Source organism: Schistocerca serialis, chromosome 8 (genome assembly GCF_023864345.2).
Source record: "Schistocerca serialis cubense isolate TAMUIC-IGC-003099 chromosome 8, iqSchSeri2.2, whole genome shotgun sequence".
Lineage (NCBI taxonomy): Eukaryota > Metazoa > Arthropoda > Insecta > Orthoptera > Acrididae > Schistocerca > Schistocerca serialis.
In genome coordinates, this window is record NC_064645.1 from 276,695,169 (window position 1) to 276,767,257 (window position 72,089).

Sequence of the window (72,089 nt, forward strand, 5' to 3'; positions counted from 1 at the left end):
CTCCGCCGAAAAGTTTTTGCGCTTTGGGACGCTGAATGGCGCGATCGGATTGTTGTTGCTGTTGTTGTGGTCTTCAGTCCTGAGACTGGTTTGATGCAGCTCTCCATGCTACTCTATCCTGTGCAAGCTTCTTCATCTCCCAGTACCTACTGCAACCTACATCCTTCTGAATCTGCTTAGTGTATTCATCTCTTGGTCTCCCTCTACGATTTTTACCCTCCACGCTGCCCTCCAATACTAAATTGGTGATCCCTTGATGCCTCAGAACATGTCCTACCAACCGATCCCTTCTTCTGGTCAAGTTGTGCCACAAAACTTCTCTTCTCCCCAATCCTATTCAATACTTCCTCATTAGTTATGTGATCTACCCATCTAATCTTCAGCATTCTTCTGTAGCACCACATTTCGAAAGCTTCTATTCTCTTCTTGTCCAAACTATTTATCGTCCATGTTTCACTTCCATACATGGCTACACTCCATACGAATACTTTCAGAAATGACTTCCTGACACTTAAATCTATACTCGATGTTAACAAATTTCTCTTCTTCAGAAACGCTTTCCTTGCCATTGCCAGCCTACATTTTATATCCTCTCTACTTCGACCATCATCAGTTATTTTGCTCCCCAAATAGCAAAACTCCTTTACTACTTTAAGTGCCTCATTTCCTAATCTAATTCCCTCAGCATCACCCGACTTAATTAGACTACATTCCATTATCCTTGTTTTGCTTTTGTTGATGTTCATCTTATATCCTCCTTTCAAGACACTGTCCATTCCATTCAACTGCTCTTCCAAGTCCTTTGCTGTCTCTGACAGAATTACAATGTCATCGGCGAACCTCAAAGTTTTTATTTCTTCTCCATGAATTTTAATACCTACTCCGAATTTTTGTTTTGTTTCCTTTACTGCTTGCTCAATATACAGATTGAACAACATCGGGGAGAGGCTACAACCCTGTCTTACTCCCTTCCCAACCACTGCTTCCCTTTCATGTCCCTCGACTCTTATAACTGCCATCTGGTTTCTGTACAAATTGTAAATAGCCTTTCGCTCCCTGTATTTTACCCCTGCCACCTTTAGAATTTTAAAGAGAGTATTCCAGTCAACATTGTCAAAAGCTTTCTCTAAGTCTACAAATGCTAGAAACGTAGGTTTGCCTTTCCTTAATCTTTCTTCTAAGATAAGTCGTAAGGTCAGTATTGCCTCACGTGTTCCAGTGTTTCTACGGAATCCAAACTGATCTTCCCCGAGGTTGGCTTCTACTAGTTTTTCCATTCGTCTGTAAAGAATTCGTGTTAGTATTTTGCAGCTGTGACTTATTAAGCTGATAGTTCGGTAATTTTCACATCTGTCAACACCTGCTTTCTTTGGGATTGGAATTATTATATTCTTCTTGAAGTCTGAGGGTATTTCGCCTGTTTCATACATCTTGCTCACCAGATGGTAGAGTTTTGTCAGGACTGGCTCTCCCACGGCCGTCAGTAGTTCCAATGGAATATTGTCTACTCCAGGGGCCTTGTTTCGACTCAGGTCTTTCAGTGCTTTGTCAAACTCTTCACGCAGTATCATATCTCCCATTTCATCTTCATCTACATCCTCTTCCATTTCCATAATATTGTCCTCAAGTACATCGCCCTTGTATAGACCCTCTATATACTCCTTCCACCTTTCTGCTTTCCCTTCTTTGCTTAGAACTGGGTTTCCATCTGAGCTCTTGATATTCATACAAGTCGTTCTCTTATCTCCAAAGGTCTCTTTAATTTTCCTGTAGGCGGTATCTATCTTACCCCTAGTGAGATAGGCCTCTACATCCTTACATTTGTCCTCTAGCCATCCCTGCTTAGCCATTTTGCACTTCCTGTCGATCTCATTTTTGAGACATTTGTATTCCTTTTTGCCTGTTTCACTTACTGCATTTTTATATTTTCTCCTTTCATCAATTAAATTCAATATTTCTTCTGTTACCCAAGGATTTCTACTAGCTCTCGTCTTTTTACCTACTTGATCCTCTGCTGCCTTCACTACTTCATCCCTCAAAGCTACCCATTCTTCTTCTTCTGTATTTATTTCCCCCATTCCTGTCAATTGCTCCCTTATGCTTTCCCTGAATCTCTGTACAACCTCTGGTTCTTTTAGTTTATCCAGGTCCCATCTCCTTAAATTCCCACCTTTTTGCAGTTTCTTCAGTTTTAATCTACAGGTCATAACCAATAGATTGTGGTCAGAGTCCACATCTGCCCCTGGAAATGTCTTACAATTTAAAACCTGGTTCCTAAATCTCTGTCTTACCATTATATAATCTATCTGATACCTGTTAGTATCTCCAGGGTTCTTCCATGTATACAACCTTCTTTCATGATTCTTAAACCAAGTGCTAGTTATGATTATGTTGTGCTCTGTGCAAAATTCGACCAGGCGGCTTCCTCTTTCATTTCTGTCCCCCAATCCATATTCACCTACTATGTTTCCTTCTCTCCCTTTTCCTACACTCGAATTCCAGTCACCCATGACTATTAAATTTTCGTCTCCCTTCACAATCTGAATAATTTCTTTTATTTCATCATACATTTCTTCAATTTCTTCGTCATCTGCAGAGCTAGTTGGCATATAAACTTGTACTACTGTAGTAGGCGTGGGCTTCGTATCTATCTTGGCCACAATAATGCGTTCACTATGCTGTTTGTAGTAGCTTACCCGCATTCCTATTTTCCTATTCATTATTAAACCTACTCCTGCATTACCCCTATTTGATTTTGTGTTTATAACCCTGTATTCACCTGACTAGAAGTCTTGTTCCTCCTGCCACCGAACTTCACTAATTCCCACTATATCTAACTTCAACCTATCCATTTCCCTTTTTAAATTTTCTAACCTACCTGCCCGATTAAGGGATCTGACATTCCACGCTCCGATCCGTAGAACGCCAGTTTTCTTTCTCCTGATAACGACATCCTCTTGAGTAGTCCCCGCCCAGAGATCCGAATGGGGGACTATTTTACCTCCGGAATATTTTACCCAAGAGGACGCCATCATCATGTAATCATACAGTAAAGCTGCATGCCCTCGGGAAAAATTACGGCTGTAGTTTCCCCTTGCTTTCAGCCGTTCGCAGTACCAGCACAGCAAGGCCGTTTTGGTTATTGTTACAAGGCCAGATCAGTCAATCATCCAGACTGTTGCCCTTGCAACTACTGAAAAGGCTGCTGCCCCTCTTCAGGAACCACACGTTTGTCTGGCCTCTCAACAGATACCCCTCCGTTGTGGTTGCACCTACGGTACGGCTATCTGTATCGCTGAGGCACGCAAGCCTCCCCACCAACGGCAAGGCCCATGGTTCATGGGCGATCGGATTACACCCAATAAACTCCGTGCCATTAAGGAGACGACGACTGTGTGGCGGTCATCCCTGCGAGCCAACCGCAGGGACTCCGTCGTCCTTTGTCGGCTCCGCATTGGCCACTCCCGGCTAACACACAGTTATTTACTGCGCCGGGAGGACCCTCCTCTGTGTCGCTGTGGGGCAGCTTTGACAGTGGCCCACATTCTGTTGGCCTGCCCCCTTTTAGCTGTGGTCAGGCAGACATTTGCGCTGCCTGATACGCTCCCTGCCCTTTTAACAGACGACTCCACTATGGCTGACTTAGTTTTACGTTTTATTCGGGCAGGGGGATTTTATCATTTAATCTGAGTGTTTCTGTTTTATTTTATTGTTTTGTGTTGATTCTGGCCTTTGGCCTATGATTTTCAACTGATTTTTTTTAATGTGCTTCAAAGTGGTTGGCTTTTCCTTTTTTATTTCTGTGGTCGGCCACCCACCGTCACACTCTGTGTGGTTTTAGTTCGTTTTGTCTTGTCCTTGTCTCAGTTTCTCTTGTTCTATATCGTCTGTGATCTTTTCTGTTCCTCGTTTTTATTCTCTGTGGGTGTTCTTTGTCTTTGGAAAAAGGGACCGATGACCATAGCAGTCTGGTCCCTTTAATCCCCCAAACCAACCAACCAACCAACCTTGATGTAACTCCACGGAAAGAAGTCTAATGGTGTGACATCGGGAGAGTGCAGGGTCATGCTATGGGACAACGACCCATTCACTTACCAGATGACACATCCTGATCTGTTGCTATTTTTATGCATTCCAACTCAAATCTGAAACATAGAACAAAGGAAAAGCTTCGAGAGCTGCTAATCGTTGTACAACAAACTACGATTCTCTGCCTCTAATAATTTCCAGGGTACGATTTTTTGAAAGATAGCGGGATTTTATGCACACCCTGCACTTCAGGGAAAACCACCCCCCCGCAAATTCCGTGGGCAATAACGTGTTGATGCACAGTCTCCTATCGTGGATTATAATAGTGGTTCGAGGACCGCAGTACAACATATCACTCGGTAATTGTGTTCCAAGCACATTACCTTGAACCACTTCCTAAATATAGTGTACAGAAATCACCGCCCTGCACCCTCGCTCACCATAGATCACGTGGCACGTAGATTAACATGTGAGCAGAAATATCGCTCTAAGGTTGCACTAACCAGTCACGGAACACCTTAGGATACTTTGATGGTAGGCGAACGAGAACGTAGGAAACGGTATCGTTATCTCTCACTGGCTAACGATACAGAAAGCAGCTTTGCTAGTAATTTCCCTGCAATATATTTTTTTCCAGGACTGGTAGTCCTTCAAGGTAAGCAGCAAAACTTCTGTGAGGTTTGTAAGATAGGAAATAAGATACTAGCGGAAACAGAGCTGGGAGGACAGATTGTGAGTCGTTCCTTGGTAGCTTAGTCGGTAAGAGCATTGCCTACGAAAGGCGAAGTACAACGTTTGAATCCCGGTCCGTCACTCAGCTTTTATCGGTCATGAAGTTCCATCTAAGCTACTGTATAGACATATGCATATGTTCTCCTACAGTCTACTTTAGCTGGCCTGTTGTTACAGTGGTGCAAAATATGCGTGCCCAGTCTGGTACAAACCTGCCCACGCAAACATAGTTGACAAGGCGCTAAATGAAACGTCGAAGCTTATTACAGGTTGTTAGAAACTTACGCCAACCATAAAACTCTTACCAGCTCACAGGCGTAACACCGCCAGACATTCATCGTTCAACAGCCGCCAACGCGGAGATAACAAATCAGGCTTCTCAGGAAACCCATCCGTTGTATGGGCACGTTCCAGCAGAATCAAGGTTGAGTCACAGAGGAAGTTTCCTCAGTAATACTTCAGTATTGTAAACAATGGCAGCTACAGGAAGGAAACAGTTGTGGTTTTCTAGATTTGAGAATAACTCCACATGGCTTCTCCATTTGGGTACCCTCCCTCCTGACCATCAACAGACATTGATTATGTGCAAGAGCCAGGGCCGGCCGGAGTGGTCAAGCGGTTCTAGGCGCTACAGTCTGGAACCGCGCGACCGCTACGGTCGCAGGTTCGAATCCTGCCTCGGGCATGGGTGTGTGTGATGGCCTTAGGTTAGTTAGGCTTAAGTAGTTCTAAGTTCTAGGGGACTGATGACCTCAGAAGTTAAGTCCCGTGGTGCTCAGCGCCATTTGCAAGAGCCAGGAGTAACCTCCAGACATGGCATTTCTCTAAGGATACAACGAACTGTAACTTCGGAGAACCACAGACCATGGAGTACCGACTGGACTGTCAACTGTGCTTTGCATCTTGCACAGATCTTCTGTTTGCGACTCTGAGCACAAGTGGAGTTGCAAGATTTTACACAACAGTAGTGTAACTTGATTATTGTTTCTGTCATTTGCTTTTAATGGTAATAACGTGTATTGCATTTGTTTCTGACTCTAACAGCCGGCTGGAGTGGCCGTGCGGTTCTAGGCGCTACAGTCTGGAACCGCGCGACCGCTACGGTCGCAGGTTCGAATCCTGCCTCGGGCAAGGATGTGTGTGATGTTCTTAGGTTAGTTAGGTTCAATTAGTTCTGAGTTCTAGGCGACTGATGACCTCAGAAGTTAAGTCGCATAGTGCTCAGAGCCATTTTTTGACTCTAATAAGTAAATAAGATGAGTGCACATTTGGTCAGACAATGCACTAGACAGTCGCTGCGCTCATGTCACAGTGGTTTCAGGAACTCATCACAGACATGATAGTGGTTGTTTGCTTTTTTTTTTAAGAGGTGGAGCCCCTCCACGCCCACACCGGCATGATGGCCAACACAAAAGGTCTACTGCCATCTCTGCATAAGGGTTAGTATTCACTTAAGTGAGGTGTCGCAGGATGTGGGTACTGCTATGTTTGCGTACGTCTGGTTAGGATTAACCATTAATACGCGCTCATCTGGAGATAGATTGGTCGAAATCTGACGAAGGGTAGTGGTTTGAAGGGCAGAGGGAAAAAAGTGCCAAGGCAAGGGCCAAGGGAAAAAAACCTCTGCGAAAGTTAGGTCGGGCGGCAAGAGCAGTAGCGGTTGTCTTGCTGCCTGCGATAGGTTGTGTAAGGATAGGCTTTGTTAGTAGTGGGTATCATGCATGTCGATACCTTGACGTTGTGCGTTTGTGCTGCTCGGCGGCTGGCGCTGGGTGCTGGTACAGAGTCCTCGTTCAGCGTCAGCACCTGCAACAGTTAGGTTTGTTATCGATCTTGTGTCCGATAGGTCATATAACGGAGGCACAGTGTGAGGGAATGTTGGCAGATTGTTTGTGCGTCTGTGGGCGAGCTCGTCGATGTCCCTGCTGTGGCCTGTTGGTCGGCACTAATAGCAGCTGGTAGTTGCCAGTCAGTGTTGCTGATATGCAGGGGCTTGCCGACGTTTGTCGCTGTTTGCGTATGTTAGTTAACCATAGGTGGCTATGCCCTAGCTAGCAGTGTCTTTGGCCGCTTGTGTTTCCACCTGTGGTTGTGATCGTAGTTTGCCAGAGTGAGGATGAAAGGATTGTTCGAGTGTCTCGAGTTCCTGTATAGTCGTGTGGCGTGTTTTTTGAATACTTCCTTGAGGGTATCAAGGCGGTATTCATGGTGAAGATCCACGGTGCGTGTGTAGTGTGGAGCATTGCTAATGATTCGTAGCACCTTGTTCTGTATGATCTGCAGGCGGCGCAGTCGTGTGGGAGCTGCATATCCCCAGACGGGAGCTGCGTACGTCATCAGAGGTCTAATCAGTGTCATGTATAAGGACCTCGACACCCTCCTATTCAGTGTGCTTTCCCTGTTGAGCATTGGGTAGAGCTATTTGAGCCTCGCGTGTGCTCGGTTGGCAACGTATTCGATGTGATCCCCCCATGTAAGTTTCCGGTCCAGCCAGACACCAAGGTACCTGACTTTCTCTCGGAAACGTATTGGGCGTGTATGTAATGTTGTTGGTCTACAGTGTTGGTGTTTGCGCAGTAGTTTCGGTCTGCGTGTGAACAGAACTGCTTCGCACTTGTCGACGTTTACTTTAATACGCCATCGCTCCAACCAAGGCTCAGCTGTTCTGAATGCTGTCTGTATTCCTGAATTGATGTTCGACGGTTTCCAGTCTTGCGCGAGGATGGCTGTGTCATCCGCGTAGACGGCTAACGTCGTGTTTTGAGTCGCTGGGAAGTCATTAATGTACAGGTTAAACAAGATGGACCCTAGGATGCTCCCTTGGGGTATTCCAGCTTGGATACCGTGTTGTGTTGATTGTTTATCCTGCACGTTAGTGTTGAAACATCTGTTCGTGAGATATGAGTGTATGAGACGTACGAGTCCGTCTGGGAAACCAGCTTCGCTTAGTTTGCGCATGAGTCCGTTGTGCCAGAGACGATCGAAAGCCTTTTCGATGTCTAGGAACACGGCCCCTGTGGCTTTGTTCATGTTGTAGCCGTGTGTTATATGTTCGACTACGCGGAGGAGTTGTTGTGTTGTCGAGTGGTGATTCCTAAAGCCGAATTGCTCCGGTCTTAGGGTGTCGCTGGCGATGCAATGCCTAGTGATACGTTTCAGTATTACCTTCTCAACAATCTTGCTGAGCGAACACAGCAGACTGATGGGTCGGTAATTTTGTGGGAGGGAGTGGTCTTTCCCTGGCTTCCTGGACATCAGGACCTTGGCCGCCTTCCAAAAGTCAGGGAAGTGTTGGTGTGTCAGGATGGCATTCGTTACGTGTGTGAGGTATTCTACGGCTTTATCCGTGAACTCCTGAAGGACACGGTTTTGAATGCCATCAGGCGCAGGGGCTTTTTTAGCGTTGGTGTGCTTGATAGCCCATGTGATTTCATTTGTGCTAGTACGTCTTATTTCGTTGCGCGAGGGCTGGGCTACAAGTCGTGTAACCTCCTGGTCCGTTTCAAGTGTGAATGCTGGGTATGAAGGAACCAGATTCGGCATGAAGGACGCTGAAAGTGTTGTGGCCATAAGCTCTGCCTTTTCCGTCGCGGAGTAGGCCGGGCCGTCTGGTCCTTGTAACGTGGGAATGTAATGTTTCTCCCTGGTGAAGTGTCTGGCCAGCTGCCACACGCCAGGACGTGTGATATCCAGCCCAGCGAGTTTCTGTCCCCATTGCTCGTTTCTGAATGTTTGTATTTTATTCCGTATTATGCCCTGGAGTCTGTTGACGTGCAGTTTATAGAACGGGCGCCTGGTACGCAGCCAGTATCTCGTAAGGCGGTTCCTCATTGAGATAAGGCCCAGGATTTCCTGGGGCAGGCCCGTCGAGTGTTGTCTTGGAGTTGTAAATGGAATGGCGTCAGTCATTGCGTCTTGGACGGCAGTTGTGAGAGCCTCCACAGCCTCATCGATTTGCTGTGTGTTGTTAATTTCGTGAGTGTCAGGAATGCGACTATCAAGCGTTTCCTTGAACAGTGTCCAATTCGCACGCTTGTAGTTAAGCATCCTGCGTGGTTCGATGTCCTGCAGTGTCTCTTCCATGTGCAGTATTACAGGCATGTGGTCCGAGTCCAGATCGTTTTCAACCGTTAGGTTGAGTGTGCATGTGATGCCCTTATGAGGGTTATGTCTAACACGTCTGGCCTATGTCGAGCCTGTGTAGGCACGAACGTGGGAACGTCCGGCCCAAGTATAATGTAGTTTCGGCCTAGTGCGTGTTCGTACAGTTTCTTGCCGTTGGAGGTTCGTATTCGTGAGTTCCAATCAGGGTGTTTTGCGTTGAGGTCTCCAGCGGCTATTACCCGCGGTGCTATGTTGAGTACTGTGCTGATATCACGTGTTACTATGTTTTTAGGAGGGTTGTATAGTGATACCAGTGTGGTGTTGGCCCCGTTGAACTTGACCCTGACGGCCGTAGCCTCTAGTCTTTCAAGTGCTAGGAGCTCGATGTTCGCGTGTTCTATGTCTCTGTGTATGATGATTGCCGTGCCGCCCCCCCCCCCCCCCCCCTCCTGCCATCCGCTCGGTCGGTACGATAGACGCAATGCCCTGGGAAGTTTAGTTGTTTGCGAGGCGTAAGCAGTGTTTCGTTCACAAGAGCGATTCGGATACCCTTTCGCTCCATGAACGCGGCCATCTCGGCTTTTTTGCTTGCGATCCCGTTGGCAATTCAAAACAGGATCTGTGAGATTGTGTTTAAGTCTGCGTTTCGGGGCTGGTGTGGTGTATTATCCATGTAGTAGTGTAAAAAGCGGTGTGATAGTGACTTGGAAGCTAGTCCAGTTGAGCGTACGCGACATGAACTGCATGAAGAGTTGTGAGACACACCCCATAATCTTCGTGACTATTTCGGTGGTCGTGCGTCCGGGGAATAATGTTTCCATTATTCTCTGGAATGTTGTCGTAATGTTGGTCATGTCGGCCTGCGAGTTATTGGTCGTGTTAGCGGCCGCTTGTTCCAGTGTTGGCGTTTGGTGAGGGCTGGCCTGAGAGTCGGCTGTTCGTGTGGCAGTTGTTGGCGCCTGTGTATTCTCTGTGGTGAGTGGGTGTGTTATGTGGGTTGTTGAGTTGGTGTCCGGGTTGTATTCGTGAGTGTTGGTGTCCTGTTGTCTGTGTATTTGTTGTGGTGAGGTTGTGTTTCTCGTGCTGCGGCTGTTTCTCCTTCTCCTCCTCCTCTGGCACTGTGGTTGTCCCTGTGTAGGTGCGTTTTCTGTAGCCTGTGGTGGGCTGCAGTTCGCGATCTCAGGGGGTAGGGTGGTGTTGTTGCTGGTTTCGTGTTGTGTGACCGGTGCGGGTTTGGTGTCAGGTGTTGTGTTTGTCTGTTGTGTGTCTGTTGCTGGTGGTGTTTGCCGAGCGTGTTCTGAGCTCTGGGGCTCCTCTGACCGTCCCGCGCTGCTGGGGCTGCCAGCGACCACTCCAGCGAAGGATATTCCAGTTCTTACTGGGCGTGGGGGCGGTTTTGGAACTGTGATGGCGGTAGGTTTCGCATGTTTCGCGATTTTGCGCCTCAGAGCTGCTTTGTAAGCAATGCAGCCTGTGTAGTTTGCCGGATGGGCAGCACCACAGTTGGCGCACTTGCGAGGTGCTGTGTGGGGGAGTTTGCAGCGTTGGGTTGTGTGACCGCCAGCGCAGATGCGGCAGCGGGGTGCGAGACCGCATCTGATACCCGCGTGTGCATAGCGCTGGCAGTTGTGGCATTGTTGGGGGGTGCGCGGCATGTTGTAAACCTCTACATTGACGACCATGTGAAGAAATAGCTTTAACTTCAGCAGGTCGCGGGACTTGGCCGTGTCGGCCAATTCCGCCATGTAGTTATGAGACGGTCTTGCTGTGCCGAACTCTGACATTCGGTTTACCCGAATGCACTCCCATCCGACGGCAGAGAGTTCATTGTGTACTGTGTCGGTCGGGGTTCGTGAGTCTATCCCCTTTATCACGTACTGCTGTGTTTTTTCCAGGACTGTCCTGTACGTGAAGTGTTCTACCTTCCTTTCTTTGAGAAAGTCCAGTAGATTTGTGTAGTCTGCCTTGTTCGCCACGTACAGTGCGGCGTGTTCCCCGGTGAGCTTAGAGTAGTATGTTGTGGGGGTGTGCTGATTGTTAAATTCCTTGTTTAGGAGACTTAGGTCTCCGTAGTTGTGAATGATGACCGGTGGGAAGCCAGTCGCGGTGTTGTTTGTGTTCTGCGTAGCTGCTTGTATATTTGTGGTTGCTGCAGTCGCAGGGTTGTTTGTGTTGTTTGTGTTGTTTTTGTTGTTTGTTCGCGATGTAGATGGTGTTGGCAGCAGCGCTCGACCGTTGCCTCGTGAGTTTGTGGGCTCACTTGTTTGCGTATTTGGCTGCTGTTTGCGCCTTGGGCCGACCTGCTGCCACGGCCCGTCTTCATCTGTGTTTGTTGTGTCCTCTGTCGGCTCTGGATCCGGTTCTGTCGGTGCCTGGGCCGCCAGAGGTGAAATAGGGGGCATGTCCTTCTGTTGTTCAGCAGGTGCCTGTGTGTGTGGTGTGGGTGTTTCTGTCTGTGTGTTTTCACTGCCCATCAGCTCTGCGATCAGCTCCAGCTATTTCGCGATCTGTTTGTCCTTCAAGGCAACCTGCTCTTGGAAGGTGGACAGTGGGACGGAAATGATGGCGGGAGTAGCCGGCATTACCGCCTCTTGTGCTGCAGCTTTGCTGCGGGTGAGTGGTGGGGAAGCACAGGAAAGATCGGACATCTTTGCTGTTTCGGGAGTATTTATTTAGATAGGGAAGGATGGATGCACGACAATTTTGCTCTTTTCACGAAGCGACAATATTTGCTTTTTAGCGAAAGCGCTGTGTATCGTGTTCCTACAGAAGAGGGGTGTCCTTACGACCTATCTGCGCGGAGTGCAATGCGCGGCGCAAGAGAGCGCGGGTTGAAGAGAGCGGCCTACAGTGCGCGGGGTTATCCGACGTGAACGGGCCCCTGACACTGAGATTACCCTACCAAAGAACGGGAGAGTCCCGCTGGGGAGATTTGCAACCGAAGTTGCAGGAAGTTGAGCCGAAGCTCTTGCCACTTAGCGCCCGAAAGCGTTAAGCGGCTTGCGCGGGTTCGTGCCGCTCAGTAGAGCGTCACTGGCAGCTACGCCAGTTGCAGCTTGTTAGAGACCACTCCGAGGAGCTATCAGCGGGCAGCTACGCCAGGTGCAGAGAGCAGCGTTCCGCTCGGGTCGGCTGCTCGACTGCGCGCCTGCTCTTCGTTCTCTTTTTTTATAGTCACCTGATGGATCCTACTCAGACAAACCCTCACCATCTCTCTGCGCAGTTCAGCGGTCATGAATCAGGATGTTTCCCCATCGCTTTCTGTGTCCCGCGGAATCCGTTGTCGCCATCATATTGAAAGGGCTGCTATAGGGTAGTTACCTTATGTAGCTGTGAAGGATGCCTGCGAGGGATGAGGATGGGAGAGGGCATATGGTCATTTCTCTTGTTCCTTACGCCCAGCAGTTGAATCTTGTCTGTGCTCTTCACCATCCGAAAAATGTTGCCTCTCCAGTAGACTTCATTGTCAGCCTTGTTGTATTTCATTATTTGTCATTTATTGTCTCCTAGCGTCTGTTATTACTTTATGCACATCACCAGCTAAAAATCGAAAAACTCTATTGAAACGTGTAAGCGCCGCAAGCAAGAAATGGACGAGAAAACTCTTAGCACTGGCTATATTTTAACTGAATAAAACGAAACGTGTTTCGTGTTGAAAAACACACTCAAGTAGTTGCATACACAGTATTAACACAGTCTACCAGCCGGCCGCTGTGGCCGAGCGGTTCTAGGCGCTTCAGTCCGGAACCGCGTTGCTGCTACGGTCGCAGGTTCAAATCCTGCCTTGGGCATGGATGTGTGTGATGTCCTTAGGATAGTTAGGTTTAAGTAGTTCTAAGTCTAGAGGACTGATAACCTCAGATGTTAAGTCCCATAGTGCTTAGAGCTATTTGAACCATTTGAACAGTCTAACACAACAGTCGCGACATTCCGTCTCATTTCTGTTACTCCAGCGACAGCAACGCCCCAAGCGGCCAGCAAGCGACACTTCTGAATACGATAACAGATGAATGCGAATACTAACTTTTGATTTGTAACATAGTTTTTACAGTAGCGAGTGTATGGAGTGCCATAAAAATCGGCAGTAACATCAGCGTTACACCACATTTGCGATTATCTATAGTCCGATCCATGAACGATGGCGGTTCGCGCAGCTCGAGACACCGACGGGGCTTGCATTGTTGCCTGTTCCAAGCGACGGTTGCGGTAACCGCATACACGTGCTCAGCCCTTGAAGAAAGCGTGTATACTGCAAATTATGTCTCTCGCTTGTATGTGCAGAATTTGTCTCTTATCGCCACCATCAGGAGTGACAACTCACAACAAATGGAATAAAAATTCACTAAAGAACTTGCTACGATCACCGTTAATGTTCTAATTGGCTAAGACATTCATAGCAGAGAGCTGAGAACATTAATGAACGGAGAATGCGTGACGTAGGTACGCACAACAAGCTTAAACTCAACCACCATCGTGACTCCATCTATAGTTTCCTAAGGAACCTGGGAGACACGAAACAGTGCCTTATGGGACAGTTTATTTGCGATTCTATTGTAGCATAGAGACATTTACTGAAAAACGTTGTTTTCCTTTAATAACAAAGAACTGTTAGCAAACATCAGAAGAACTGTTCTTTTGAAGAACGAGGTCGTATATCTATCCAACAAAGCAGAGTTTTGTTCGCTACACTTCCAGCGAAATCACTGAATGTTGAACTCAGGAAACCTACTTGGAATGCAGTACGTACCTTATTTAACATATCAAATAAGCCAGCACAACTGTACCTTAAGGGAAAGCCACACAGACGTGATAATAAATCGTCAAAAGCAGTAAAAATGAAACAAATTCAAGAATTGTTGCTAAATCCGAGCTACAAACGGCAACAACCTTCAACATATTCGCTTCTGAAGCAAAAGTAATTACATTTACAAAAATATTCGTGTATCAGAAAGTCGATTGAAGTGTGAGAAAGAGCGAATCAGAATTTTTAAGTGTCAAGGGAAATGCCTATGACAATAAAAACAGATAACAAGACAAATACATGCTTCTCATGCGTGAAATTTGTTTATATTCTCTTACTTTCAATGGAATTAGCTACTGATAGCGACATATTCGAAAGTATTTATTGCCTCTTGAGTTGCAGCTTACGTCATTCGACTTCTTTTTTACATGTATTTCACGATAATTCATGTCTCTCGGCATGGAACGCAGAACTATAATAACTATTCCGTTAATTAAGTAGAAAAGCATTATCCTTACGATGCACATGACTGTCTGCTTTCTCACCGCTTGGAACGCTAGTGTCGCTCCAGCTGTCAAACGGTAACAACTTTCGCGTCAGTGTGTGTCGTGACTGTATTTATTAGACTGTGGGTATAAGTGTTGATAAATTATTGATGAAGTAGCTACTGATACCGACTACAAACAAATGGGGAATTATACCGATGTTATTTCGGAAGTATCAGCAGACCAGCGAGGTAAGGCGATCTGAAATGATTGCATTCTGTAAAATGTTTTTAGAATGGTGCGAACAATTCTGCAGAGCAAGTCACAATGCACCACAGCTGCATTCCTGTGGGACAAATTTTTCTCAGATGCGGGCTAGTACACTATCTAATCAAATTTATCTGGGCACTCCTACGTAATGCGGAATTGGTTACAACCTGTAACGAGACGTGGACCCGCCAGTGTAAAAGGAGGCGGGTAGTATTGTGTTGTCAATAGAGAAGCAGTAACAGAACATTGGATCGGTCAGGAGGAGAGCTCAGTGACCTCGAACGTGGACCAGTTATTAGATATCACTTGAGTAACACACGTCAGGAACATTTCAACACTTTTAAAGCTTCCTAAACAGAAACGTGAACGTACCACCACAGCTCCACCAAGACCAGGCAACCTCACATATGAAGGACAGGGACCATCGAGCATTTCGGAAGGTGGCGGAAAAATTAGTAGGGAGTTAAAAAGAATGGGGTACAATGACTGAGCAGCTCCTCATAAGCCACATATTTCTGTAGTCAGTGCTAAGCGACGCTTGAGGTGATGTAAAGAGCGATACCAATGAACAGTGGATGACAACAGAAGAGTAATTTGGAGTGACAGTCCGGTGGAAGGATTTGGGTTTGGCAAATGCTTGGAGAATGCTACCTGCCATGACGTGTGGTGCCAGCACTGAAGGGTGGAGATGATGGTATTATGGTATACGGTGTTTTCCGTGGTTAGGGTGTGGTACCCTTGTTGTGTTGAGAAAACACTAAATGCTGAAGGATACGAACACATTTGACAGCATTTTGTAGAACGTACTGTAGAGTAACAGTCCAGAGTCGACGATCGTCTATACTAGCAAGCAGCACCTGTGAGGCAATGGTTTGTGAACAATAACATTGCTAAAATGAACTGGCTTGCCCAGAGTCCCGGTCTGAAACCAATGGGACATCTTTGGGATGAGTAAGGACGTCGACTTCGCTCAAAACCACAGCATCCAACATCAATACCTCCTCTGGTTTTGGTTCTTGAGGAAGAATAGGCTGCCATTCCTTCACAGTCATTCAAACACCTCACTGAAGTTAAATCCACCTTAAAGTCGAAAGGTGGACAAATCCCATATAAAGATCCACTTATAGGTCTCCGGATACTTTTGATCAGGTAGTACACTTTTTGTTTCCGACGTGCTTAACGAGGGCTCCCAATCTACAGTGCACTTGTTGAGCAAGCCGCAGACTTTATTGCTTATATAGATAAAAATTATACAAAGCTTCCCTATTTTTTTTTTGCTTGGAACAGATTTTGTTTTGGTTACGAAGTACCTGATTCTGTAACGGAGCCATTATTCGAAGAGCTCGCTCTGCCTTTGGGGATAAGGAATGAAAATCATTTCCAAAATAAAAAGTATTCGTTACGAAGTGATTGTCGAACCCTGCGGTGTTAGATAAGCCAGTGTGAAGCTAATGTGTATCCTGCGTGCAATCCGCCCCATGGGTCGGTGTGTCTATTGTCCTCTTAACATTTCACACCATTTTTGCGAGATATACTGAAGCCGCAATATTCAGCTTTGGCATGCTTCTGCAAACGAAAAATCGAAATCAGCTGTCACAAAATCCTTGCAATTCGTACGTCTATTTACATATTCTTTCCTTCGTGATCGAGTAAAATCGCATGTGTCACATAAATTCATTCCGAAAACTTACGTGCAAAACTTAAGATAAAATTTAAACGTGTTTCGTAAAATTTAAACGTGCCTTTCATACTTGTTTGAACGAAACTTGTTTTGGTGCCGCGATATACTGTATTTTATTAAATCGTCAATTGTAAACATAACCTACACTTTTCAGGAACGTGATATATTGAGTACATTCGTTACGCCTCAGAACAGTATTCACGGCGAACACTAAAAATTCGTCTAGTTTTATCTTTGCAGCTCCCGAAAGCTGATCAGCCGGTGTCCATGACCTGTAGACTGTCAGCTAGGGGGAAATGCTGAGTGAGTTGCGGCAAACATGGAAGCTACCGCAGCAGGAGAGACGACCGAGCGCCCAAGTCTGGAAGCGAAGGGTAATGACTTGGTTCAAATGGCTCTGAGCACTATGGGACTTAACTGCTGAGGTCATCAGTCGCCTAGAACTTAGAACTACTTAAACCTAACTAACCTAAGGACATCACACACGTCCATGCCCGAGGCAGGATTCGAACCTGCGACCGTAGCGGTTGCGCGGTTCCAGACTGTAGCGCCTAGAACCGCTCCGCCACTCCGACCGGCGGTAATGACATTATGAAAGCCGATAGATACCGGCGTACTAGTGACAAATGAAAATGTTGTAAAGAAGGCTACGTACAACGCAAGAATAATGTGCCGAAACAGTACTAAAGAGCCTGTACAAGGTGAAGGTGCGAAAGTCTGAGCTCACTAGAAGAACTGACAGTGAGGGAAAACCAGGACTCATGAAGTCATAGCCATCCCCACCGCCGCAGATTGCTGGGCAAGTACCAACATTCACCTCTTGCTGACACGAGATGCAGGGTTCTGGTCCTACATTCGTCAGGAGAAAGCTGAGTAAGATGCAGTGGTGAAGACCTAGTTAGCATCGCAAGTGTCAAAGAAACAGTACTGATAGCAACACATTTGTTAGGCAGTATCCCATCCTTCTTAACAAATGCCTCACTGGTGAGTGCTGATTGCCGACTGCCCAGTGCGTAGCCTCAGACCCTGTGTCAGCTGCAGCTATCCAGTGAAAGGAGAGGTTATGGAGGTCAACTCTTGACACTCCTAGCTACCTTCAATCGTCTGTGGAATCACGAGTCCATCTGGAAGGCCGCTGCTGCTGCCAGCTGTACTCCCAGTTTCTGGGGCAACACTGTTGGGCTGCAGTGGCCGCCATCAGCCTACAGGTCTACTGGAGGCTTGACTTATGTGACCCAGACACTGTCTGTCATTCACCTTCGAGAAGGAGGGGGGCGGGTCACTGCAGCTGTCCACCCATTCCTATTGGAGCCCTCAATGCTGCCAGCTCCTGTCTCTGAATGGCGCCGAGAGCCGACCCCTGCGTACCAGTCAGTACTTCAGGTGGACCTGACTTCTGAGTGCTAATCTTCGACGTAAATGAGTGCGTATTGGAGATCGTACTTGGAGCTGGAGGCTGCTAGATTTCATGTGTCGACAGCCACCCCATAATGTAACAGCCACCACCTGACACTTCTCTGTGCTGGTGGTACTACAAGTTAAGCGCATACCGGCTTTCTGCTGCCGACGAGGTGCTTTTCTGCGAGCCCAGCTGAGGTTCATTGCTTTGGAAGACAATCCTATAATACTGCCTGATAAATATGTTACTGTTAGTAAATGTTTCCTTAACACTTTCAAGTGTAACTAAGTCCTCACCACCGCATCCCGTCCAGCTCTGTCCTGACGAATGTAGGAGTGTGGGACCAGACTCCTATATCTGGTGTCAGCAAGTGGTTTTCAGTGGTAGAGATGTCTACACCTGGTGCCACATCAACACATCCAGCACAACACGAGCCGACCGTCTACGCAGTTCCAACGTGAGGCCCATAGCTATGAGTTGAAATTCATAGCAATGTGGTGTGATGAGTGGCTGATATTTGTTTACTTTCTTGTTCTACATTTTCTTATGAACGAATTGAGCAATAGGGACCTTCACAGTATGTTAAAAGTGTCGTTTGTTAGAGAAGTTTACTTGCAGCAAGTGAGGTGTCCAGTAATTTATCTGGGTGTGACTTGCCATGTGTTCAGTCTGTGCGCTACTTGCATTGCGTGTAGAAGGATTGCTCATGAAGCGCACCATTACACACAATTTCGTTGGGCTACGATACAGCATGAAGATTAAGTGTAGTTTAATTCCCTTTTCTTCCTTATAGTGTAGGCAGTTTCCTTTTTTCTGATATAAAGGCCGATGGAACTTACATAGATGTCGTCAGCTGTAAACTTAACTGGCTTTCAGGAACTTTGGCCACTGTATCTCCGTCCACAACTAACAGGTCCAAAGTTTCATTATACAGCGTGAAGATAAAATATAGCACTCAGTGATCGGAATGCGATTCCTCATCCCAGTTCAACACAAAAGTGTATCTAGCAAACCTAGTCCCGCCAATGGGTTTAACAGAAATGCGATTTAAAAAACTAGATTCTAGCAACGGTGTAACTGTGTGCAGCATGGACTACAACACTGTGCCGCAACTATTCCATTAGCTCTGTGAGATGAGGTCATGCTACGGTGAACGGATATGGAAATTCGCTTATGTTCGCTATTAGCTCAGTGAGACGAGGTAATGCCGTGATGTGGAACGGATATGCAAATTCTCTGATGTTAGAGTCGCGTTTGCGCCAAACTTGTTTTTTCAGTTAAAGCATCAAACTGTATCCACTTTGCGCCTCCACAATGCCGTATCGTGTGTATTTTTTCTGTTACTGTTACCTTTATTTAAACACTGAGATATAAAATCGAACTTCTTACAGACGTAAACGACCACTTTGTTTCGTCCATGACACAAATAAAACTAACAGAAAATAAGAGTGAAGAAAGTAATGTCGTCTGTATCCAGCGAGGTGCAAGAAACACAATCGGTAGGCTACACTAGATTGCACATTATGCTACGTATAATACTGCCATCGTATATGTTTGGCGTCACAGAGCTGGTACATACATCTTCGAGAAACATTCGCTTTATAGAAAATGTTCAAAGCGACCTCTTTGCACCAGCAAACACTTCGCCACTCGCTGGATCATACTTTGCTTCATCCATCACCGCCGAAGTGGCATGCATGCGAACTATTGTGTCATGTATATCCCTGGGTGGAATACTACAAACTTTTAAGTGACCCCACAATAAAAATTTAGTGGATTAAGGTCCGGGGAACGTGGAGGCCAGAACATTGGAACTACATCACCTGGAAACGCTTCATTTAATTACACACATTCATTGTCAAGTGTGCTAATGCACCATCATTCTGAACACCAAGTGGAACGTTTTTCAATGCGTCAGGCAAAGTATTACAAAGAAACTTGCAGGCGTCCATTCAGCTTGTCGAGCAATAGATACGGGCCCAAAAGAACTCCTCCCACGATTCCAGCCCACAGGTTTATGCCAAAGCGTGTCTGAAAGTCACGTTTACGGGTGACATGTGGGTTGTGTTCCGACAAATAATTGCTGATGTGTAGGCTGAAAATACCTTCACGAGTGAAGCTAGGTCGGTGAGTCCATATCATGTTATTTATAAAATGTTCGTTATCTTCTACTTGGCCCAAAAAATGTTTACAAAACTTTACTCGTTGAATACTGTCTTCTGGCCACTGGTGATGAGTTAACATGAATGATATGGATTCAGTTCTTCGTCATGCAACACTTCAGTATACAGTCTTTGAGATTTCTGGAACTGCCTTGAAGTATCACGGGTACTTCGCCGAATGGTTCGTGAATGGTTTCGAGAATCGTGTCCTCTGTTTGTGGAGTATGTCTAGTCCTCGGACGATCTCTGTCCATCACTTGTGGACGAAAACCAACAGTTTCTCGAAGCGTTGCCCCAGACGACGAAAAACGTTCTTATCGGGATTACGCCTTTGAGACTGCCGTCTACCACAAGCACGAGCAGCAGCAGCAGCTTGGGTATCGGATACACCCAGCACCAAGACCATGTCGACGTATTCATTGTGTGCTCCATCGGGAAGCCACCCTACATGAACTCGACAGCAGCAGTTACGGTTGTGCACTGCGCGGTTGTAAACACATGCATGGAGTTAAATGAATCTACTGTCATACGATGACTATTCTCTTGTGACGAAATGATGTCCTGCTTATAAACGACGAGAACTGTGGAACTGGTGTCGAAAAAATAAAACGGTTACCTGACGAGGTATCGAACAGTAGCTCCATGTTGGGTGTAGATTTGATGTCACAGCAGTCTACTAACAAGGAAAACTTCCAACTGCACCCCCCTCAGAATTGTTGGTGAGATGGCACAGTGAATAGCTGTCAAAAACTGAACACAGATCAAGCCTGAAAATAGGAAGAAGGTGTTCTAAGCTGAAACAAAGCAAAATAGAAACAGTGAACGGTCCAACCTTAACAAATGGAACATGGAGCCAGATAAGATAACAACGACGTCGCGGTAAAGTAGTCACAGTGTTGGACTCCAAAACGGACGATCCGTGTGCAAAACCCTCTCGTGCTTTTTTTTTCCACCGTATTATGAACTGTCCGTCCGGTCATTGAAGTGTTTGTTCTCTTTCGGTAGTCTTGGCAGTTGTCATACTATACTTTGGTTGTAGAATATGAGTCATGTGGTAAGAGTACATTACTGTATCAAGTAAATGTGATCAATAGTGAGAGCAGCCGAGATACCACATGGACGCCCCACAGCAATGAAAACAAGCAAACGTGTGTGATTTATGTTACAACAAAGGAATTCCAAACTCAAAACTTCCAAAACGGAACGCAACTTCAAAAACCTTAAAACTGTAGGCCTGTGTTTTGACAAGTCACAAAGAAACTGTGTGACTGTGAAACTGTTGCGTTCATTTGTTGCAGTTTATGTGACAAACTATTATTTCCTTGGGAGTGGTCACATTTACATTCATACGAAAATCTGAATCGAGCAAGGAAGCATATCTCACTCACTCACCAGCCGTACAAATCAGGTGCCTCGATAAGAGATTCCTATGATATGACACATATACTGTCAGTGATGTTGTGTATGACACACCAGTCGTGTTTTCCTCTGGAGGATTTGGCTGGCTTGTCTCCTTGTCATCAAATGTTTGCTTTCCCATTCGAAAGCCACTTCCTTTCGATTGGAAATAGAATAGTTATGCAGAATCAACCTTCATTATAGGTACCCTCCTTAGACCTCGCTGGTGGAAACAGACGTTACAGCACGTCACAGACACAAATCCGAATACAGCGGATAGCGGAGAAAAAAAAAGACATGAACGAGGGAGCTTTCATCACGGCTAGCCGTATATTTGGTCTAACACCACGACGCCTTGGGTGTTGGAGACTGCTCTATGTTGCACTTCTTGTGCTAGGACCGTTCACTGTTTCTTCAGTTCAGTTTTCACCGGGCTGTCCACTGGACCCGCTTACCACTGAATATGAGGGGATGGGATGGGGGTTTCCCTTGTTAGTACGATAGCTGATACAGTAGTGCAGGGTGATATACATTCTGCTTTACATTCTGATGAGCTGCACGATGTGACGGTGTTGATGTCTCCTCGTTTTCGTTACATGCGTTTTCAAAATGCAACCTGTCTGGATCCACATCGAAAATGGTGTCAGTGACCATGAAGTAGTTATAGCAACAACGAAAAAGAAACAGAGATTGCTACATAGCAGGTATGAAACAAAGCAGAGGACTGTAGACAGAGAGACGTTTAATGAACGGCTGTCATGAGAGTAATGTGTGAAGCCTTCAGTGACTGCTGTAGCAGAATATTGTCGAAAGATCTGTCACAAAGCCCAAAGGCTGTTAGTGGCACCAAGGTAAGCGTTCACTCACTCATGGACAAGGAAGGAACTGAAATTTAGAATTGCAAAGCAAACGCAGAAATGCTTAAATCTCTTTCCGAATGTTTCTTTATAGAGGAAAAGCCAGGATATTTGCCACAATTTAATCCTCACACCACTAGAAAGATTAGTGAAATAGATTTTAATGTCGGTGGCGTTGAAAAACAGCTGAAGCCGTTAAAACTGAAAAAAGCTCCAGGACACGATGGAATCCCTATCCGATTTTACACCAAATTTGCGGCTGAGTTAGCCCCTCTGTTAACTTCAAACTGTTGTAGAGCCCTCAAACAAAAACCCGCTCCCAGTATCTGAAATAAAGCACAGGTCACGCCGCCTACAAGAAGGGTAACAGAAGTGATCTACAGAACTACCGTCCAATATCTTTGCCATCCGTTTGTTGTAGAATCTTAGAACCTACTCTGAGCTCAAACTTTCTTCTTTCTTTTGCGTGTGCTTTGTCCTGTGGTTTCGCAGGGTCAGCATGGTTAGGAATTGATGTGGCAAGGTTAATTTAAGGGGTGGCATGCCCTTCCTGTCGTCACCCACCCGCCTCCCCTCCCGAGATGGAATTAGTGCACCCCAACTGTCTGTGTCTAGTGTAATCCATGGAATAGTGCGAACGTGTGCAGATGTTTGCGAGTCATGTAACTGAGGCGGGACATGGGGACCAGCCCGGTATTCACCTAGTGGGATGGGTAAAACCGCCTAAAAATCACATCCAGGCTTGCTGGTACACGGGCCTTCGTCGGTAATCCGCCGGGCGGATTCGATCCGAGGCTGGCGCACCTATCCGAGTCCAGGTTCAAAATGGTTCAAATGGCTCTGAGCACTATGGGACTCAACATCTGTGGTCATCAGTCCCCTAGAACTTAGAACTACTTAAACCTAACTAACCTAAGGACATCACACACATCCATGCCCGAGGCAGGATTCGAACCTGCGACCGTAGCAGTCGCGCGGTTCCGGACTGCGCGCCTAGAACCGCTAGACCACCGCGGCCGGCCCGAGTCCAGGAAGCAGTGCAATAGCACTCTCGGCTAACCTGGCGGGTCTACTCTGAACTCAAACATAATTAAGTATTTCTAACAGAAGGACCTCTTCCATGTCCACTAGCATGGATTTAGGAAACATAAATCATGTGAAACCGAACTTGTACTTTCCTCAGGTGACGTCCTGAAAGTCATGCAGCATGGCAGTCCAGTAGAAATCATTTGACTCAGTACCACACCTACGCCTATTATCAAAAGTACGGTCATGTGAGGTGTCGGAAGAAATTTGTGAATGGACTGAGGATTCTTGGTACAGAAGATGCAACATGTTATCTTGGATGGAGAGTCATCGATAGATGTAGAAGTAACATCTGGTGTGACCCAGGGGAATGTGATGGGTGCCTTGCAGTGCATGTTGTGCATTAGTGATCTTGCAGACAATATGAATAGTAACCTCAGACTTTTGGTAGATGATGCAGTTACTACAATGAAATACAGTCTGTACAAAGTTGTACAAATGTTCAGTCAGACCTTGATAATGTTTCAATGTGATGCACAAAGTGGCAACTTGCTTTAAATGTTCAGATATGTAAAATTGTGCACTTCACAAAACGAGAAAACATAGTATCCTATGACCATAATATAAATGAGTCACAGATGGAATTTGTAAACTCATAAATACCTTGGTGTAACACTTAGTAGAGACATCAAATGGAACAACCACATGGGCTCAGTCATATGTAAAGGAGGCAGCACACTTCGGTTCATTGCTAGAATCCTAGAGAAATGTAATCAGTCTACAAACAGATTGCTTACAAATCACACGTGTGACCCATCCTAGATTATTTCTCAAGTTTGGGAGACTTGTACCAAACATGACTAGCAGGGGATATTGAACGTATACAGAGAAGAGCAGCACGAATGGTCACAGGTTTGTTTCACCCATGGGAAAGTATCACAGAGATGATGAAAGAATTGAACTGGTATGCTCTTGAAAACAGACGGAAACTATCCTTAGTAGGTCAGCTAACAAAGTTTCAAGCAGCTGCTTTAAATGATGACTCTAGGAATACACTACAACCCCACATATCGTTCACATAGAGCTCGTGAGGATAAGACTAGATCAATTACAGCACACCCAGAGGCATTTAAACAACGATTCTTCCCGCACTCCATACGTGAACGGAATAGGAAAAATTCCTAATAACTGGTACATTGGGACGTACCCTCTGCTTTGCATTTCACAGTGGTTCGCAGAGTGTAGATGTAGATGTCGATGTAGTTCCTGCACTGTGTGATAAAAGCCCAGGTTTTTCTCCCATACCCACTCTTCCTGGACTTTTGCCGGCGACGCTTGCTTCCTCCGTTCCCCGCCAGTGGCTGACAAATAATGCTGCCAAACGTATTTCAGTCATTCAGTGCTTCAATGCCTGCCATCTGATGCAAAGGCCTGGGGCCCTATCACTAACCCGATCTAGTATTTTTGTTTGACACACCTCACACCTTTCACATGTGGCGGTGTTAATTAGTATGAAAAATGTTGAGTTTCGCCTTAATTTTGAGTCCCTGTTACATCATTAGGCCCATTATAACTGAGTGAGTAAGTCAGTTAAAAGGTCGCAGCAAGGTAAGGGTATATCACTTCCAATAACACCAGTGTGGCGTCCAAATCAACCTTCACATTGATAGCAGCTTTACATTATTCAGTTTCTCGTCATTGTGGACGTCCTTGCTCAACTGAAGTAGGCAAATAACATTTGGTTTCCACGAGTAAAGAATTTGTTAATTACGATGTCCTTTTCATTGTGGATATTTCGAAAACTGTGTAGTATTTGCCATTTTTTCTTTCAGAGTGTCAGATCGCAGTTTTCTTAAACTTGTGTACAAAGAAAATGAGACGATGATATGGCACTTTAGCTGGGACAGCCCATCTGGGGTTGCTGGGCTGCCTGGGACAAGTGGACGCCACGTCGGTGATTTGTGCGACGGTAATGGTGATATGATGATGAGGCCAACACAACACACAGCCCCTGCTGAAATAAAATGTCTGACCCAGCCACCAATCGAACCTGGTTCCTTCGCATGATATTCTTATTTATATAAAAGGGTAGCACAGTTCCGTGTCCCCACAACGCATTATTGTTGCTGATACATGCTTGGTAGATCTGTCTACTTTATTGCTATCTACTGGGAACTAATGTTGCCAAATTGCACGTCTCCACAGTCGACTTAGAGCGTTTTGGCACTTTTACTCTATCTGGTATTAGCTGGTTCGAATCCTCATTTTGGAAAACTTTCACTATTCGTGTGGAAGCAGAGCTGCTGCTTAAATTCCTGTTCCCAGGCTGTTTTTCTGTACGGTCGGTGAAATGCTAGCATGAAACTTCCGAGGGACATCAGCTCATTTCACCATTTCCGAAGGCACTACTAATTTTTTGTTGGCGGAATAGGCTCACATAGTTTTATACCATATAGACCTAAGATTTGGGAAACCCCCGATCATGTAATACTAAATTCTTACCAATAAGTTTTATATTTTTTAAAATTTCACATTTCACTTATAGTTACGTACATATCATAAACCAAGTTTTCTATTTACACATCAAAATCTTTAACTGAATTAATGTGCTTTTTCTTTATTCTGGATTGTTCTGTAACATAATTTTAAAATTGTCTTCAACTTTTGTCTGTGTTTTCTCCCAATTCTATTATTACTTTGGCATTTTCCCCCTTGTTAATACTTTTCATTCTGATCAAAGCGTGGGTCCTTACAGGACACATTACAGCATAGTCCTCTATTCCTGGGTGTTACACATTTGAAATATCCTTTAATCTTACACAAACTTTTGGTTTACCGTTAATAAAATTACCGTGGAATTGTTGAAATTCTCTATCATTTTCAAAACTAATTCCATAAAGTGTTCAGTTGGCCTTATTAACAATTCTACGGAAACCGCTTGAACCCAGTTCTTTCACGAAAAATTTTAGTGTTCAGTTACATTAACACACATATACGACAAATACTAGGTGTTTACGTGGAATTGTTTAAGCAACGAACCTGCAACCATCTTTAACAACTCAACGTTTTCCTCCAAATTTGCAACGTTTTCTTGTGCATGTTCGATGCAATACTTAGTAATCTTCTACTACTGAAATGATGCTTTCGTTATCTTCTGTAACGTGAAGCCGGCCGCTGTGACCGAGTGGTTCTAGGCGCCTCAGTCCGCAGGTTCGAAACCTGCCTCTTGCATGGATGTGAGTGATGTTCTTAGGTTACTTAGGTTTAAGTAGTTCTAAGTCCTAGGGGATTGATGACCTCAGATGTTAAGTCCCATAGTGCTCAGAGCCATTTGAACCATTTCTAACGTGAATGGTAGGGATAAAAAGAGAGTACATTGTGCAAACGTCCAAGGTAACTCACTATAATTTGTCTAAAAAACACAAATTACATTATCCGCTCTTTAATGCCTAAAGCGTGCCTAGAACAAGAACAAAGGACTCCATACATAAAGATAGTAAACGGTGAAATGGGTCACTGCAGTCTTCGTCGCTTCGATCGATATCACTTGTTGCTACACTAGCACCCCTTTTTGTACTCCTGTGCCTTGGGGATACGTATAATTACTAACACTTCTTCCGACCCTGGTGATCACCAGCATGAATGCGGGAGTGCTGTGAGGTACAATTGTGAGATCCACAGCACAAGGTGTAGGTGCAAATGATGTTTCATTATTTGTAGCTGCCGAACTCGAAGGTATGACGTCACTTGTGTCGATGTGTGCAGGTCAGCTGCTCTGTGGAGACTGTCTCCTATTTTCCATTCTAGTCTATCGTGAAGTCATCGGATAAACTTCATAGTACTTGAACAGACCCCGTACATAGTTGAAGAAGAGGAGGACGGACAGTATCATCCTATAGCCATATGTGTGTCAGTGTCGCCAGAACCCTGTGTGCCAATACTGTTTTGATGTCATAATTTGTGGGAGGTCTATATTGATCAGCGACATTTTGTCTTGGAAATGCCGACAGAAATCTGACGCATACTCTTCGCGTGGAACGACTGCCGGTTTGTCAGTAAGCAGATCTGCAGGAAGGCATGCTTGTTCGCCAAAAACCAACTTCGACAGCAAAGAACCTAGATCCTCTGTCATAGCTGAGCAAGGCCTAATAACATAAAACCTCGGTCCATTTCGAACTGTGCGCCATTAATGCTGCCTTGAGAATCCGATGAAGTCTTTCAACTAACCCATTGCTTGCTGATTGGTAACTAGTTGTCCGAATGTGTCGACATCTACACGTCCGAAGAAGCTCTTAAAATAAAAAGTCTCAGACCGTCGGACGTGATGTCTTGATGACTTGAGGAACCCTGTAGGGAGCAAATCAGCCAGAGAGTAGCGTCATAGGTACCGTTTCAGTCGAAATGTTTGGAATGGGAAATACCTATGGCCATTGTTCAAACCGATCCGCGACTGCCACCACATAGCTGTAAATCTCAAACGGTTTAGCAGAAACTATTTGGTAAGAAAATTCATTTTTACGTTACGTATAGCTTTATATGTCAGCTTCATGACGATGTGTCCATCATTTCGTTAATGTGTCGTAGTTTAAGACACTACACGAAATTCGAAAAAGTTTGCCCTGAAAAATTGGGGTCGCTATGATGTTGCGTTTAGTGCAAATTGCATAATATGTTGCTGTGTATAAAATGTAGCTACAATATTGAATTTTTCTTTAGACTTGCCTGAGGTCTCTATCTAGCACCAATCCCGAGAAAATTGATCTGATGTAGCACACTAATTTGCGATCACGCGTGCCTGCGATAAAGCCAGAATGAAATAGCCACAACATTCCGTAGATTTCATAAACTATTTGAGATATCTACACGAGAGGCGGGAATTTAAGGAGATGGGACCTGGATAAACTGAAAGAACCAGAGGTTGTACAGAGTTTCAGGGAGAGCATAAAGGAACAATTCACAGGAATGGGGGAAAGAAATACAGTAGAAGAAGAATGGGTAGCTCTGAGGGATGAAGTAGTGAAGGCAGCAGAGGATCAAGTAGGTAAAAAGACGAGGGCTAATAGAAATCCTTGGGTAACAGAAGAAATATTGAATTTAATTGATGAAAGGAGAAAATATAAAAATGCAGTAAATGAAGCAGGCAAAAAGGAATACAAACGTCTCAAAAATGAGATCGACAGGAAGTGCAAAATGGCTAAGCAGGGATGGCTAGAGGACAAATGTAAGGATGTAGAGGCTTGTCTCACTAGGGGTAAGATAGATACTGCCTACAGGAAAATTAAAGAGACCTTTGGAGAGAAGAGAACCACTTGTATGAGTATCAAGAGCTCAGATGGCAACCCAGGTCTAAGCAAAGAAGGGAAGGCAGAAAGGTGGAAGGAGTATATAGAGGGTTTATACAAGGGCGATGTACTTGAGGACAATATTATGGAAATGGAAGAGGATGTAGATGAAGATGGAATGGGAGATAAGATACTGCGTGAAGAGTTTGACAGACCACTGAAAGACCTGAGTCGAAACAAGGCCCCGGGAGTAGACAACATTCCATTAGAACTACTGATGGCCTTGGGAGAGCCAGTCATGACAAAACTCTACCATCTGGTGAGCAAGATGTATGAGACAGGCGAAATACCCATAGACTTCAAGAAGAATATAATAATTCCAATCCCAAAGAAAGCAGGTGTTGACAGATGTGAAAATTACCGAACTATCAGTTTAATAAGTCACAGCTGCAAAATACTAACGCAAATTCTTTACAGACGAATGGAAGAACTGGTAGAAGCGGACCTCGGGGAAGATCAGTTTGGATTCCGTAGAAATGTTGGAACACGTGAGGCAATACTAACCTTACGACTTATCTTAGAAGAAAGATTAAGAAAAGGCAAACCTACGTTTCTAGCATTTGTAGACTTAGAGAAAGCTTTTGACAACGTTAACTGGAATACTCTCTTTCAAATTCTGAAGGTGGCATGGGTAAAATACAGGGAGCGAAAGGCTATTTACAATTTGTACAGAAACCAGATGGCAGTTATAAGAGTCGAGGGGCATGAAAGGGAAGCAGTGGTTCGGAAAGGAGTGAGACACGGTTGTAGCCTCTCCCCGATGTTATTCAATCTGTATATTGAGCAAGCAGTAAAGGAAACAAAAGAAAAATTCGGAGTAGGTATTAAAATCCATGGAGAAGAAATAAAAACTTTGAGGTTCGCCGATGACATTGTAATTCTGTCAGAGACAGCAAAGGACTTGGAAGAGCAGTTGAACGGAATGGACAGTGTCTTGAAAGGAGGATATAAGATTAACATCAACAAAAGCAAAACGAGGATAATGGAATGTAGTCAAATTAAATCGGGTGATGCTGAGGGGATTAGATTAGGAAATGAGACACTTAAAGTAGTAAAGGAGTTTTGCTATTTAGGGAGTAAACTAACTGATGATGGTCGAAGTAGAGAGGATATAAAAGGTAGACTGGCAATGGCAAGGAAATCGTTTCTGAAGAAGAGAAATTTGTTAACATCGAGTATAGATTTAAGTGTCAGGAAGTCGTTTCTGAAGGTATTTGTATGGAGTGTAGCCATGTATGGAAGTGAAACATGGACGATAACCAGTTTGGACAAGAAGAGAATAGAAGCTTTCGAAATGTGGTGCTACAGAAGAATGCTGAAGATAAGGTGGGTAGATCACATAACTAATGAGGAGGTATTGAATAGGATTGGGGAGAAGAGAAGTTTGTGGCACAACTTGACCAGAAGAAGGGATCGGTTGGTAGGACATGTTTTGAGGCATCAAGGGATCACAAATTTAGCATTGGAGGGCAGCGTGGAGGGTAAAAATCGTAGAGAGAGACCAAGAGATCAATACACTAAGCAGATTCAGAAGGATGTAGGTTGCAGTAGGTACTGGGAGATGAAGACGCTTGCACAGGATAGAGTAGCATGGAGAGCTGCATCAAACCAGTCTCAGGACTGAAGACCACAACAACAACAACACGAGATTTTGGAAAATGACAGCACACGTAGAGGAGAGTATTCTGCCAAGTGGTTATTATGCAAAACTTAGTTATCCACCGTGTTATTCCACTAACTACAGACTTTTTTGATTGAACAATGTAATTTTTAAGGGCCATCGATAGCTGGTGAAACGATAAATGCTACAGGTTTTGGAACAACGTAAGTGAAGACATTACACGTTTATTTTTACAACGAGGATGTGCTTCCTCATAAGCTATCGACCTCACTTTTCCTCGCTTCCTCACTTAATAAATCACTCAATTTTCGCAAAAGAAGTAAACTTTAACATAGCAGCAACAGAAACGTAAGTTTTACTCAAAATTCGCCAATCATGATGCTTCTCTGAAAGTTACAAATGATTAACAAGCCAGGCGAAAATAAATCACTGCTTTTGTTGCATTTTCAGTGGAATTCTTTATAGATGCTAACCAAAGCAGAGTGAATAGTAGATCTGTTTGAATGGTCGTCATGCAAATATAGGTGTAGAGTGGCTCCACTTAATATTTACAGAAAATGTGAGCGTAGGATGGCATTTTCCCTACAGCGGCTGCCCACATCCCCCATCACTCCCGTTCTCCCCATGCATGCTCTGCCAACTGCGCACCGACTGGTCACGTTATTTTGAACATATATTACTATGTCGTATAACAAGCATGGAAAGTGCGGGAAATGCCTTCGCTGGCAGCTATTACTGCTTGCAGTTAACGTAACTGATTTATTGACTACGAGAAGGAGGAAGGATGCGCAATGTTGGTGGCAAAGGTGACAGAATATTATGGCAGCATAATGATTGTGTTGAATAAGTTATGGTGTGTAAATTATGGTATGATAGATACCATGCTGAGCACAGTGGAATTCAAGTATCTGCCACAAAGAAGAAGAAAAAGAAGCAAAGTGCACAAAATAAATATCCCAGTGACAATGCAGTTAAATGTATTATTAGGCATCAATTTCTGTGATACTATGATTTGCACTAGGAAATACCATCGTTACAACAGCTTGCCTAATGTGAAGGCTAGTAATAATATTCTGGAAAAATTGCTCCGTCTTTGCGATTTGGTTTTAAAAGGTTCTAGAATAATGTGCGAACTGTATGTTTATTTAGACACAATACATAGTGAGTAAGTGTTGTCGTAGCCACAGTGTGTGAGAGGTGTTGTCAAACAACAGCTTCAGTCAGCGTTTAATTGCTGTGCTATGCAGAGAATTAGTGCGTTGATAACTGTGTAGCGTGTCGTCACCACACTTCTACCTATACCAGGGTGTACACCGTTGGTATTTCCCCTCCCTGTTTCTCTGGTGTAACTGCGTTGATGTTCCCACCCTGACAAGAACTTGTTCGTTTTGCTGTGAAATACACACACACACACATCGCAGTCACTTATGGGTAGGACAAACAAAGCACCCGAATGACGTCAACTGGAAGGTTTTGCCTATATCCATAAGACACACAAAAAATACTCAGCTAGGAAAGAAAAATGCAACACCATAATAAGGCCGTTTTACTGATACTGACAAGTAAGGTGATACGTAGTTCATCATTGTAGCAGAATATGATAAGAAATTCAGTACAAATGAAACATATATCACACAAGGGCACCCAAACAGTCGCATCAGTACTCCGTGCACTCTGCTCTGACAACAACGCGGACGTGTATTCTCGCATGCAAACGCTCATGGATATGCCGAGAGGCACCCTGTGATGAATTCTCCAAAGCATTTTGCGACTTCTGTTCCAATTCGGCAATGGTTCTTGCAGGCTCTGGAAAATAAGTAGGTTCCCATTTAATTATGCCGCATACGTTTCCAGTTGGCAAGAGATCTGGTGATCTCGATGGTAAGGGTAGTTGTTGTACACTTTGAAGAGTGTCGCAGGAGCTTGGACCTGTGTGTGCGGACGTGTATTGTCCTGCTGAAAAAGCAACCACCTTCCTGTCGAACAAATGACAGTAGTACGAGGATAACAGACTGTGCAATGTAGCAGGCCCTGGTTGCTTTATCCCTCATGAACACCAAATGCGACCTCGAGTTGTAACTGACACTATGAAGTCTTCAATGGGTCCTGTGTGTCATGGGCGAATGCGTTCTGGAATAGGCAGTTCACCAGATCTACACCATACACCTATATGACCACCACTTGCATACAAGCAGTAGACAAAACTTCTCAACACTCATCATAAGAGGGGGGAGGGGGGGGGGTGGTGCATACCACTCGCCACTCAAATATTTCATGACACCAGCGTAGCCATACTTAGTGACGTTGTAGTGTCAGTGTTAGCCTAACCATAGGCACATGTGATCTTAATGCTGCTACAAACAGATGGTCTCCAGTAGTCTCTGATGATGTAGCAGGTGCAACATGTGCCCAGTATTCGCCACTGGATGAATTTTTGTTGGCCACTGTTGCTCATACAGTGTGTCGATCTGGACGTGCATCTGCATTATACGGACAGAAGGTGCTCACACAGACTCCCTGAGCGCCAAATGATCGCCAATGATCGCGACATCACTAAAATTGTAACACTTCAGTATGCAGTGCCATATGGATGTTGCGTATCTTCCTGGTAGTGTATAAATAACATTCCTCAAAACTGAATGTTTTGTAAACATTATTTTCTTTACTTGTTGCAGGTCGCTGTTATCGGGCTGTTCTTGTGGTATCGGTACATGTGAGTAGCTTTCTTTTTATATTTACGATAAATGATGTGTGAAATTGCCTGGCAGATTAAAGATGTGTGATGAAACTGGTACCCCCTTTTGTGGGCAATACTCTTAATGAGTGAGCCATCCAGGCTCAACTCACGACTGCCACACCACACCCTCCCGCCACCCTTGTCTCCATCCCACACTGCCACTTCTCCCAGTGCCAATGTCCTATATTCCAAACTTCTCAGAAGTTCTCCTTTCTAGATTAGCACTCTTGGAAGAAAGGAGAAGGGCTTGACAATAGCCTCGGGGATTATTTCCAAAATGACTCTTTCACTGAGCACCGTAGTGTATTCTGTTTTGAAACTTTGTGGTAGACAAAATTATCTGCAAGTGCTGAGTCGTTGCTGAACAGCTTATTCGGTAAGAGAATTACTCACAGAAGACGAGGTTATTGGTTAAAGCATACAGTTTTAATCTGTCAGGAAGTTGCAAAACAGCACACCCTCCATTTCAGAGTGAAAGATCGTTCAGGATACACGATTTCAACAAAAGGTTTATAACAGTGGTACTAGCAACTCATAATTTAAAGATATAGACAGGAAGATGTCAGTAAGTATAAATTACACAACCTCAGTTGAAATCTATGACAGAGCAATATCCTAATCTGTCTCCAACTGGTTACACTTTCTTCCAGCTGTTTCACTCTGAATTCTTTAATAACACACTGTACTGCCATATTACACTTTTTCCATTTGTTCAAAACTGTTAAGTAGAATTTCTGTAGGATTTCTTTTCTTGTCTCAACTTGTTGAATCAAGCTGAATGAATGTTTGCATCATAGCTCAATCTGAAAACATTTGTTTGATACTCTTCAGATGTATAATTTAATGTTTTTCACTGTTTCAGATCGACTAGAATAAGTTTGAGACATCTGAAGGAATGCCTGTTCAGGTTAGTCAAGAGTTGAGACTATACCTATAGTAATACAGTTTGAGTTTGTTAGTGACAGAAATTTCTTTCATTAAAAGGAAAAGGATAAACACATTTACGGAACTGTTAGTAAATTGATACTATTTTTGTTCATTTTATGCCGTGTGGTTGTTTGTTTAGTAAATTTATACTTTGGTGCTAAAATCAGTGCTTTAAAGTTATCAGACCACAGCACAGCAACATGACTCTTAAAAGTAAAAGTTTACATGGAATGGATAACATTTCCAATAAGACACAATGAAGTCGTGGTCCTATAATATGTAACGTACTTAGTCACTTGGAAAATGCATCTCTAACTCAGGATATTTTCCTAGAAAGGCTGAAATATGCCATTGTTAGGGCTCTCTATAAAAATGATGACTCCAAATATTTCAGTAACTACAACAAAGTGTCTCCCATTCAATCGTATTCTAAAATTTGTGAGGAAGTAATGTATCCCAGGCTTGTTACCCATTATGCAGTAATGAGATACTTAGCCACTCACAGTGCGGATTTCAAAATGGCAATTCTAGTGAATTAATTACTTATATATTTGCTGAGCACAAAACGATAACTTATCACCAATTGGGAACTTCTGTACTTATCAAAGACATTTAATTGTGTCGGTCATAATATTCGATTAGAGAAGTTAAGTTTTTATAGAATACATAGTTCAGCAAACACCTGGTTCAGTTTCTGTTTAACAGAGTGCAGAAAGTCACAGTAGGCTGTTCGAGTAAGTACAAAGAGGGACCCTGCATCATCTGCAGTGGAAGAAATTACAATGGAAGTTCCACAGTGTTCAGTCATTGGCCCGCTAATGTTCTTTGCTTTATGTTAATATCCGGGATTTTACTTGACTCAGGAGGCAAAATTAGTCCTGTTTGCAAATGATACAAGCATTATTGTGAAACTGGGCACAGAAGCATCATAGTGAAAATATAATGAAGTTCCTATGAAAGTTGCTTAATGCTTTTGCACAAATGGGTTAGATTTAAACTCTGAAAAAGACGTAAATCTATACTGTTGAAACTATGTCACCTGCTATTAAACTAGTATACCGACAAAATGATATACAGGGTAGAAAATTGTAAGTTTTTAGTTGTATGTGTTCATGAAAAGTTAAACTGGAGGAACCATACCGTAGGTCTCCTAAAATATTTAGGTTCGACTACTTTTGCTATAAGGATAATTACCAACTTTGGAGGTATAGAGTTCAATAAGGTAACATTTTTGCATATTTTCATTCACAGATGTCTTGTGGAAAAATATTCTGGGGTAACTATTCGCTTTGGCAAAAAATATTCGTTGCACAAAAGAAGAGAGTTAGATTATGTGTCGAGTTCATGCACATTAAAAGCTACCTGTATAGTTGAGAGTTGGATGCTGAAACTGTGTGTAACTCAAACTGGAAACTGCTTGACTTCTAAAATTCCGATTGCAGATTCAGACCTAGAATTGACGTAGTTACGCTACATATTAAAATGAACTTACTATTGTAAATTACTTTTTAGAAATGTGATTTTCATTTGTCTGAAATGCATCTGACTTCCTGTAACTTAGCTCTCAGAATAGAATAGTTCACAAGAATACTCAGATTGACTAACTGTTACTTAATTTAAATGTGCCGTATTACAAAAACGCAGTTGTGTTGAATTAACATGAAATTTTACTAACTGACAACTTCCTAATATTCTGTCAAAATGTTCATTTAGGCCCTAACAACAAATTCTTACCTTGCAACGGATAACTTGACTCTGCTCCGGCTGGCTGCACTATAAATAATGATCTAAAATAAATCACTACATGGCAGTTTGCCTTATTGTTGTTATTTAAGTTGATGTTCTAGCGTTTTAGTTTTGGATTCTGTTTCCCAAATCACTGATTATTGTGCACGCAAGAGTGCAAGGCGCGAAAACGCAAATTTTATCGGACATATTGCTTTGAACTGTGCGGATAAGCTTTGTGAAATATTTATAAATGACAAAAGGATGGCTTTGAAATTCAGCTCTTTTAATTACACAACACTGAACTTAAAATAGTATGGAAAAAAACATTATGAGTGACGAGATTTGATGTTATCAATACGAACAGTACGAGAAAAACGACGAAAGTGCTGAGACTTACATGAATGGTCAACGCTTTGGCGACGTAACTAACATTCAAGACAATATCACTCGCGATTTGAACAACATACTAAAAAAATGACATTTCTGACCTTTTCACATGGTAGTAAGAACGTTCTGGGCGTTGCCTTCAAATGGGAAGAGACTATGTAGAACACCTATAGCGTTAAAATGGCCATATTAATTTTTCTGTTTTTTTATTGATCAATTCTCGAAACTTTTTGGACTTACTACAGTAATGCTTCACCATCGTTCCAGTTAGCAAAGTTTACTACTGAAGTACATCTGCAATGGATCGAAATCACTAATTCTCAGATTTCTTGGAGTCACTAGCATCCGACCCTGGTATGGATAAACAAATTCTCCTTACTACCTACTGTACTATCCATCTCACCTGGTCGCATCGAAACGGGTGTCATGATCTTGGTCCTCATTTTTCTCGAAAAATCGAGTTATTTGCCAGTGCCCCAAGCTTGTCCGGTGACGCCTGTCAAAATTGGTGAGACACGGTGTCTGACCTCTTTGTAACAATTTTGGTTTTTCTAGACCCTTTACAGCTCCATGGTAGTTATTCCTTGATGTCTTAACACATGTCCTATCTTCCTGTCCCTTCTGGTCAGCGATTTACATCCGTTCCTTTCTTTGTCGGTTTTCACAAGAACTTCCTCATTCTTGTTTTATCAGTCCACCTAATATTCAACATCTAGTCTAGTGAAATGGTTGTTTGAAGTGGAGAGTTCTGGCGTAATTGTTTTCAGTGGTTTATTCTTTGTTTTATGACGTGCCGAACACGAATCTGGAGTTGACAAACAAAAATATTCCTCGAAAATATGAGAAATCATCAAAAAACCTCTAAAAATAACGATTTTTAGTGGTTTTCAGCTCATAACTTGCAGTGAAATCTATTTACTCAAAAAGTGATCCAGTAATAAAATAAAGAGGAGGAAATACCCTGTAATTCAGATCTTTAGCATATTTTTGTAAGCTGTATGATTTCCACACTAAACAGAGCTGAAATATGGTGAAAACCAGTGTATTTTGGAAAGCAGAAAAAATGCCATTAAAACATATGTTTTATTTAATTTAGGTGAACGTTATTCTAAGTCACAATAAAAGTGGACAATTTACGTACAAATCGTATGTATTTAAGTATTAATATGACCTCCCTTCAACATGGTTTCCATAATTCCTTCATGGCAGCCCTCCAGTACTTCTACATCTAAAACAAATAACCTATGACGTAATTCCAAATACTTGACGATTTACTGAATAGACATGAAAGCAGTGCCTATTAAGAAACATATATTGTACACAAATAAATAGTGAGTGAAGAAATAAATGTGAAATTTGACTATTTATGCATAATTACCTTCTTCAATTTCTGCAGCGGGCATGTTATTGGAGCCGTTCTCGCAGTTCATGCACATATTGGAACAGCTGAGGCCTGCTTTCTGGCATCCACAGTTTGTCTGACGGTTCTTAAAGCATTTGCAAGAAATAAATTTTGAATCAGCTTCTGGTGCTGGTGGCTGTAGAGCTGGTACTTACTGCAGACCACCCTTGGTTTTCTTCCATCCCCACAGGGCAAGATCTTTTTCATTACCAAACCATTATTGTACTTGAAAGTATACTCTCAACGAATGTTGCTGCGCTGCAGCCTCGGTAGGAGATATGGACTCGAAATGGTCTGTTGTTATTTAGGCATTTATACCTCAGTTTGTTCACAAACGTACTTTCCTTGTCAATCAGTTTCTACAATGCAGTGGAGAAGGTAAGGTCAACATTTGTAACAGCCATCAGCATTGTGTTGCAGAATCTTTAAAAATTTCGATGGTCTAGGTTAGAGTGGCGTTTTTCTTGAGGGTTTGGAGAAACCTCATCTTTCCTACTTTGAACAAGGCTGAAGTTGTGTCACATCCTCCCAGACATGCAAAAACAACATGTTGTCACCGAGGTATTGTCCTTATTGGAGGTCGGGAGAGAAAATCAGTTGTGAAACAGCCCCTTGCCCGGCTTCAGAAAATATACATTTGAATGTACACCTCGACAACAACCAATTAGGACGTCTATCAAATCTACACCTTCACCCACAATTATACAGAGTTACACTGTTGAGCGAGATCCATTACTGTGGTTACAATAAGAGCATCCACATCCTCTCTTGCCTGCTGCTGCAAAGTTGTCCTTCAGTATTGAGATGAGACGATTTTTGTTTTTCATATTGCCTAGGCCGGCCGTTGTGACCGAGCGGTTCTAGGCGCTTCAGTCTGGAACCGCGCGACCGCTAAGGTCGCAGGTCCGAATTCAGCCTCGGGCATGGATGTGTGTGACGTCCTTAGGTTAGTTAGGTTTAAGTAGTTCTAAGTTCTAGGGGACTGATGACCTCAGATGTTAAGTCCCATAGTGCTCAGAGCCATTTGAACCATACTGCCTAGGAATTTTTCTCGTGGCATTGTCGGGATCATCGCTACGCCGAACATAACACCTGCTGACATCTGTTTCCGTGATCTTCTAGCTAGCTCAGCATATTTAGTACTTTCTCGACAGTAACAACTGAAAACGATACAGCACTGTCCTTGTGCTTCGACTTAAGAAATAACACATAGCTTTCACAAAAAAATGGTTCAAATGGCTCTGAGCACTATGGGGCTTAACATCTGAGGTCATCAGTCCCCTAGAACTTAGAACTACTTAAACCTAACTAACCTAAGGACATCACACGCATCCATGCCCAAGGCAGGATTCGAACCTGCCACCGTAGCGGTCGCGCGGTTCCAGACTGTAGCGCCTAGAACCGCTCGGCCACTCCGGCCGGCTAGCTTTCACAAATTGATGAAAATCATTGACCGCAGGTCCACATGACTGTGCAGCAAGTATCCTCCATCTCTTATGTACACACATCGCGGAAAAGGGGACAGTTCGTATTTTAAGAATTCTTCAAGTTCTTCATCACATTGTTTAGCAATCGTACTTCTTTGAAAAATAATTGTAGGATTCATGCGAATGGTTTCATCTCTTACTCTGATTGCATTGTTCATGTTAGAAAGTGGCAAAACTCTGCCTTTCATGTAGAATTTACCACCCATAATTTTATCAACTGCAAGCAACAAGCCCACGCCTACTACAGTAATACCAGTTTATATGCCAACTAGATCTGCAGATGATGAAGAAATTGATGAAATATATGATAAGATAAAAGAAATTGTTCAGGCAGTGAAGGGAGACGAAAATTTAATAGTCATGGGTGACTGGAATTCGACAGTAGGAAAAGGAAGAGGAGGAAACGTAGTAGGTGAATATGGATTGGGGCTAAGAAATGAAAGAGGAAGCCGCCTGGTAGAATTTTGCATAGAGCATAACTTAGTCATAGCTAACACTTGGTTCAAGAATCATGAAAGAAGGTTATATACATGGAAGAACCCTGGAGATACTAGAAGGTTTCAAATAGATTATATAATGGTAAGACAAAGGTTTAGGAACCAGGTTTCAAATTGTAAGACATTTCCAGGGGCAGATGTGGACTCTGACCACAATCTGTTGGTTATGAACTGTAGATTAAAACGGAAGAAACTGCAGAAAGGTGGGAATTTAAGGAGATGGGACCTGGACAAACTGAAAGAACCAGATGTTGTACAGAGTTTCAGGGAGAGCGTAAGGGAACAAATGGCAGGAATGGGGGAAAGAAATACAGTAGACGAAGAATGGGTAGCTTTGAGGGATGAAGTAGTGAAGGCAGCAGAGGATCAAATAGGTAAAAAGACGAGGGCTAGTAGAAATCCTTGGGTAACAGAAGAAATATTGAATTTAATTGATGAAGGGAGAAAATATAAAAACGCAGTAAATGAAGCAGGCAAAAAGGAATACAAACGTCTCAAAAATGAGATCGACAGAAAGTGCAAAATGGCTAAGCAGGGATGGCTAGAGGACAAATGTAAGGATGTAGAGGCTTATCTCACGAGGGGTAAGATAGGTACTGCCTACAGGAAAATTAAAGAGACCTTTGGAGAAAAGAGAAGCACTTGCATGAATATCAAGAGCTCAGATGGAAACCCAATTCTAAGCAATGAAGGGAAAGCAGAAAGGTGGAAGGAGTATATAGAGGGTCTATACAGGAGCGATGTTCTTGAGGACAATATTATGGAAATGGAAGAGGATATAGATGAACATGAAATTGGAGATACGATACTGCGTGAAGATTTCGACAGAGCACTGAAAGACCTGAGTCGAGACAAGGCCCCGGGAGTAGACAACATTCCATAAGAACTACTGATAGCCTTGGGAGAGCCAGTCCTGATAAAACTTTACCATCTGGTGAGCAAGATATATGAGACAGGCGAAATACAAAAATGGTTCAAATGGCTCTGAGCGCTATGGGACTTAACAGCTGTGGTCATCAGTCCCCTAGAACTTAGAACTACTTAAACCTAACTAACCTAAGGACATCACACACATCCATGCCCAAGGCAGGATTCGAACCTGCGACCGTAGCAGTCGCGCGGTTCCGGACTGCGCGCCTAGAACCGCGAGACCACCGCGGCCGGCAGGCGAAATACCCTCAGACTTCAAGAAGACTATAATAATTCCAATCCCAAAGAAAGCATATGTTGACAGATGTGAAAATTACCGAACTATCAGTTTAATAAGTCACAGCTGCAAAATACCAACGCGAATTCTTTACAGACGAATGGAAAAACTGGTAGAAGCCGACCTCGGGGAAGATCAGTTTCGATTCCGTAGAAATGTTGGAACACGTGCGGCAATACTGACCCTACGACTTACCTTAGAAGAAAGATTTAGGAAAGGCAAGCCTACGTTTCTAGCATTTGTAGACTTAGAGAAAGCTTTTGACAATGTTGACTGGAATACTCTCAAATTCTGAAGGGGCAGTGGTAAAATGCAGGGAGCGAAAGGCTATTTACAATTTGTACAGAAAGCAGATGGCAGTTATAAGAGTCGAAGGACATGAAAAGGAAGCAGTGGTTGGGAAGGGAGTGAGACAGGGTTGTAGCCTATCCCCGATGCTATTCAATCTGTATATTGAGCAAGCAGTGAAGGAAACAAAAGAAAAGTTCGGAGTAGGTATTAAAATCCATGGAGAAGAAATAAAAACTTTAAGGTTCGCCGATGACATTGTAATTCTGTCAGAGACAGCAAAGGACTTGGAAGAGCAGTTGAACGGAATGGACAGTGCCTTGAAAGGAGGATATAAAATGAACATCAACAAAAGCAAAACGAGGATAATGGGATGTAGTTGAATTAAGTCGGGTAATGCTGAGGCAATTGGAGAAAGCAGAACTCCTTTACTGCTTTAAGTGTCTCATTTCCTAAAATGAGACACTTAAAGTAGTAAAGGAGTTCTGCTTTTTGGGGAGCAATATAACTGATGATGGTCGAAGTAGAGAGGATATAAAATGTAGACTGGCAATGGCAAGGAAAGCGTTTCTGAAGAAGAGAGATTTGTTAACATCGAGTTTTGATTTAAGTGTCAGGAAGTCGTTTCTGAAAGTATTTGTATGGAGTGTAGCCATGTATGGAAGTGAAACATGGACGATAAATAGTTTAGACAAGAAGAGAATAGAAGCTTTCGAAATGTGGTGTTACAGAAGAATGTTGAAGATTAGATGGGTAGATCACATAACTAATGAGGAGGTATTGAATAAATTGGGGAGAAGAGGAGTTTTGTGGCACAACTTGACTAGAAGAAGGGATCGGTTGGTAGGAGATGTTCTGAGGCATCAAAGGATCACCAATTTAGTACTGGAGGGGAACGTGGAGGGTAAAAATCGTAGAGGGAGGCCAAGAGATGAATACACTAAGCAGATTCAGAAGGATGTAGGCTGCAGTAGGTACTGGGAGATGAAGAAGCTTGCACAGGATAGAGTAGCATGGAGAGCTGCATCAAACCAGTCTGAGGACTGTACACCACAACAACAACAACATGAACTCCAGTCTCCTTGGCCATGTGACAGTTTGACAGTTGATGGTGCTGTCTACGACAACACCAGTGGTAAGAGATAAGATGTCTGTGACGTCAGGAAAAGGATAGCGTTGGGTAAACCAATCCATCAATTTTTCGAATCACTTCTATACCTTTCAGTCCTTGATTCTCTCATTTCCTCATGTTGTTCTGAACTACTGAATACTACTCCACACATCTTCTCCATTTCCTCACATATATTTTGGGGGGTAGTCATTCGTTTAGTTCACCTACAGAGGATACTTTCACTATTCGCATGACCATGAGTTAGCCCTCCAGCGGTTTTCATTACTCTCACTAGGGACTGTTCAATTGTCATATTGGTCCATGACCCACACAAAAATTTGCTGGTCCTTAGTACTGTGGAGCTGCCGCCTGTGAACATTTCTTACCTCTGAGAGCTCATTTTATCTTTCAAGCTGTGAACGTCTTGTGGGTAAAGGTGGCAATATCTAGCATACAAAAAATTTCCAGTAGCATGGAAGTATGAAAGCATTTGGTAGATAACTTGGAGATGGAGGTTCCATTTCCCTTCTCTTTCAGCTTCAATGATTAACAAATGTATCAATTTCAAAATACTGAATTCATAGCTTTGAGGTAGGACCACGCTTAGCTAAGGTTGGAACTGTGCAGAAAACTTGGTTTTTTATTTTCTCTACACACTCTTTTTTGTTTGCTAGCAAAATCTCCATAATTTAAGGTTCTGCAAGATTTTCTTGAAGGTCTGAGGTTAAATCCGATGTCTCGAAGATAATTTTTGCTAGGAGGACATGGGCTAATGCGTGTGCTCAAATGGCACGTTCTGTAAGGATTTTCTCTGTTGATTGCAGTTCATATTTTGAATTGAATAACTCTTTCAATACACTTACATTCGTTAAGTAGCCTATTACTTTCAAGAATGACATCAGCAGGTGAAACCCACCTATTCTACTGATGACATTATCAAAATCGGGATATCCTTGTTAGCAATCTACTATAAATCTTGCCTTTTGGTGTAGAGGCTGGCCGAAGGTGTTCACTTTTGCTCGTTGATTCATCAGTCTGCTCTGCTCTGTCGAACTGAGTAAAGCTATTTATACCGTGCTGTGATCAGACGGTGGAGCATTTATAAATGCCAGTCAAACAACAGAGACAGTGTCAAAGAGAAAACCATTTGTGATTTGCTCCACGAAACTACTCCAGCCCGGAATCCCGGGCACACCTTTCTAATTCCCATAAAAGAGCCAAATCGGGACTGCCAAAGAGGATTTGATCGTATCAGGTGAAAGAAATAGCTGTTTGAGATGCTTGATGTTGATATTCATTAAACCAAGAGAACCTACTTTCTCAAATTGTTTTAAGGAAACAGCTCCCATCTCACCAACTAGCTGAGCTGGTACTGTTTTCTTTACTCGGACGATTCTTTGATTGGAGCAATAGCGTTTCAAGGGGTTATCAAATGTGTCCTCCCACTGCGTGGAATGTATTACGTCCATCCAGTGTACGAGTGTTGAAATCTGCATTGTCATGAACGAAGTGATGAAAAGCTTCTGGGTCTGTTTGTAGTGGAGGTCTCAAAATTGCCGACGTTTCAAGATCAACAGCTTCAGAACAGGTGACGCAAAATCCTAAGAATGACAAAACATCAATCACTTTTCGTGATCCATATTTCCTATAAAAGGAAAAACGCTGACAGCCCCATTTGTAAGGGGGAAAGTCAAGAAGTTGACCTGACAGCGCCAATAACACTGTGTGAAATGGTTAAAAAAAATTTCTCCTCTTGTCGGTGTCCTCTCGCCTCTCCTTGAGTAGGAAAACTTTGAGGACGTCCCGAACAAGACTTTCATTTTCGTCCAAGAAAGAATCTGGAGAACGTTAGTCAACTATGGCATGTGGTACTGACTGTATCCCTTCAAGAATTATATCAGCCGCTGTCTTAACTAATCGAAGACGTTCTTCTCATTCTGATGAACGTTTTCCGTAGTACCACGCATCTGTCAAAATCTTATGGCCAGTATTTTTGGAACAAACGATTATATTCTGTTTATTTTTTTTCGCTTTGGTAACATCTTCCCCTTATCTCTCCAATAGATATTGTATTACAGTTTTTCTTTGAGGCATGTAGTTGCGCTCTATCTGAGTCTCTAGTTAATCGAGTGAAAACTGTGATTCCTTATCATTGCTTTCCATAAAAGTGAAAAATGTCATTCATAGACCTCTCTACCTCTTCATCATGAGGGCCAAACTATTTTTATCATCAGCCTTGGGCCTGCTAATGTACAGTTTTTTTAAACATTTATCTGTGGGAAAAGAAAGATCTCAAGCATATCGAGATATGTGCTTCCTGTAACAGTGTTGTCGGCAAAGAAAAATGGACCATACACCTTTTCTCGTGAAATTGCACAAAATACATTAGATTTCGAAGAGTCCCTCTCATGTTGTACAACTTCATGTGGTTGTTCCATTCCCAATATTCTCACATTACGGCGGTTCACCTTTCCATTTAAATGGAATGTTGCCCCATCACCAAATACTAAGCATGGAAGAAAACTGTCACCCTACATCTTGACAAGAATGAAATTACAGAACTCCACACGTTGTTGTTTGTCACCTTCACGAAGAGCTTTCGGTAGCTGAATTTTGTGTGGTTTCAAGTGTAAACGTCGACGCAACATACGCCACATGGACATTGAGGGCACGTTGAGTTATCGAGCTATACGGCGAACGGATTTCTGCGGACTCCTTGTGAAACTATGGTGGATGCTTTCGTCGTCTTTGTCAGATACTCGGGGACGACCTGGTGATTTGCCTTTACATAAACAACCTGTTTCTCGGAATTGTGCATGCCATCGTCCAATGCTCTGTGCTGTAGGAGGATGCACACCACACCTAGTACGAAAGTCACGCACACTGTTGCTACCTAACGAGTACCATGTAAAACTCAAACAGTACTTTCCAACAGTACGTTATTCACACACATATCTCTAATAACGTAATAGTTACGATTTTTTTAAATCGAATGATTATTTTTGAAACACCCCACATATTATCTGTCTTTCCATTTAGCTTACACCGAACTTCCTGAGAATTTCGAAGACTGTGTTACATTGTTGAACACTTTTTCTAGGTTGCCAACACCTATTGACGTGACGTGGTTCTATGATCAAGCTTGACGTCAGAACTGCCATTCTCGTGTCTTTACCTTTCCTGAAGCCAAACTGATCCTCATCTGACAGGTCCACAACTTTCTTTCCATTCAATATGACATCAAATTAATATGTGAAAGCTTGGCACACGACAAAAACAAACAGGCTCAAAGTACAAATGAGAAACTCCACGCTATTTATCAGACTTAGCACCCAACGTCCTTTTCGCCATTGCAAGCATTGGAAGAAACTCGTATCTGAAAATCATTTTGAGCCCAATGAATTGGCTGCGGCAGACGTAACGGGTTGTTCATTCCGTCCAGAGTCACGCTTCATGGATGGAACCTGCTACTGGCTAACTGCTGGATTAGTCTACATGGAAAAATCTTTTTGGTTGTCTAAAAACAGTATTCGATCGCCAGGCCGAGATATTTTCCCCGTAACGATGGCCGTGGCTGTGGGTGCAATGCGCATGAGGTACACTCACGGACAAAGTACAACGCAATTTGTGGTTCTAATCGTGGGTTTGAGTTGAATGTGTGTACGTTTGATGTGGCAGGCGGACCAGCGTGCCTTTTATAACTGCGGTGCGTCTGCTGGCGATGGAGCAGATGGGCCTTCTGGAAGACGGCAGCCAACAGAGGGGGCGGCTCAACTGTTGGTCGGAACTGAGGGAAAAATGGCGCCGACTGCACATGCGCAGCCTGGTGCGTCGCCTCGTGTGTCGCCTGGCGCGACAGTCTCTAGACATTAGACCGGCGCACCGCTTAGTGCTCAACCGACACCACACCTCAGTGACCACTACCGCGGTAAGTAACAGCACAGACCGCTGCCTCATTGGTGATACGATAGTGCTCCAATGTAAACACACTACACTCTGATTAAGCTTACTTGTTAGTTTGCACTTCACGCGTTGGAGCTGGTTTCCTCGAAACAGATAGCTCAACGTTACGTCCGAACTGTTCGCCGTTGCCAAACTGCCATAACAAATCGTCTTTTCACTTCCAATTCCTTGCCGCTGGAGCTGATGGGATACCGGTTCGATTTTACACAGAGTACGCGAAGGAACTTGCCCCCCTTCTTGCATCGGTGTACCGTAGGTCTCTAGAAGAGAGTAGCGCTCCAAAGGATTGGAAAAGGGCACAGATCATCCCCGTTTTCAAGAAGGGACGTCGAACAGGTGTGTGGAACTATAGACCTATATTTCTAACGTCTATCAGTTGTAGAATTTTGGAACACGTTTTATGATCGAGTATAATGACTTCTCTGGAGACTAGAAATCTACTCTGTAGGAATCAGCATGGGTTTCGAAAAAGACAATCGTGTAAAACCCAGCTCGCGCTATTCGTCCACGAGACTCAGAGGGCCATAGACACGGGTTCCCAGGTAGATGCCGTGTTTCTTGACTTTCGCAAGGCGTTCGATACAGTTCCCAACAGTCGTTTAATGAAGAAAGTAAGAGCACATGGACTATCAGACCAATTGTGTGATTGGATTGAAGAGTTCCTAGATAACAGAACGCAGCATGTCATTCTCAATTGAGAAGAGTCTTCCGGAGTAAGAGTGATTTCAGGTGTGCCGCAGGGAAGTGTCGTAGGACCGTTGCTATTCACAATATACATAAATGACCTTGTGGATAACATCGGAAGTTCACTGAGGCTTTTTGCGGATTATGCTGCGGTATATCGAGAGGATGTAACAATGTAAAATTGTACTGAAATGCAGGAGGATCTGCAGCGAATTGATGCATGGCGCAGAGAATGGCAATTGAATCTCAATGTAGACAAGTGTAATGTGCTGCGAATACATAGAAAGAAAGATCCCTTATCATTTAGCTATAATATAGCAGGTCAGCAACTGGAAGCAGTTAATTCCATAAATTATCTGGGAGTAGGCATTAGGAGTGATTTAAAATGAAATGATCATATAAAGTTGATCGTCGGTAAAGCAGATGACAGACTGAGATTCATTGGATGAATCCTTAGGAAATGCAGTCCAAAAACAAACGAAGTAGGTTACAAAATGGAATCCGTACCAGATAGGGTTGATAGAAGAGATAGAGAAGATCGAACGGAGAGCATCGCACTTCGTTACAGGATCATTTAGTAATCGCGAAAGCGTTACGGAGATGACAGATAAACTCCAGTGGAAGACTCTGCAGGACAGACGCTCAGTAGCTCGGTACGGGCTTTTGTTGAAGTTTTGAGAACATACTTTCACCGAAGAGTCAAGCAGTATATTGCTCCCTCCTACGTATATCTCGCGAAGAGACCATGAGGATAAAATCAGAGAGATTAGAGCCCACACAGAGGCATACCGACAATCCTTCTGTCCACGAACAATACGAGACTGGAATAGAAAGGAGAACTGATAGAGGTACTCAAGGTACCCTCCACCACACACCGTCAGGTGGCTTGCGGAGTATGGATGTAGATGTAGATGTAAGCACACTACACTCTGATTAAGCTTACTTGTTAGTGTACACATCACGCGTCGGAGCTGGTTTCCTCGAAACATAGAGCTCAACGTTACGTCCGAATTGTTCGCCGTAGCCAAACTGCCATAACAAATCGTCAGTTCACTTCCAATTTCTTGTCCGTCTTTATTTCTTGATGTGTTTGAATTCCAAATCCGTGGTCTAGGCCGCGCGGAGTGGCCGCGCGGTTTGAGGTGTCATGTGTTGTGTGTTTCTCTTAGCATAAGTTAGTTTAAGTTAGTTTAAGTAGTGTGTAAGTCTAGGGACCGACGACCTAAGCCGGCCGTCGTGCCCGAGCGGTTCTAGGCGCTTCAGTCCGGAACCGCACTGCTGCTACAGTAGCAGGTTCGAATTCTGCCTCGGTCATGGATGTGTGTGATGTCCTTAGGTTAGTTACGTTTAAGTAGTTCTAAGTCTCGGGGACTGATGACCTCAGATGTTAAGTCCCATAGCGCTTAAAGCCATTTGACCCATTTTCGATGACATAAGCAGTTTGGTCCCTTAGAAATTCACACACATTTGAACATTTTTTTCCGTGGTCTGGCACTTCTATTTCAAAATTCGCCAGACATTCTAACAATATCAAAAACAACATAGAGACAACGAGGGTAACTAAATACGCACGTTTTACACGCAGTATTAGCCGAACACTACTGGGTCCATTTGCACTAGTCGTGATTTGGTGTAATTATCATCATAGAGATACAGTAAATAAGCCTCTTACAACAGTGTACCGAGACGAACTTTTTGAAGGCAGAAAATCATCATTACAACTGATTCTATACGGGAACAAAGAGAATGTTACAGGATGCAGAGGTGGCATAGTGCAGTGTGAGATACATTCCTTTGTGGTGGAGGTTGTGCGTTCGAACCTTGTTGGGTTATATAATTTATTTTTTATTTTTAAATCTTTATGAAAATGGCTTTGTTTGTTATCTTCGTTTAATTAAATTGTTTAAATGTAATCTTTTTATGTGTATTCCTTTGTCACATCATTTTTATCGTCGTATTTACCATTTGCTCTTTTCTTCCTATCATTCATTTTTCGTTTGGAATTTGCCTCTTCGCCTGTAACATGTAACAGAGAGCCAGACATGTCTGCCCATCGGTTGGTATCGCGTCAGCTTGTGCAGCCTGTGTGAGGACAATTACAGGTAATAAATGAATGCGAGAAATTACTGTTCGCTTTTAGTGCTGAAAGTGAAATTTTTCTGTCTTGAGTTTGTTCATTGCGCCCAACTTTAATCACCGTAACGAAGCAGGCATGGTTAATAGTTCTGCCACTGTTGGCTGACAGCCGTTTTCCCCGATACGTTGCACATCTCGAGTTTGTGGTTAGGTTAGGACGAGAATTTCTGGCCTGGTTGCAAGTAGCCTTTAAAAGAGTGGCAGTCGATGTGGCAATACTGTAGCGGTAAGTGCCAGACGTAAACTAACAAGTAATTTTAATCGGACTATAGTGGACACGTTGGCCGAAGACTTACAGAGCAAAGTAAAGCTTAATCGCTATAAACTTGACACACGATACGACAGTGGTAGTAAATTACCCCACCCGACAAAATGTCAGTCAATACCTCGAACAAACACATATGTCACTGCTGTAGAACTCGTACTATGTGCCATGTTGCCTTCCACCAATGATTATGTACGACTCGGTTGTATGGAATCAGCCAGTATGTAGTTGAGTTGACATGAAGATGTGACACACTGCCAAAAGGGAGCTATTGTGTTTGGACTTGTTCATGGCCACACGGGGAATGAAGTTGCCCATTTTTTTGGTTTATCAACACGAAGTGCCCATCAAGTCTCAAACAAATGGTGTACCATTCGTACCCATGTAACAGTGTGAGAAACCAGTGGTAATAAAACTGTCCATAATGACTGGTACATTCAGTTTCAAAACCGACATTAATTAGTGCTGTAAGTAAATGAGGAGGTGCATCTCAACCATTTTCCGAGCGAACGTTATGAAGGGAACTGTATGCAATGAATATTCGACCTAGAGTACCTCGCAAAACGCCATTGGCCACTGTCGCACATAAAGCTGTGTGTTGTCATTAAGTCAACCTGCACAGTAACTAGACGGTAGCTGACTAGACGTATTTAGTATGGTCCGGCAAGCAACAGTTTTGCCTGTTTTCAAATGTGTCAAGTGCATTCATGGCCTAATAAGGCGTTTAATATTGTGTAGAATTCGGGCATCTTATGGCTCTGAGCACTATGGGACTTAACTTCTGAGGTCATCAGTCCCCTAGAACTTAGAACTACTTAAATCTAACTAACCTAAGGACATCACACACATCCATGCCCGAGGCAGGATTCGAACCTGCGACCGTAGCGGTCGCGCAGCTCCAGACTCTAGCGCCTAGAGCCGCTCGGTCACACCGGCCGGCGCTTCTTATGGAACCGTAACTGACCCATTGATTCATCCGATCTTATGTTGTTGTTGTTGTGGTCTTCAGTCCTGAGACTGGTTTGATGCAGCTCTCCATGCTACTCTATCTTGTGCAAGCTTTTTCATCTCCCAGTACCTACTGCAACCTACATCCTTCTGAATCTGCTTAGTGTATTCATCTCTTGGTCTCCCTCTACGATTTTTACCCTCCACGCTGCCCTCCAATACTAAATTGGTGATCCCTTGATGCCTCAGAACATGTCCTACCAACCGATCCCTTCTTCTGGTCAAGTTGTGCCACAAACTTCTCTTCTCCCCAATCCTATTCAATAATTCCTCATTAGTTATGTGATCTACCCATCTAATCTTCAGCATTCTTCTGTAGCACCACATTTCAAAAGCTTCTATTCTCTTCTTGTCCAAACTAGTTATCGTCCATGTTTCACTTCCATACATGGCTACACTCCATACGAATACTTTCAGAAATGACTTCCTGACACTTAAATCAATACTGGATGTTAACAAATTTCTCTTCTTCAGAAACGCTTTCCTTGCCATTGCCAGTCTACATTTTATATCCTCTCTACTTCGACCATCATCAGTTATTTTGCTCCCCAAATAGCAAAACTCCTTTATTACTTTAAGTGCCTCATTTCCTAATCTAATTCCCTCAGCATCTCCCGACTTAATTAGACTACATTCCATTATCCTTGTTTTGCTTTTGTTGATGTTCATCTTATATCCTCCTTTCAAGACACTGTCCATTCCATTCAACTGCTCTTCCAAGTCCTTTGCTGTCTCTGACAGAATTACAATGTCATCGGCGAACCTCAAAGTTTTTATTTCTTCTCCATGAATTTTAATACCTACTCCGAATTTTTCTTTTGTTTCCTTTACTGATTGCTCAATATACAGATTGAACAACATCGGGGAGAGGCTACAACCCTGTCTTACTCCCATCCCAACCACTGCTTCCCTTTCATGTCCCTCGACTCTTATAACTGCCATCTGGTTTCTGTACAAATTGTAAATAGCCTTTCGCTCCCTGTATTTTACCCCTGCCACCTTTAGAATTTGAAAGAGAGTATTCCAATCAACGTTGTCAAAAGCTTTCTCTAAGTCTACAAATGCTAGAAACGTAGGTTTGCCTTTCCTTAATCTTTCTTCTAAGATAAGTCGTAAGGTCAGTATTGCCTCACGTGTTCCAGTGTTTCTACGGAATCGAAACTGATCTTCCCCGAGGTTGGCTTCTACTAGTTTTTCCATTCGTCTGTAAAGAATTCGTGTTAGTATTTTGCAGCTGTGACTTATTAAGCTGATAGTTCGGTAATTTTCACATCTGTCAACACCTGCTTTCTTTGGGATTGGAATTATTATATTCTTCTTGAAGTCTGAGGGTATTTCGCCTGTTTCATACATCTTGCTCACCAGATGGTAGAGTTTTGTCAGGACTGGCTCTCCCACGGCCGTCAGTAGTTCCAATGGAATATCGTCTACTCCGGGGGCCTTGTTTCGACTCAGGTCTTTCAGTGCTCTGTCAAACTCTTCACGCAGTATCATATCTCCCATTTCATCTTCATCTACATCCTCTTCCATTTCCATAATATTGTCCTCAAGTACATCGCCCTTGTATAGACCCTCTATATACTCCTTCCACCTTTCTGCTTTCCCTTCTTTGCTTAGAACTGGGTTTCCATCTGAGCTCTTGATATTCATACAAGTCGTTCTCTTCTCTCCAAAAGTCTCTTTAATTTTCCTGTAGGCGGTATCTATCTTACCCCTAGTGAGATAGGCCTCTACATCCTTACATTTGTCCTCTAGCCATCCCTGCTTAACCATTTTGCACTTCCTGTCGATCTCATTTTTGAGACGTTTGTATTCCTTTTTGCCTGTTTCACTTACTGCATTTTTATATTTTCTCCTTTCATCAATTAAATTCAATATTTCTTCTGTTACCCAAGGATTTCTACTAGCCCTCGTCTTTTTACCTACTTGATCCTCTGCTGCCTTCACTACTTCATCCCTCAAAGCTACCCATTCTTCTTCTACTGTATTTATTTCCCCCATTCCTGTCAATTGCTCCCTTATGCTCTCCCTGAATCTCTGTACAACCTCTGGTTCTTTTAGTTTATCCAGGTCCCATCTCCTTAAATTCCCACCTTTTTGCAGTTTCTTCAGTTTTAATCTACAGTTCATAACCAATAGATTGTGGTCAGAGTCCACATCTGCCCCTGGAAATGTCTTACAATTTAAAACCTGGTTCCTAAATCTCTGTCTTACCATTATATAATCTATCTGATACCTTTTAGTATCTCCAGGGTTCTTCCATGTATACAACCTTCTTTCATGGTTCTTAAACCAAGTGTTAGTTATGATTATGTTGTGCTTTGTGCAAAATTCTACCAGGCGGCTTCCTCTTTCATTTCTGTCCCCCAATCCATATTCACCTACTATGTTTCCTTCTCTCCCTTTTCCTACACTCGAATTCCAGTCACCCATGACTATTAAATTTTCGTCTCCCTTCACAATGTGAATAATTTCTTTTATTTCATCATACATTTCTTCAATTTCTTCGTCATCTGCAGAGCTAGTTGGCATATAAACTTGTACTACTGTAGTAGGTGTGGGCTTCGTATCTATCTTGGCCACAATAATGCGTTCACTATGCTGTTTGTAGTAGCTTACCCGCATTCCTATTTTCCTATTCATTATTAAACCTACTCCTGCATTACCCCTATGGCCCTAATTGTAATAGGCAAGTCATGACGAAAGACAGAGGGTAGGAAAGAGAGCAGGCGAGTCCTACGCATTGTATCAACGGGAGCCCTCCCCCTTTTTTTTTTGGTTAAATTTGTGGTAAGTTCCTATGGGACAAAACTGCTGAGGTCATCGGTCGCTAAGCTTACACACTACTTAATCTAACTTAAACTAACTTACGCTAAGGACAACACACAAACCCATGCCCGAGGAAAGATTCGAACCTCCGACCGGGACAGCCGTTCCAACCGTGGCAAGGCGCCTCATACCGTGCGGCTACCCAGTGCGGCTACCGAGTGCCTTGAACTAGGTATGCCAGACATGAAGAAACCTGTGGAGTCTCATCCTGGTCGAATGAAAGCCTTTATGAAGGCTAGAATCAGTGTAACACTGCATCAGCGCGATGAGTCCTGGTGGTTACTAACTTTTTGTCTGGTGTAATAAAAATAAAATTGTGAAACCAGACAGATTCAGCCTAAAAGAGAAAGTAATAGAAACTAACACTTAATAAAGATTATGATCATCCTTCCACCCTAGCTACTGCGTAGGTAAGTGAAATAAGCGAAGCAGTCCTCTACGTAACGGTTGGTTGAAAGACCGTACTGCTTCATTATTCGTGGTCCATTTGCAGGTTATAATACTCTTTCTTTTCTCTGATCTTTAAACTGACTTACCCAGCCACTACTATGGGTTCCTACATCCAGTGTAGAATCCAAACAGCACAACTTGTCTTTTCCCACTTACCAATTCCATGTCAAAAGGTGATTGAAGCTTGAAGTGATAGGAAGAATTGTAAGACCAGCTGAGATCCAGAACCCTTGACTTTGTAGTCTGACACTGAACCACACCTTGAACAAAAGTCATGAACGCGGTGACTAGAGACTCCCAGTATAATGCGTCATTTCATTAAGCCAATGACCTTTTCAAAATAGGGCTAACAGGGAGACTGACATTTAGAGCACTTCCTGCCCAGAAGATCGGAAAAAAATGAAACTAAACTTCGCCAGAGCAGGTCATGAAAGCCCAAAGGTACCGTCCGGCTGCTGTGTCATCCTCAGCCCACAGGCGCCACTGAATGCGGATATGGAGGGGCATGTAGTCAGTACGCCACCCTCCCGGCCATACGTCAGTTGACGAGACCTGAGCCACTACTTCTCAGTCAAGTGGCTCCTCAGTTTGCCTCACAAGGGCAGAGTGGAACCCCACTTGCCAACAGCGCTCGGCAGACTGGATGGTCACCCACCCAAGTGTTAGCCCAGCCTGACAGCACTTAACTTCGGTGATCTGATGGGAACTGGTGTCACCATTGCAGCAGGGCAGTTGGCCCAGAAGATCGGAAACTGTCTTTAAAGGTGGGAGAACCAGCAATAGTCATCAGCACGAGGAGGCAGAGGGCAATAGAAATCCTTACATTAAGTAAACGAAGCTTGTATCCAAAGAATAGGCAGTCTTCTAAGATTTAAGCTATTCATGATGACCACTTTCTTTACAAAAAAAGTTGGCAAACTGTACAGTGTGGTTGGGGACAGACACAAACATTTAGTTGGCTGACCATTAAGGGACTGAATACAGAGATCATCAGACTCTGGGTCAAGAGATACTTGTCTGGAGTTAGTGACATCAGCCAGAAATTTCTTCGAATTATGGAAGTATGTAGGAGCGGTAAAACCAGAGCCTTGAAAGTATGTAATATTGATGCCACAGCAGAACAAGAATTTAAAAAGATGTAAAGATACATGGGTGGGCAGATATATGGGTCTCCCCAGTCTCATCTCATCTTTGGCAGGTGCAACCCCACCCACACCTAACCTCCCACCAACCTAACTAGGGCCAAAGACATTTACAGAGTAAGGCGTACCTTCCAGCCAGAAGATTCGCAAAGGTAAAAGTGAGAGCACTAAAAACGTAATGGTTATCAGTTGGACCGATATTAATAACAAGGTCAGAGAAATAATCTGGGCAGCAGCTGGGTGGGGCCAGGTGAATATCGCCCAGGGCTCCGCATACGATGGGGTCCATCCCTCCCACAGCCTCCCACTCACAATCCATTGTAATCAAAGCGTTAAAGAGGGGAACAGCACCCACTATTCATCACAGTACTGCATCAAAAAACAAAAAAATAGTGCTCATCAGAAAAAATATGCTAAAAGAAATAAACAAGAATGACCAAGATAGTCGAAGATTTCTCAGATCTAAGATATGGCAGGAAACGCCCCAACACCAACCGACCTACAACCGCCCCCCCCCCTCAATCCGAGAAGTGCATTAGAACGATATATGATATATCTGAGAAAAAAACTCTTTCATGGAGAAAAAGGAGGAACAATTTAACTGTCAGTGAGTCTTCCGCTAATATTAGAGACAAAGAATCAAGAAGACCGTAGTATGTAGAACAAGAAGGATAGGGCATTGCACCAGCATTTGAGCTACTGTCTGTAAGGCTCTGCAACCACAACATATGGGTGGTTCGTTTAATAAAATTAAACTATGACTTAATCTAGTGTGACCAATGTGGAAACGGAGTAAGACAACACATTCCTTCTGGAAGGAACAGGAGGACGATCGCCATGTAGCAGCAGTAGTCTCCTTAATAGTGCAGAGTTTATTAGAGGTGTTAGCAGCCCATCAGATTTTGTTCCAGTTCCGAATGAGGAGAAATCTTATTTTCACCCAAATATCCGCACCTGGTGTCGCCAAGGCGAATGTTGAGTAAATAATCACTTCTCTGGCGAGTCACCAGGTCATTCTCTGGAACAGTCACATGACTTGGCTCCCATTGAAAGATAAATGAGCAGGCAGTACGAGTAAGGTCAGAGGGAATATAATGAATAGCAGATATCACAGGGCGACAAGAGTAACTTCGACAAATAGGCTGGTGATTGCTCACTGAGTTACTGAAAATTAAAACGCAACCGAGAGAGGTCTTTTTAAAAAAGTGTTCAACACTGAGAAAGGGTATCACCTCCTATGTAAAAACACTACACATTGTCAGGAACAAATGTTGTTCCTTACCAATGGGAGATGTGAAAACGTATACCCATTCTGTCCTTTTTTTCAGCTGTCAGTGTAAACGTCGTAGCATCCTAATACTTCTGATGAACTGAGAAGAGTAGACGCCAAAAGGTCATGGGGGTGAATGAAACTGTACATCCTTGAAATACCTGAACCTAATTTGTGGTCTAGGTACTAACCAGGAAGGGAGGGAGGTGCAAGAGAACACAGAGAACACATCCTAAGGAGAGAAGGTGGAGGTCCTGGCTCGTGGCCTCAAGTCACATTCAACTAGGAATTCCACTCGACAATGGGTACCAGATGGTCGATATGCTTTGAATGCAAAACTATTTTGATAAGTTGGATGATTAGGAAATTGTCAGATGGAGTTTTGCATACATGAAGAAGAATTGATGCTGTAATAGCTGAAGAGTGAAGATCCTCACTTTTGAAAGGAGACTGTCTACAGGACTAGACCAGACGGTGCCAGTGGCCCAGTTTTGCTGCGTAATGATGGACTGCATCCAACAGTTTCAAAGCTGAAGGTGCCGCTGAGCTAAACTTGGCATCACAGTTCAGTCAGGGCGAGACTGGGACCTAATGGATATGGAGGAGAGTAGTATTATCTACAATCCAAGAGGTTTGGGCAAGGAAACAGAGAGCATTAAGCTTTTTCGTTCAGTTAGTTCTTATTTGACAAATGTGACGTGACCATGGCAGCTTTTCTTCAAAAACGAGCTCCAAAATTTGGTCTGTGGAACAATGTCCAGGCGCTGGCTACCCACGTAGAGTTCTATGTCAAGACCGATCATCATACGACGATAGAAATACATGACTAACGTTTTCAGAGCAGAGAAATGGAAGCCAGGGTAAATGTTCCAAATGGAGGCCCTTTTCACTGAACCTTGGGCCTAGCGTTTAGCCAATAGATAGAAATACATGACTAACGTTTTCAGAGGAGAGAAATGGAAGCCAGGGTAAATGTTCCAAATGGAGGCCCTTTTCACTGAACCTTGGGCCTAGCGTTTAGCCAAGGCTACAAACTGAAAGCCATGCCAAATGCAGAAGCCATCAGCATACAGTGTGGGGATGAGCAGTGGTCCAATACTGGTCAGAAGCGCACTGATGGCGACAGAAAGTCACACACTCAACACAGACAGCACTGCGGGACACCATACCCCATTCATGTAAAACCATGGGGACTGAGTGATGTACAAACTCTAACCAAAAATAATCATTGAGATAAAAACTCGATAATAATCGGTAGGGAGGCTCGACGGCCCCAGTCATGGGGGATAAATAAAGTGTGATGGCGCCAAGTGGTATCATGTGCCTTATGAAGGTAAAAAAAGATGCAATGAGGTGTTGGAGTTTAGAGAAAGTCTGTCGGATTCCTGTTTCCAACCTAATCAAATGGTCAGCTGCAGATTGTCCCTCCTGGAAACCACATTTATAGAAGGACAAAATGTCCTTTAACTCAAGAAAGCAGCATAATTGTTGGGCAACCATCCTTTCAAGCAGTTTGCAGAGCATGTTGGTGCGGCTAACTACTAAGTAGCTGTCGATGGATGTGGAGTTTTGCCTGAGTCAAGGATTTGGACGACGATGATACTGTCTCGCCATTGCGAAGGAAAAATACCATCTAGCCAAATTCAGTTTAAAGCACTTAGTAGAAGGACACTTTAAGCAATATTCATAGAATATTCATATATTGTATCATCTGACCATGAATTGAATCATGGCAGGTGGCCACATCATGTGATGACTCAAGGTCCTGAAGCAGTTCCCGACTAGTTAGAGATTCATTGCATAATTCACCGTGATGTAGAGATAAAGAGTAGGAGAATGCCTACAACTCATCATTTATCGATTCGGAAGATAGCTAAGTAAGAAGAGAATGCTGATGCAGTTGCAAAGTGGGTCACAAGGTGTTCAGCAAAAACCAATGCATTGGTAGACATTCCACCATGAAGGAGGATACCCAGGAGCCAATAAACTAAGGAGCTTGGCCCTCTTCTGGGAAGCAGAAGCATACATTTCCAACAAGGAGACGTAGCATTCTCAGCATTCCTTCTTACTGGTTTAATTAGACAGCATGCCTTAACATGGAGTCACTTCAAAGCAATGTTGGTGGCCTCTGAAAGATGTTTCCTGAGACGTTGTAGGGCCCTTGGACGATCCTGAATACCTGTAGCAACGTCCGTGGTCCACCATGGCACAAGCTGGCAGCAAGTGGGCCATTATAAAGCGGGATAGTAGTTCCAGCAGTGTGAACTATTGCATTGGAAAAGTCTCTCTCAATATTGTCGATGTGATCTGGCAGACAGGGGACGAATATGATGACACAGATATACAGATGCCAGATGGCTCTGCGAAGAGTCCTTCCTGATAAGCGTCAGGTGATGTCAAGGAAGTGACAGATCAACACAAAGTGGTCACCATTACAATAATAATAGTGCAGTGACCACTGTAGTGAAGCCACGAGATTAGGGGAAGAGGTCATAAGGTGTCAATAGCTGAAAAGATGACCTGGGTTACATTAGGAGAATCGTTATTGATGTGGTACAGATCAAGATCAGATAAAACTTGTTAATCAAAAGGCTCCAACCAGACGAAGTTTTACTTCCCCTACAGGGGAAACAGTGAGCATTCAAATAGGAGAAAAAGAGGGGAAAGCTGTTGGATTAATGTGGTCATCTGAAGGCATGTAAGTACCTTGCCTGGGGTAAATAAACGTTATGAATGGTGATCGTGGAGTTTTTTTGCACTAGCATTACTATTGCTTCCAATGTGTACGGAGGAGAATTCACTCACAGATGACATCTGTGATAACTAACTTAAAGGGCTCTCCAGATGCTCTCTCAGGGCCAATACTGTTCTGACAGAATATACAGTAACGTTTAAGACTTGAAGATAGGTCATCGGTGAAGTCCGCTTTTTGAGAGCAACACAGATCACAGAACAAGACGATATTAGTTGTTGTAGTTAAAGCAGGTGATAATAATATCCATTGTAATTCCATTAGCTCATTACGTTGGGCGTGAAAGGCCCAGTAAGATAGGTCTCGCCCTAGGATCACCATGTCACCAGTGGGGTGGAACAAGAACATCAGTACACAGTCCAACGGTTTGGGAAGGATCTGGCTGGTTGAAAGTTACTGGAGTAGCATTCGCCCTAAATTTCGTACTACCATCTTTTACAGCTTTTGTCGGTCAAGAACCTTATGCTCCACTGTGAGCGAAAGAAGAGTGGTCAGCCCTGGGGCCCACATCCCTTGGTTCCTTCAGCCAGTGGCTGGTCTCAGGTTGTTAAGCTCTGCATTTCCAGGGAGAGAGTTTCCAAACGAGAGCCCTGCCACTGTTAGATCCTAGAGGAGGAGGATGCTTCTCTGGCTGAGTTCAGTGAATCGTTCCCAAAGGTGGTGCCGCAGCAACCACAAGTTAGGAGCGCCTATTGCCCATATGGACAGGTTTGTTTGTGAGACTACCAGAGCTTGACGTCAAGGGAATAAATACACCAGGTACGGCTGACCTGACCACGGTTGTGGGAAAAGTCGATATGATTGAAGCTGGATACAAGCGATCTACTTTTCCTGAGCTTCAAAACATGAGAGGCGATCTGGAACCTTCACTTCCTGGATTTTGCTCTAATTGATTCAGACAGCACACTTGATGGATTGGTAGGTGGTCATTCCCACAATTGGCACAGACAGGTGGTAGCGCATATGGTGAACTGTCGTGAAGTGGTCGGCCACAGTCTCGACAAATTGGGTTATGTGTGCTCCAGGAAGACATATACACGAAACACTGGCATTTCAAGAACAACATTGGGGATGAGAAATACATACTGCAGTGGTAAACCTCGATTTTGAGCTTCTCTGGAAGCGAATCACCCTCAAAAGCGAGTACGAATGCACTGGTGTCAACCTTATTGTCTGGCAGGCACTGATGTATACGATGTACGAATAATCATCTTGTGGTGCAGTTCTTCTTGTTGTCTCCGTGCTTGCTAAGAAAATGGGATGAGAAGTTCCGCCTTATGCAAGACACCTTTTTTCTTTTGTTTCACCCATACATGTTTCAGCACATTTGTGCTATCATCAGTGGGTTCTATTTTTATTTTTAACTGTAAATTTGTTGTTAACATATTAACATTTTCGTCGTTTACAACATACTGTAAAAGTTGCATTTATAACTTAACTGGCGAAAAGTAACATACCTTACATTATATTATTGTCCTCTTGTTTTGGTAGCTGTTATGTTACACAATATACAACATATCGTCTGCAAACAGCAAAACATAATTTATTTTCTATTTGTTATGTATTTACGAACGGAAATGAGACTGTATCACATTTTCTTTCTGTAACTTACAGTTTTGAAGTTGTGGTACGTTTTCCTGTTTTGTTGGCGAAATAAATGGGCTTACTTCTTTGCCTGTGTTCGTGTGGTAATGCAGTTTTTCGATTACTCAAAACATAGGCGGAGTTTTCGCTGCCATTACGTGTTGTTGTGGCTGTGTGGCGTTCATTTGTTTCGTAGCGTGTTCTGATGGCAGAAGCGCGCGAGTTTGAATTGTATTTGGTGTTAGTTGTGTGTGGTTTATGTGGGTTTGCCTGTGTGATGAGTACTGGGGCAGAGAGAGAGTGTATGTGTGTGTGTGTGTGTGTGTGTGTGTGTGTGTGAGAGAGAGAGAGAGAGAAAGAGAGAGAGAGAGAGAGACTGAAAGAAAGAAATAAAGAAAGAAATAAAAGAGAGAGGATTTGTGTGTGTGTGTGTGTGTGTGTTTTACTTGTATAGTTCTTCTATTGTGGCGAAGAGGGTTTTGTTGCACAGTGATGTGTATTCATTGAGTACTTTCTTTCCTTGGGCTATTGATTTTTGGATGTGGTAGTTTTCTTCTATAGTTAATTTTTGGTATAGGCTGCTGCTAGTGTTTAGGATGTGTAGGTCAGTTTCAATGTTTGTTGGATGGTGGTTGTGTGCTACCAGGTGGTCTGCAAATGTTGAGTGTGTGCTATTGCTTTTCAGTGCTCTGAGGTGTTCATTATATCTGGTTCTGAAGGTCCTGCATGTTTGGCTCACATATACAGATTGACAGCAGTTGCAAGTAAGTTGGTAGATGCCAGACTGGCTGTATTTGTCAGTGTTGGTGGTAATTCTTCCAAGTCTGCTCTGTATTGTGTTGTTGGTACTGTATGCTATGTTGAGTCCTTGTTTCTTTAGTATATTACCCACCCTGTGTGTGACTTTGTTGTTGTAAGTCATTATTTGCCATTTGTTATTAACAGTCTGCCAATTTGTTGTGTGATGAGTTGTGTTTGTATGTGTGTGTGTTTCATGGTTATGTGCTGTTTCTTTTTGTATTTTGTGGTTTATTTTGTCTACTCCCTTTGCATCATATCCATTCTGTTGTGCAATTTGTTTTATTGTGTTCAGTTCTTGTGTGTAGTCATGCTTATTCATGGGTATTTTGTTCAGCTTGTGAAGTAAATATCTGAAGCTGGCTTCTTTGTGGTTTATGGGATGATTGGATTGGTTATGAATAATGGTGCTGGTGAGTGTGGGTTTTTGGTATATTGTGAATTCATGTTTGTTGTTCCTCTTGTGTATAATGAGATCTAAGAAATTAAGTTTTTCATCTGTTTGTGTTTCTATGGTGAATTGTATTTGTGGGTGGATGGAGTTTATGTTATCATGAAGTTCTTTTATGCGGGACAGTGGTTCATCTATTAAGCAAATTATGTCATCTACGTATCTGTACCAATATATTATTTTGTACTGTTTTGGTATTACTATTTTGTCAAAGATTTGTTTTTCCGTCTGGTTGAGGGAAATGTCAGCTAGGAGGCCACTGATTGGGGGATCCCGTGGGTAGTCCATCTTGTTGAGAGTAAAATCTGTTGTTGAATGTGAAGTAGTTCTGTTCTGTGATGAGCCTGAGTATGGCTAATATTTCTTGTATGTTTGTTGTGGGTATGTTTCCTTGCAGTTGGAGGTTTCTTTCTATTATTTTGATGGTTTCTTCTGTTGGGATGTGTGTGTACATTGAAATTATATCAAATGAAAACAATGTTGCTGTGTTTGGTATGTTTTCATTTTTTATTTTTACTATTAAGTCACTTGAGTTCTTTAGACTACTGTTGTCAGTGTATTTGTATATTGTCTGTAGCAGAGTGTATGTGTGTTTGGCTAAGTGGCATGTTGGTGCTTTGGTGAAGTTAATTAATGGACGTATGGGTATTCCGGGTTTGTGAACTTTAGGCAATGATTTTAGGGTGGGGGCCTTGGGATTTTTCTGTATCATTTTTTTAATCTGTGTTTCTGTGAAAATTGTTTCTATGTTTCTCAGGGTTTTCTGTAACTTACTTTGGTATCGGTTTGTTGGGTCACTTGTTAATTCTGTGATGTTGTTGCTTTGGATGAATTCTAATGTTTTGTGAATGTATTCCTGTTTGCTTATGACTACTATTGAATTACCTTTGTCAGATTTTGTGATGATGGCATTTTCTTGTGTTAATTTATTTTGTAGTTTTATGTAGGTTTTTTCTTCAGGAGTCCTAGTGTTTTCTTTTATGGTGGTTTCGTTCTCTTTGATTATATTTCTTATTTCCTCAGCAACTAGTTCTCTTGTTAGGTTTGCATTAAATTCAGGTGTGTTTAGTGTTTCTTGTTGCTTTATGATGTTTTCAGTTTCTGTTATGATATTTTTTCTACTGTCCTATGTGACACCATTGTGTTAATGTTATGTTTGGGACCCTTTCCAAGTAGGCTGCTTTCTTGTTCAGATAATTTTATGTCTGTTAGATTAATCACTCTTTTGTGAAAGGTGTGTTGGTTGTATTGGTGGTGGGATGGGTGGGTGTTTGTGTGATTTAACTTTTTTGTGAGTTTCTTTTGTTGGATTGTCTGTTTTCTGCCTATTGTGGTCTCAGTGTATGTTCCAACCCTGTATATTAGTTCGTCAAAAGTGGTGGGTATGTTATGTGATTAGCTAATTCTAAATGCAATCTGTATAATTCAATATTCAGAGTCTGTTTTTTGGAATACAAAGACCGGATTTCTTGCTTTATCCACATGATTTCTGCCTTACGTTTTGTCTGCTGTGCTGCTGGTGACATGATGTTTACAGTTATTATTACATAGTTAGGTACAATTTTATATGCCAAACATATTTTATTGAACTTAATGTTGAGTATGGTTTTATGAAGTCTGATGGTTGTGTTTTGATATTTGTTGAAGAGCTGCGATGGGAATACCTGGCTTGGTGTAGAAATAATCATCTTGTGGTGCAGTTCTTCTTGTTGTCTCCGTGCTTGCTATGAAAATGGGATGAGAAGTTCCGCCTTATGCAAGACACCTTTTTTCTTTTGTTTCACCCATACATGTTTCAGCACTTTTGTGCTATCATCAGTGGGTTCTATTTTTATTTTTAACTGTAAATTTGTTGTTAACATATTAAAATTTTCGTCGTTTACAACATTCTGTAAAAGTTGCATTTATAACTTAACTGGCGAAAAGTAACATACCTTACATAATATTATTGTCCTCTTGTTTTGGTAGCTGTTATGTTACACAATATACAACATGTCGTCTGCAAACAGCAAAACGTAATTTATTTTCTATTTGTTATATATTTACGAACGGAAATGAGACTGTATCACATTTTCTTTCTGTAACTTACAGTTTTGAAGTTGTGGTACGTTTTCCTGTTTTGTTGGCGAAGTAAATGGGCTTACTTCTTTGCCTGTGTTCGTGTGGTAATGCAGTTTTTCGATTACTCAAAACATAGGCGGAGTTTTCGCTGCCATTACGTGTTGTTGGGGCTGTGTGGCGTTCATTTGTTTCGTAGCGTGTTCTGATGGCAGAAGCGCGCGAGTTTGAATTGTATTTGGTGTTGTTGTGTGTGGTTTATGTGGGTTTGCCTGTGTGATGAGTACTGGGGCAGAGAGAGAGTGTATGTGTGTGTGTGTGTGTGTGTGTGTGTGTGTGAGAGAGAGAGAGAGAGAGAGAGAGAGAGAGACTGAAAGAAAGAAATAAAGAAAGAAATAAAAGAGAGAGGATTTGTGTGTGTGTGTGTGTGTGTGTGTGTGTGTGTGTGTGTGTGTTTTACTTGTATAGTTCTTGTATTGTGGCGAAGAGAGTTTTGTTGCACAGTGATGTGTATTCATTGAGTACTTTCTTTCCTTGGGCTATTGATTTTTGGATGTGGTAGTTTTCTTCTATAGTTGATGTTTGGTATAGGCTGCTGCTAGTTTTTAGGATGTGAAGGTCAGTTTCAATGTTTGTTGGATGGTGGTTGTATGCTACCAGGTGGTCTGCAAATGTTGAGTGTGTGCTATTGCTTTTCAGTGCTCTGAGGTGTTCATTATATCTGGTTCTGAAGGTCCTGCATGTTTGGCTCACATATACAGATTGACAGCAGTTGCAAGTAAATTGGTAAATGCCGGACTGGCTGTATTTGTCAGTGTTGGTGGTAATTCTTCCAAGTCTGCTCTGTATTGTGTTGTTGGTTCTGTATGATATGTTGAGTCCTTGTTTCTTTAGTATATTACCCACCCTGTGTGTGACTTTGTTGTTGTAAGTCAACCTTGTGTGAATGATGTGTAAAGCGAATCATATTGCATATCACAGCATCTTCTTCCTGTCGGTTAAATTTCGCGTCTGTAGCACGTGATCTTCGTGGTGTAGCAATTTTAATGGCCAGTAGTGTATGTACTGCCTCCCTCTGGCGACAGCAAGTGTGCCGTAGCCGTGGTCCTTGGAAAATGAACGCCGCCCACCTGCGAGACCCAGCTTGTCGAGACGTCACTGAAGATGTTTGGAGATCTTGCGAACGACGCCTTCGGTCGTATCCCACACCCTAAGTTGGTGGGTGGGTTGCGCCACACCTGCACTGCGCCGTGCAATGATGACATATGGTCGTGAGAAGGTACTGTGGCGACGTCAGATGATGGACTTCTATTTCACGGTGCTACGGGAATGCGCCGAACAAATGCCTTCTCCGGAGCGGCAAAATGCGGCACACCGAGCAAACGTCAAAATTATATCCATCGCGCGACGCCACCTCGAAGGTACGGTGGCCAGGGCGCGGACACTAGATTGTGTTGCAGGAGAACGCCCATCGATGTATCACATCTTTAACGAAAAGACAAGACGACGAAGAGCCCTAGTACATGCTCTAGACATGGGTGATGGCAGACACCTAACATCGCAACAAGAAATAGGCAATGTCTTTCCAGAACATTACACTCAACTTTACAGCGCAATGGATACAGATATGGCGGCCATTAACGACGTTACGCATATGATTTTCGGCACCATTGATCCAGAGGCGGAAGCAGAACTGAAGGATGAGATTCCAGAGCAGAGAGAAGGAAGTGATGGGGGACATTGGTAGGGGAGCGGTGAACAAATCGCCGGGACCAGATGGCCTCCCTCTAGAATTTTACAGGCCCTTTACCTATGTGCTCGCACCAAGATGGACTACTATCTGCCGCGAATTAATGTCTCCTGACGTGCCCTTATCACCGGCTTTTGTGGAGGGGCTGATTATCCCGATACACAAACCCTCGGGTGGTACAAGGGTACGGGACTACCTACCTCTGACGCTCCATAACTGAGACTTTAAAATATTCACCAGATTATTAGCAGCACGTGTTCGAAGAATATTGCGGCAAGTACTCTCACTAGATCAAACTTCGCTCGGCGGAGATAACAACATCCAGACGGCGCTTGTTGAATATCGCGATTTGATCGCCCTAGCAAAGACGTACCGCCTCCGTGCAGCAGTAGCCTCAATAGACTATGACCAAGCCTTAATAGAGTTAGCCATAAATACCCTACTGGCCATTAAAATTGCTACACCACGAAGATCACGTGCTACAGACGCGAAATTTAACCGACAGGAAGAAGACGCTGTGATATGCAAATGATTAGCTTTTCACAGCATTCACACAAGGTTGGCGCCGGTGGCGACACCTAAAACCTGCTGACATGAGGAACGTTTCCAACCGATTTCTCACACACAAACAGCAGTTGATAGACGTTGCCTGGTGAAACGTTGTTGTGATGCCTCGTGTGAGGAGGAGGAATGCGTACCATCATGTTCCCGAGTTTGATAAATGTCGGATTGTAGCCTATCGCGATTGCCGTTTATCGTAACGCGACATTGCTGCTCGCGTTGGTCGAGATCCAATGACTGTTAGTAGAATATGGAATCCGTGGGTTCAGGAGGGTAATACGGAACGCCATGCTGGATCCCAACGGCCTCGTATCACTAGCAGTAGAGATGACAGGCATCTTATCCGCATGGCTGTAAAGGATCGTGCAGCCACATCTCGATCCCTGAGTCAACAGATGGGGACGTTTGCAAGACAACAACCATCTGCACGAATAGTTCGACGACGTTCGCAGCAGCATGTACTATCAGCTCGGAGACCATGGCTGCGGTTACCCTTGACGCTGCATCACAGACAGGAGCGCCTGCGATGGTGTACTCAATGACGAACCTGGTTGCACGAATGGCAAAATGTCATTTTTTCGGATGAATCCAGGTTCTGTTTACATCATCATGATGGTCACAGCCGTGTTTGGCGACTTCGCGGTGAACGCACATTGGAAGCGTGTATTCGTCATCGCTATACTGGCGTAATCACCTGGCGTGATGGTATGGGGGTGCCACTGGTTACACGTCTCAGTCACCTCTTGTTCGCATTGACGGCACTTTCAAAAGCGGACGTTACATTTCAGATGTGTTACGACCGTGGCTCTACCCTTCATTCGATCCCTGCGAAACCCTACATTTCTGCAGGATAATGCACGACCGCATGTTGCAGGTCCTGTACGGGCCTTTTTGGATACAGAAAATGTTTGACTGCTGCCCTGGCCAGCACATTCTCCAGATCACTCACCAATTGAAAACGTCTGGTCAATGGTGGCCAAGCAACTGGTTCGTGTAATGACACATTCCTATGCAGAGACATACGATATCTTAAAAGCTGCGCCAAAGATAAATTGAGAGGCATGTATATTATAATCTTTGTAAAGTTCACATTGGATTCTCTTTTGTTTGATACTCCAAGGAGCTAAAGAACACTTTCGATTGTTGCCTTGTGGAGGATGGACGTGGTTTTGGACTGTGCGGAAAGGCAGCCATATGGTTGGTAATTATGGTTTGTGCGACGAGCACAGCAAGTCTTATTGTGTTGTGAATAAAAAATAGTGAAAAGTATCGAAGTGTTACGAAAATTATTTATAGCGACGTAGCATAGTATTCCTTGGTTTCCACCGTCTTCGTGAAGTGAACCGATGCCGACTCATGATGGTACACACGGTCAACAAAGAGAAGAACATCGATGGCGACTAATGAATTAATATTGTGGCAGAAGGACTAATTCTACGTCTAAGGTGAGAACTCTGATTAAATCAACAATGACGTGGAATTTAAAATGTAAAATGTTTTTTATTTATTTCGCCACACTGGCGACCGCTGACAGGGACAGTGCTGGTGGAACAAAGAGTAAGTACTTCATTGTTGTGCTACAAATGTACTTGTACTAATTACTGTTTCTCTGTTACATGACGCACATGGAAAATGATGAATAAAGTGAAACAATATTAACTGTATAAACGGATGGCACAATAACCAGAAGGAACAAGGACAAGGATTTACAAAACTAACGTAATCGTGAGTGACACAGCTCAGTCGGAATTAAGGTAGGAAAGCGCAAACGCATGCAGTGGCTGCACCTTGGCTTAGCTCCACTTAAAGCAGAACCTTTTCCTGTCCATATTAAAATCCTGGTAGTGTTTGTGGCAACACACAATTACACTTTGATAATTACTTTTTATGTTCAACAATCGCAGAATTAGAAGACGTAGTGCGCCATCTTGTAAATTTCCGAGGCGCAACAAATAACAATCGCGAGATATTTTTATTAATTCAACTGCGAGAGAATTTAAAGATTTAGATTAACAGTAAAGTACAGATAAAAATAATATCTTCACAATGGAATCGAAGAACTTTAATTTGACAAATGTTCATGGACACGTCACCGATTCTGACAATAGTGACGTAAATGATGACGCAATTAGTTTTTCAGCACAACATAATGTAGAAGTAAATACAATTCAATTGCACTCCACAGGGATTAACAATAACGAACCACTTGCAAATGAAACCTTGTGCACAGTCGATGAAGCATCGATTACCAGATCAGATGAAAATATTTCGCGTGAAGTCAGTGAACCTAGCCCGGTTTCGATTCAATCAGACCGTGGCAGAGAAACAATGGCAACAAATAATGGCATAAATACAAACACACAAGCTTCGTCAGTTACGCTTGAGGCATTATATAGTCTGATGTCAAATGTGAGCGAGAAACTGGCGAATCTAGAAATAATGACAAACACAAAATTGTCAAACATGGAAATTGGGTTCCAACAGCAGTTTTCAAGTGTAAACACGCAATTTGAAAACATACACAGACATTTCGATCAACGCTTAAATAAACTCACCAATGAAATCGATCAAAAGATCGAAGACAAAGTCATCAAAACCGTCAATAGTGTATACAATGTATTGGCAAATGACTTAGAAAAGAAATTGTCAGATCTTACAACCAAACAGGAACAGGAACTGTCAGAAATAGTAGAAACACACAATCAAACACAAACCGTACAAAAAGAAATACATGAAAACGTACAGGCTATTCAATTAAATTTAACAAGAGTACAGTCCGCATGTGAAGAAATACCTGACCAAGTTAATAAAGTTAACGAAGAAGTCGGTTTTCTGAAACAGGAGACTCGACGTATCAACGCCGACATTATCAAAATAAATGAAACTTTAGAAAACGGTAATGTAAATGAATCAATAACTGACCGGGAAACAAAACTTTTTGAAAAATTAGGTAATGAAATCAAAGTAGCCGAGGACAGAATACGTAAGGAAATTGCTGGTAGACTAAACGTTTCAAATGACTTGCCTACGTCAAGCAACAAGCAGCGCGACACTTATTCGCCCGTGCCAGATTACGATGTCAATAACGCAGAACATCACGCGCCCTGTCCGGCGTATGTGCACGCACCGGCACAGGCAAACAATGGCTATTCGCCAAACGCGGTGCTGCAACAGGCAGTAGGCGTGTCGCCTTGCATCTCGACGATTCTAGTCGATGAGAGCCTGTTGAAACATAGACAGTTTCCAGTTTTCTCCACAGAATCCAGAAAAACTCATCCAGTCGTATTTGTAAGAGCATTTAAAAATGTCTTACCAAGAAACTGGACTGAGGCACAGAAGATTAGATATGTAGTAGGCTTCACACAAGGCGACGCACTTTTGTGGGCCACAGACATGGCTGAACAGTGCGTCACCTACGAACAATTTGAACGGGCTTTCTTGGAGAAATATTGGTCTGCTGGGGTCCAAGAAAGACTGCGCCGTGAAGTATTCAACCCACAACCGTTCAACCTCAAAAACGGCGGGTTGAGAAAGTATTTCGAAAAGTACTTGAATAAGACGCGCTATTGGAACAATCCAATACCGCACGTAGACGTTCTCAAAATTCTGAAAAACAGACTACCCGCGAATTTACGCGAAAAATTGGTAACCATACCGGAAAACGACCTTGACTACTTTCTTTCCGTGCTTGACTCTATTGATCTAATATACGAAGAGCCGAGCACAAGTGATCGGAATGAATATTCCGGAACCAATCAAAACAACGGTAACGGATATCATTTTAATAGCAGTGGACAAAACCCACACAGTTGGCATCCGTATGCGACAAGGCCAAATAATGGAACCTGGAATTACGGAAATCGGAGGAATTCGGCGCCACAGAGACGTGAAGACCGAAGGTATAGTACAGATTACGGTCCACGCCGGTATGGAAATGATAGAAATTACGTGAATGATTGGTCAGGCCCGCGTGATGAAAGGCGGCACACAAATGAAAATTACAATAGTTACAGTAATAGGAATGATAGACCAAGGAGGAATAGCGACGGCCGGTCGCAAGAAAATGTTGCACGCAGCGGTCCGGAAACTAATTGGCGACAGAATAACCACTCAGTACACTTTGTAGAGGTAACGGACACTACTGAAGCAACGCCGTTGTCTCCCCCGGTAAACAACAATCGGTCGTAATGAGCCCCCACCGGCCGACCGATTTGACAACAGGGGGCACAAACAAGCACACATTACATCTTAGACAATTATTTTTAAGATATGATCAGGATGGGACCGTAGAAGATGATCTATGTGAAGAAGAGACGAAAGCACCGGACAAGGTAAGTGACCTCGTGCAGGCTGTAATAACAACAAAAAGATAGGAAACGTTACAGAATTTAACATTGGACAGGAAGTACTATTACGTACCCACCCAAAATCCTCTAAAATTAAGGCATTAAACAAAAAGTGGCAGTTGTTGTATGATGGCCCTTTCATTATAATAGACAAACCTCACCCAGGATGTTATCTGTTAGGTAACACACGAACGGGCAAGGTGAAAGGGTTATACCCCCACAAGGACATCAAGGAATTTTTTCATTAAAGGTTATATGTTATTTTAGTAAAATTGAAATTGTACAACCTTGGATCACATAGTAAAATTGCTGTCATTAACCCAAGAAACGTGCGAACAACTGGGGGCATATGCCAGCTTAAAAACGCATATTTAACCAAACCTAATGAAACATGTGTTACTGTGAGTCTTAACACTATAAAATAACCCATACGGTACTTTTGTAGTCTAACTCAGTTATTTAAGAGAGGGGAACAAAGACAAATTAGCGCGAAGGTCAGAGTTTGTTCGCTTGAGACGAGCAACAAACCACACGTCGAAGTTGCAATCCAACGCTCAGCTCATGAGCACGGGATAGCTGCATGTCAAGACGAGGTCATTGGCCGCGCTGTAGGCAGCGAGCCGGGGAGAAATCTTCCCCCCTTCCATGTCCGATCAGCTGAGCGTATACAAAGCGCAAAGGCGCATGCGCGGTCGAGTCCAGGTATCACGTGACTATTACACGATGGTGGCTATCACGAATAATGTTCACCAACAATGCAGAGTTTTCCCCGCACCTACAGTCCAGTCGTGGTATGTAAGCGCGCATGCGCGGAACGTTTAAAAGTTTTGAGACCACTCTTACTATGAGACACAGAGACGAAAGTCATTCAAAAACAAGAAAGGAAAGGGTACACAAGTCTTGTAAACAGTAACTTAGAAAATTTAATTATAAGCTGGTATTACGTAATAAAAGTGAACATACAAGTACATACTGGTCATGGACGGTATTGTAATATTGTGATATTATATTATACTGAGTAAAATCTTAGCTTGTACGGAAGGAGAAAGAAAATAGAAAAATAAATAAATAAATAAATAAATAATGCAGATATATAACCGGAAGAAAGGCTATGTACACGAGAACAGCACACAATTACATATAGGGAAAAAGCAGCAAAGAGGAAAGAAAAGAGGTAACGCATGCATTTACATTACACAGTAGCGGGCGATTTTCAGAATGAACAACAAGGTTAACGCGGGAATTTTTGTGACTAAGGAAAAGAGTGACACAAGCTTTAAAATAGGGTAATAATAAACAGACCTATGCTGCGTGAGTAATGAACTGAATCGCTCTCAAAACAAATACCTAGGGTTTATAGGGAGAGAGACACACATTAACGTTAGGAAACACCTGAAGCACTCAGCAAACAACTTTGTAGAATATATAAGCTATACACGAGGGTACATGTACGAAAGCTAAAGTGTAAAGGAGGAAAATAGGGAATGTTGCGCATTAATGGACTGTAAGGCAGTTATGTATGTAAGAAGAAATATTTAGTTGTAAGTATTATTAGTATAAGGGACGATGCTCAGCACACCCTGAATTATTTTGGAATATTGAAGGAATGGTGCAGGGTACCGAAAAAGGGCCCCACCAGTAAAGTGTATATTATAGTGGTAGATATTTTTTTGTGTATAAACGTATGTATGAATGTGTGAAAGGCGAAAGAAGCCCTGTACATGTACTGAACTTAAACAACGTAGAAGTGTATAAGGAAAATTAAACTCTAAGACAACCTCTTATAAACATGTATACCTAACGTCAAGAAACAACTTAATTAAAACCGTAAGACTCTACGAGTTTACGAGAAAATGCGAAAACCCTGATACAAAGTGCAACATTAGCGATGCTTCACTCATGTATGCAAAAGGAAGGTATGAATTACTTTACCCACTTGAAACATGAAAGGAAAAATCATGTTAAAATTATATCTTTCACACATATAACAATTTACAGTCACAAGGAATGAAAATGATATCGCCGCTGTACGAGAAACAGGTAAGTAGTGTGATCGACGACCTGTAAGCAAAGGAATCGCCTATAAAATGAATTATGAACAAAACGTCATAAAGAATTTCATGCTGCACTGAAGCTATGAAAGTCTGATTGTTCGTGTACATAGATTTTTATGACAACCGATGCATTAAAATGTCTGTATTTTTTCTCCCATGATAACACAAGACGCCTATAAGCGCACTTTAATTGAAAATGATACACGCACACAAGGGCGTGCCGCTATTATGAAACACTGTACATATTAATAGTAGCTACACCCTGAACTTCAAGATTGTATGTTTATATGTCCATGTTAAGGTAGGAAGTTTTATTAGAGGTAATGATTTACAAGCACACCAGAACGTGCTTAAGCACAAAACACTGTAC